Source organism: Gadus chalcogrammus, chromosome 20 (assembly GCF_026213295.1).
Source record: "Gadus chalcogrammus isolate NIFS_2021 chromosome 20, NIFS_Gcha_1.0, whole genome shotgun sequence".
NCBI lineage: Eukaryota > Metazoa > Chordata > Actinopteri > Gadiformes > Gadidae > Gadus > Gadus chalcogrammus.
In genome coordinates, this window is record NC_079431.1 from 8,827,091 (window position 1) to 8,899,179 (window position 72,089).

Below are 72,089 nucleotides of genomic sequence, written 5' to 3' on the forward strand. Positions count from 1 at the left end.
CGTTCCCGTAAAGTCGAGGGCCCGGCAATCGGTAGAGCATAGCGAGTACGCAAGTCTCTACGTAATCTGTTCGTGAATTGCGTTGACTCCACAGCGGGGCTGATCATCATCAAAGTTTATCTTTTTAAAAAGCACTTACCAGTTCTTCCTCTTTTTCCATGCCCGTTGGCATTTGTGGAACTGCCCGGTTGATCGAGACGCAGTCATTTAGGTCTGGAAGATCTTTGTTACGGTAGACTGGGAGAGGTTTGGCGGCGTCTAGCGCTCGCGCTCGGAACGATAATTTACTCATTGTTAGCGCCTAACGTAATCACAGAGCCACCGAAGGAAATGTGAATCCCGCCAGAATACGATAGAGATATCGGTATAAATCCAGGAGGGACACGGCTGTTTCCACAAAAGTAGAATTCATTGGTTTTCACTTGCTTGAAATGTCGCACGAAAAGCCATTTTTGGTCGAGATTAACCTGATATAATGGCTATTTTTGTCGTCTGGTCTACTCTCTGCGCCATGGAAAACATGGCGGACATGTCCACAGTAGCGGCGGAGCAATCCCGGCAGCCAGTGCGACACATCTGAAAAACATGGGCCGTGATGGTGCGTGCGCAACATGAGCGGCTCTCGCAATGTCGGCTCGCACGTCAGACCAAATTGTGCATATTAAATATCACAGAGATGTTTATTTATAGGCAGTGTTTCCCATTAATAGACTTAACCGCGGCCTACAATGATTTCAGAATACGATCTCACAATATAAATAGCAAAAGTGTCTTGCTATGATTATATTATTACAAAAGAGATGTCTCTGTTGGGAATCCAGCCCCTTAATATGCTTTCCAAATTAATATTCTTTAAATTGATGAATTGTTTTCTGCTGAGGTAATACTTGAAAAACATGAGCAGTTTCAGTTTGCATGAGGCAGCATGTGTTAACTCTAAGGGGGTAGCAGGATACCCAACTACAGGCTTCGTTATTTTACTGTGCTGTTATTCCATCCGATTTCGGGATTTAATAAGGAGATTACAATTACTCAATCATTATTTTTGTGATTTACTTATGACAAAAGATTCAGTTGATACAACCATTTAATATAAAGTAAAGACAATATTTTCTTTCTTCATAAAAACTTTGGAATAAATGTAACTGGAAGATTTATGTAACAAAATATAGGTTTAATAGACATTTCCTGTTGCAGTCGAACATTATTTAAAATTGTATAAGATGGTGAAATGCCATAGGATTTGATTAAGAACATTTCATAAATGGGTAGAACATTATGGGCATTTACAAATAACATTACATTACATTATATACAATTTACATTTTAAATATAGAGCACCATCTTCGACATGGGGTAGATTTCCTTTCCTTTCCTTAATTAGTATAACATTCATTTCAAAATAAGACAAAACTAAAATTGTAATATGCATACAATCACTTAGAATATTTACAGTAAAACTCATTAAATCAGTGAGATCATTTACATGCACTTCAATTATCGTATCGTCATATTCAAGTATTTCAATATATTCATGATCTTCAAGTATTACCTTTTTTTCCATTAGGATACATTGGCTATAAGCCAGGTTAATTAGATATCTAGAATTATCTTCATGTGGTTGGTTACAAGATGAGGATTTTCTTACGTGATATTAAAATGCTTCTCTGTCATGACCATCCAGCTCTGATATATGCAAGTGTGTGTGGGGGGGGGGAATTGAAATACATAATTAAGGGTATGGTATAATTATATGATTACAGCTTTCTGAATACTGTAAATATTACAATAAAAGGACATCCTGAAATTAGTTTAATAAAGAATCACAAGAACAGTATATGATTTGAGATCGCACAGCAATAATAGTGTTAGGGCCAAGTCCCAGGCTGTATGGCTGATAAAAGAAAATCTAATTTACAGGGATTTGATATGTAACCACTCTTTATAGATAATACAGCTTTGGAAATCAGTGTTTCCCAAATATATTGATAAACACCAGAAGGAACCTCTGCATAGGGTTTAGAAAATCGACAAACATTTTATGCAAGAGGACATATGAACATATGCAGAAAGTTGTTATGCTAGTGGATGGGATATTGGCAAAAACTGAATTTGGAGACCGAAAACAAACCCTTAGTAATATTATGAGGCATGGTCTTTGACAAAAAATGCATCGTATGATTCATATGACACCTATTAAAGTTAGTACAATGCTACAAGGTGCAGACAATCATGTACCAGCTGTTAGAAAATGGTTCACGCTTCACAATTCTACTTTGGTTTTGTCTTTACTTTTTATAGTTTAGTAGAACGCATACACATTAATATAGTTTATGAATAAGGAATTAAAGCAGCACACGAGGAACATGGATAATGGGAAGTTTATGAAAAGTTAATAATAACTTTGCAGTGGAGAAATTGGGACACCATTCAGTGTTTGAAATTGCGTGATAGCCTGTTCAAAAATAATCTGTGAAGCAATATAATAGTCTGTTTTTGAGGACATTCAGGTTAATTGAGAAACAGTCCAACTGGTTGGTTTAGATTTTAGGCAGAATGTAAATACTGAAGGAATAGCACGGTTGACTAAATCTGTGCTTTAACAAAGGTGATCTAATGTTGCTTTTAACACATTTACTCAATCAAATTTCACTAGATTGATGTGATGGAGGAAACCTTGAGAACTTTAGATTTATCTTAGTCAACTAAAGGATAGTTTGAACCGCTTTAGGAACACATTTTAATGCAAGCTATAGGGATGTGGCAATTTAGTAAACAAAGCAACACATGTTTTTTGAATATCATTTAATATTTCAAAGCTTTAGAGGCATGTTATTCTTGCTATATAACATGTATTGATCTGGCATTTGTGTGTACAATGACAAAGTAATGGAAACCAAATCTTACCTACAGCCCCTCTAACCATTTGATATGAATACCATCTTCATGATCTAAGAAACTAGGTATTCAGTAGTTCAAATTTGACGATTCTCACAAGAACAACCAAGTTCACACAATTATGTTGTTTTGTCCCCCGGATAGTGCCAAATATGTAAACTTCCACAAACTGTCGTGGCTTCACAGAAGTCAGACATTTTTCTCATATTAAATACAAAATACAATTGGGGAGCTTTCCATCCATTTGAAGAGAATCAAAAATAAATAAATAAATAAAATCCCTCGATAGGTTCCTGTCATCTAAAGATCTTCCTCTTTTTGGCTTTGGGGGCTTTCCGTACACCATCTAGGCCTACCTGTGGAGTCAGTTTAAAAAACACAGTTAAACATAAGGTTTGAAATCCATTTGAAATGCTTAACCCCCGCATTGGCTCTGCAGCCGTTATTCACACAATACATTGGTCATAGTGTGAGTAATGGTGGCAAGCGCATTAGCATTCTTCCTTAAAGCCCATGGGACACCACTAGCTCCAATCTATAGAGAGCTATAGGACTCCCTACAACAACATATGGTAACCAGAGTCATCATGCAAGCAACCCATTTTAACAAATCCAAATAAGACTAGACTCACATTAGCTGTAAATTTGTGCCACTGGCCCATTGCATTGTGCAAAGCATCCTCCATGTGGTCGTCTACTGCCCCAGCACTTCGAAAAACAAACACATACACAACATTAAACATATTATTTCATTGCTTATGGTTGTCCTTTTAACTGTGAGACAGCAAATGGATTAATACAATTCATGGAGTTTCAACTTACCTCAGGTGAATACCATTAGCTTTGTGCAATGTGTTCAGGTCATCCTTCAAGGTCTGGTGAAATCTCACAGGCTCCATCTGAAAGGTTTCCAGAAAATATAAAAACTCGAATATCAAATATTTGATAGTCAAATATGTCTATCCTCATACACAATTTCCATCACTTAAACAGCAAGCCAAGCGTCTAATGAAGCAATTTTTTTAAATAAAATAACAATCACGTATTGTTAACGCCTTACCTTGCTTTGCATCATTTCACCAACACTGCAGAGATAAGACGGCCCCTCCATTTTCATCTTGCCGGGCCAGGGATGAAAGCTCGGGGCCCCGGCCCACAGCAGATCTCCTCCGGGTTGTGCCGGTTGTCTGTGGGCCAACGGTCGCCCAGGGTGATGCAGGCTGACGGGTCCCATGAGCCGCTCTTCACTCATCTGGCCTTCTGCAATATTCAGCACAAAGGACCCGTTGAGGCTGCCTGCATCACGCGCGCCGCCGCCACCGTAGTTCCCGTTGAGCTGACCGTTTAAATATCCGTTGGACCGCTTGGGAAAATACGCTTGCCGGCCATCGGCAGCAGGGCCGTGCTCGGGGGACTGGATGACCCCGCCTGACGCGTGGGCTCCGCTCCTCGCTGGGCCGAGGTGGCCGTTCCTGGGGTGGTTACCGTTCAGCTGAGCGGGGCTCTGCTCCTGCGGCGTGGGGAAGGCGTGTCTGGCCATAAACTCCGTGTAGAAGCCGCTCCCGTCCTGCGCCCGAGCCTGCGACAGACTCCTCTCGGCCTGGCTGAGCCCGTACGGCGGACCGCCGTTGGCACCGGAGCTCCATTGCGGGCCGCGGCCGAACTGAAGCAGCGCCTCCGGGGCGGAGGGCAGGCCGTTAGAGTGCTTGAGTTTCGCGGGGGTCCGTCGCGGCCCGGCCGGTTGTTGAGAGGCCTCGTCGGGATAGGCGCGGGGCGACCCGTGAATGACTGACTGGGAGAGGTCCAGCTGCGGGGCCGCTTGGGGTGCCGAAAACGCGCAATTGCGGACGATGACACTCGACACGGCCTCCCCGCGCGACCCGGCTCGCACCCGTTGGCTGGTGGGGTTCGCGTCTGTGCTCGGAGGCCCGCCCTGGGCTATGGAGAGGCCCTGCTGGCTGGCCTGGAAGCACATGGCATCCGGGAGACCCACGCCCTGCTGATCCGATACCATGCCGGCAGGGTGTGGTATCCTCTCAGCGAGACTCACCTACCACAAGAAAACCCAAGAGATTAGATTGAAACTATTCTATTGAGAAGGTGGATTTCAATACTTTGGCAGGTTTTAACCAACCTAAGTCATGACAACAACACATTCATCTGACCTTGAAGGTTCTGAGGAGGCCATTCATGGAGCTGGGGGAGCGTGGGTGACGATTGGAGTCACAACAAGAAAGGCTGTCTGGGCACTGGAGGAAGTCCACGGCCTGGGCAGGAAGTTGTCCCGAGGCGTCCTTTGGCTGTTGCTTCTGTGGCCGGCGCCGCAGGCTACCGTTCTGGAGTTTTCTTGAAGCCGAGTCCAGGAAATGAGCCTTACCTGTGGAAGTGGCGAAAGATACGACCCAGAAGGGGGGGCAGGGAGAAAGGGAAGGGTCAAATGAGAGGTAAAGATAAACAGAAACCATGTTCATAAGGGTAAGGAAGACCCATCACGATAGAGTCCTGTATTGGAAGGATCCAGAGAGGCATATTGGACCATCCAAGCATCTAATGTTGTAGGATTTAAATGCAAGCACAAAAATGTATCAAGGCTAGCGTAACACTAGTAAAGAGGTTGTGTTACATTTATAATCTAGGGATGATGTGTGCAGATGATGTGAAAAAAACGAGGGTTAAGAAATGAATTAGTGACACGGAAATCATATATTAGACAATGTAATAATGACAGGAAAAGAAAATCATATTTTTGGAGCATTTAGATAAACTCAACAGCTCAGGAGTTGAATAATTATCTATCAGAAAGACCTTCACCAGGACAAATTACATAAAATTCAGGGGCAAGGCAAACACGGAGTGGTTTGCCAAAAGAAACCCTCTCACACTCTCCGCCAGTGAATGCAAACCTTACCTTTTCCAGACAGTCCCTAGGCTACCATAGACAGAAATAGTGTGCGGCAGTGTTCACAGAGCAGTGACAGAAGGAATGGTGAGCTTTGCTGCCAAATCAAAAAGGTTTCAAAAACGGGATGACAAACCTCAAACAAAGGGGCCACCATGATCCGCTAACTCGTGGTTTTGCGAAGGACATGTGCTGAATCCACAGAGCTTGGACGCGAAGTGAGTGTGATCATTTGTGTGGAGCTCCTGTATTGAGAGAGAAATGCATCCTACGTTGAGGGGTGCGTGTATGAATTTGGCTGATCGGTGCTGAAAAGAGATCTGCTTTTCCCAGGCAAACTAGGCTATGAAAACCGGGTTAGGGACATTACAAAGTTACTACAGTCAGATTTAAATTCCAGAGACATCTTTACCAATTATAAACCGATATTAAAAAAATGTAAACAAATTCATCCTTGAGGAAAGAGAAAAAATACTAAAAACTACAACTTAACCAAACAAATCCACCTTCTTCAATTAGGTACCTATAAACCTTCACTGTATATCACCGTCTTGTGTGTTTGTGATCATATATTCTGAGGCTGGCATTTCCCCTATGAAAAAAAGGATAACCGAGCCACTAAGACCACTTCCCAGGGTATTCCGGCCACGCGATTCGCAGTGGTGATGAATGTTTTCTCTCAAGTTAGCCATCACCTTTAATGAAACATGTGTTGACCAGGAAGTGATGCAAGAATAATAAACTAGTCTGTCATGTTAATGTTACTAAAGGAACTTTTTAGTGGTAGGAAAACTGCCATTGCCTTCACAAAACCCTATATGATCCATAAAAAATGATGGGAAATTCAAATTGTGCCCTAGAGTAGGGTATTGTTGCAATGTTTAAAATAAGCAAGAAAAAATGTAAATGATGGAATTGAGATGAAAACAGCTAGTACACAAGGACAAAAGGGGTTTATTCCTAGACTAAAATGGGAGGGATTTGTTGATTGCTCAATAGAGGGTAAAAATTAAGTATCCCATAGAAAAATATACATATATTCCGTATTTAATTCCTTCATGGAGGAACATCTAGAATGTTTTGGCCAATACTTTGGATAAATGGGTTACCTGATTCGGGGTACATTTCGAAACCACCATTGGACATCACCGGGGGAAATCCTGTTCCATCTTTAAAACCGAGGCCGCCCTGGGACTGTTTTACATGATGACCCATTTGTGGTGGCTGAGAGTTTTGGTTACATATGGACCCTTCCACTTCATGTCCGCCGTAACTCAGGGTCCTTATATTCCCAACAAAAGGCAGATTGTGCGTTTGATTCACTTGACGTGCAAACTGTTCCATGTTCCGGGGCTCCCCTGGATCATCACGACAGTCTTTACTGAAGTTCCGATAGCCTGCGATGTCTCTAATTTGGAGATGAAGGGGTCCATGCACGTTCTGCATGTTTGACAATGAAGGCACACTATCCTCAAAAAACAGCGGTTTGCCAGGCAAGGGCAGTGGTTGACACGCATGGCTCAGTCCATTCTGGGCTTCCAGCTGATTGCTAATAGGTTGGACAAGTGGTGCCATTGACACATCGTTGTTTGCCACTTGCTGCAAGAGCCTTTTAGTGGGCTCTGGATAGCCATGCGAACTGGGGCCGTGCTGCATGTTCATATGGAAGGACATGTTCCCGTCGGGCTCGGCGGGGGGTTTCCGCTTGCGCTGCGCCCCTCGCTGCTGGGACATGAGTTTGTCTCGGAGCGCCGCTCTTCCGCTCTGTCCCTCTCCCAAAGGAACTCCGGCACCGCGTAGATACTGGGGCTCCAGACTGCCACATCCTTCGCTGTACGGCTGCCTGCCGCCCCCGACCAACCCAGGGTGACCCGAGCTGCCACCCAGGTTGTTTTGATGGACTAGCTGTGCTTTGGCCGCCGCGGACAGTAGACTACTGGCTGGGAAGGTGGGAGGATTCTGTCGGTCGAGTTGGCGCGGGCCCGTCTTCAGAGGGAGTCTCGCTTGATTGAGGCTGTCGGCTCTGGGGGGAGGAAGGCGTATGGACTCAGAATGCACACCGCCACCACCAGTGTTTATTGCTACTAGTGGCTGGATCACAGACTCGGCCATGTGATGGAGCGGCACGGAGGTCTTTGGGGATGAAACGGGCCCCTGCAAAGACCGGGAAGGCTGCTGCTGCTGCGATGGCACCTGTGAAGCCAGGGCGACACTACCGTAATGCGAGGAGGCAACGGACGCGTGTTGGTGCAAAGAGAGCTCCTTTAACCTAACGGGTGCAGGTGGGGCTGCCATGTGTACTGGAGATCTAACGGGTGAAGATGAAATGGACGACAGCGCGGGGTGTTGCTGGCCTCTCGGGCCAGGCCCAGCCACTCCAGACTTCACCGCCGGCATGGGGAGATTACTAGGCAAGGGGACGATGGCAGGAGGGGCGTGCACAGACGCCCCTTGAGGATGGTTATTGACCTGGAGTCTGGAGGGTGTGGGGACGGCTTGGTCATGAAAGTCTAAGAGGCTCGGTATCGGGTCGAGTATGCCGAGGGGGTCCTTTTCAGAGGAGCTCATGCATCTCTTCTGCACAACGTAGGGGGCGTGCTGTAGGACCTGGGGGTGGTGCTGCTGCTGCTGCTGCTGCTGCTGCTGCTGGGCGTTTGACGACAAGGGGGATTTATGGGTGTAGTCTGTGTTCTGGGGGAAGCTGCAGGGCGATCGCTGCCTGTTTGGGCTTTTGGTGTGCATCGAAGGCGACGAGGAGACGCTGGTTCTTCCGGCGAGGGCACAGGCCAGCTGGCTGGAGGAGGGCGGGCCGTGCACCATGACACTGGGCGGGGAGAGGGGGCCGAAGCGCTCACCGTTTACGTGGCCGGAGCCGGGGCTGGGGGCGCCGTGAAAACTGAGCGCAGCAGACTCGGGGCTCCTGAGAAAGGGGGTCCGGTCCGCGTAATGCTGGGCGCTACATGTGGTGCTTGCTGGGGGGCTGAGTAAGCCGCTGTGATGGTTGTTGCGATACGGCGACCTTTGGGCGTTGAGGTCACCGACGCCGGGTCTCAACCTGGACTGGTGTGCGTACGCGTCCCTTTGGGGTGGGGAGCCCAGTTGGTGTTTGTGTACGTAGTGCGGGGGACCAGACATCGGCAGTTTGTAGGAATTGTTGCCGTCGGGGGGGATCGTGTTGGAGGGACCGTTGCGCAGATCCTTCCTTATTGCTTGAGGATTCAAAGAACCAATGTGACAACCACCTGCAAGGTGAAAAATAAATAAGCTTATCCAAAGCCAGTAAAGAAAAAGGGAAAGATCGGCGAAGCTGTGTTACAGCCTGACTGATCTTAAGCGTGAGGCTCTGTATGCAGGGTGTGCCTAGTTGACCTATTTCTATGGCTGTCTTTGGACAGGTGTGCGTGTTTTCTATAAATGTGATCAAATTGATAGACAATATGACATGCAGTTATACAATATCCAACACACAATTGTAAGTGAATTACGTACACACACACACACACACACGCGCAAAGAATCCAAACATACCAGCGTTTCTACTGGAAATCTGGGACTCCATGCTCCTGTGCAGGGTTGCCACGGCGATGATCTTCCTCTTGTGTATGCAGAGCTTGGTGACGGCAGAGTCTGCTTTAACATCCTCGGCAGTCCTCTGCGTGACGGCAGCCCCCGGGTCAAAGTTGAACACCTGGGAGGAGGCGGGAGAGAACGCTGACGACAAGGCAACACTTGGAATGCAGCAAATGTACGAGAAAAAGGGCCAGCGCTATGTTGTTGAGAGGTTTACACAACGCACACGTGCCAAGACACTGACCTTATGAAGGATGAGGGGACACTCCAGGCCACACTTGCAGGTTCCATCTGTCTGGAGGTAGCTCTTGGCTTGTTCCAGACAGGCTAGCACCGAGCCACTGGGGCTGTGGAGAGGATGGGGAAGTGGTGAGTGATCAGCCAATCACAATGCTTATATGCACACAAACACACACAACCACAGCACGGCCGAGATTGACAAGAATTTGTTTTTAGCATTGGGGAAAATGGATCCAAAACTAAACAAAAAAATATTAGGAGGATATTAGATAGATATTAGGAGGAAGTCACGCAAAACTACCTTCAGTTCTATTAACTTTGCCCGACAAAAGAAAAACAAATATTTTTCATGCGTCACGAAAATGTAATAAGCTGAAAGTATACAACTGTATGTATATATAGCCCCAAGATAAAGGGATTATGACTTCTCAATATTAGTGGATGCATGTCCATTTATATCAGTGGATATGGCATAGAGGAGAATCCTCCGCAAGGCTGTGTGGGTCTGTTTGATTGCTCATGCAGAGGGACTAGCACTTGACAGGCTCAGCAGCCTGAGACAATACCACACCCCAGAGCACGCTTCCCCACAGCCACTGGCCCAGAGCCGCAACACTGGCTGTATTATTTTAGGACATTCAAAAAGAAAAGGTCAAAATAGTTCTTCTTACATGTCAACCCCGCCAAACCGAGCTACATGTAAAAGGCGGATTAAAGGGCAAAGAGAGAGCGAGCGAGAGTTTGAGAACATCCGAACTAGGGAGCTGTGGCAGACGAGACAAAAGCCATTTCAGCCGCCTTTACAAAATGTTGGCTTCAGAGTTAAATTAAAAACCCACACAAGAACGGTTGAAATTGAGGGGGTGGGTAATATATGGGAATATACCATTTGGCAGCATCGTAGCTCATGACAGAGATGGCAATTTTCTAAAACCTCATTCATCCATCCAAGTTTATTTTATGGTGCTTACAAAATGACCCCACTGGATGTTCCGGCCCTGGAAGATGATGGCACGCAGAACAATTTGAGAAGCAGTTTGCATAACAAAGGTCACAGAAATCAAGGTTTGCAGGCTTTCTTTAAAAAAAAAAAAGACATTATTTTAAATCGAGATTTACTAAAAATGACTGAATGATGAGAAAGCTAAAGGAAGACCGAGCGGGAGATCAGTCATAATGTCCCAGCTCTTGCTTCCCTCACTGCCAACTGAATGCCATGCTTGCCATGCCTGGGTTAGTTACTTACGACCTGTCCTCGGTATGGCCATGTGTACATGAGCTCTGGATGACTACTAGTGTTCAGATCAACCTCCCTGTTGGATCCATTTCGAAATGTCACACTATCTTCAGCACTCGTCTTTAGGTTGAACTCTGCCAGGGTTTTCTAGATTTGCCCTACTTGCGTGCAACTCTGACCGTGGAAGACTATAATTCAACCAACTAAGATGATTAGCCAGTAAAGGCAACATATTGACTTCCTGGGGTTACATTTGGGTCTTCACTGGGTGCATCATCACATCATCAGGTTCCAAATTACTAGGCTAAGCTAGGGGTGCTTTTTGAGGAGGCTTACTCTACATTTGACATAAAGAGAGACACAAAGCCAAGTCGATGATGGAAGATGGATCCATGCAGTTCTGTGCCTCAAGAAGAATACTGCACAGAAATATACGTTCAGTGTTCAGGATCATACAGTGTTATTCACCGATAATTACATATCTTAATGTCTAGCAGATCCATTCCCCAATTTCGAAAAGCCATTTCGCAAGTGTGGGTTTTGGTTCATCCCCGAAACATATATCATAGGACCAGATCAAACCAGTAGGTTCCTGATCAAATTGTTCGAACACAAATGCCTGAGAAGACACACTGACACTCATCAATCAACAGTGAACAGGCATTGTGTTCCGTAGAGAATGGCCGAGTCCTACCTGATGTAGACAACACCTCCATGGTGGATCTTTCTTTGCCAACCAATGGGGACCTGGGCTGGCGGCTTTCCCACTGGGCAGTGGCCACCGCCACCATATGTGACTGTCCTGTCCATTGTCATGAAGGTCCACCACGAGCTCGAACCGCACCAAAGCAAATATCACAACCTCGTGGGACTAGAAGCAGACCGCCCGAGCCTCATCCTGGAGCATGTCGGCGAACCCATCCAGAGTAGACATGGTTGGGACAGGCATATTCATGGACACCCCAATGTTGTAATTTGATATTAGATTGATATTATTGACGACAGAAGAACCATAAATAGCCCGAGCAATGTTCTTGTCCATTTTGTAGTCGTCCGTTCCTCTGACTTTCACAGAGGGAGCCGGTGACTGGCGATTGACTGCGTTGCCCTGGTCATGTTGAAAGAGTTGCAAGGATTAGATGAGATCTCTCTCTCTCTCTCTCTCTCTCTCTCTCTCTCTCTCTCTCTCTCTCCTCTCTCTCCTCCTCTCTCCTCTCTCTCCTCCTCTCTGCTCTCTCTCTCTCTCTCCTCTCTCTCTCCTCTCTCTCTCTCTCTCTCTCCTCTCTCTCTCTCCTCTCCTCTCTCTCCTCTCTCTCTCTCTCCCTCTCTCTCCTCTCTCTCTCTCTCTCTCGCTCCTCTCTCTCTCTCTCCTCTCTCTCTCTCTCTCCTCTCCTCTCTCTCTCTCTCTCCTCCTCCTCTCTCTTTCTCTCTCTCTTTCCTCTCCCTCTCCTCTCTCTCTCTCCTCTCTCTTCAATCCCCCTCCCCTCTCTCATCTCTCTCTCTCTCCTCTCTCATCTCGTCTCTCCTCTCCTCCTCCTCTCTCGTCCTCTCCTCTCCTCTCTCTCTCCTCCATACTCCAACATCCTCTCTCTCCCTCTCTGTCGGAGCACCAACAGTAGGCCTGCTGTCTGGGCTAACCACGGCAGTCACTTGGTTAGGAATGACATCAGCTTCAATTTGATGTCCCTTTAAATTTCTGTATTAAGGCGAAGAACTGAGGAAGGCCCCATGCTTCACAGCGTTATGATGGAGATCGTCAAAAGTCCACTCCACTGTTAGATGGCTCAAAGAGAAGCTTTGAGATGGACTCAAAACGTCCGCCTCTGGATGGCAAGCAACACATCTGTGGAGAAAACAGAAACATCTTAATTTACCAAGATAATTATAAATCTTTCAATATTATATGCTAGTAAGGATCACTTGAGATAAATATATGAAAACCAACAATCTGCAACCCCACACCAGCATGAACAACAAGAAGTCATGAGGGCTCCTCAGATCTTCCAAGGCTGAAGGGGCAGTGGCTGACAGAAAGCCAATAAAGAATGCACTGGAGGAATATTACCATCTTGTTGCCACTGGTGATCTCATCATAAGGCTACAGCCAAGCCAGGGGCTAGATTAAAACGGGGGGGATGGGGGAAGATCGACGGGTATTTTCTTTTTACAGTGGTGGTGACAAAGGTATGACTAAGTCCCCTGGCAGTTTCCTTTTTCAGTCACAGCAAGCAGCGGCTGCTTCCTTGGGCAGATGGACCTACAGGGATCTAGCACAATCGCGTAATCAAATCCACCCCTTTTTACGGAATTCATCATCAGATTGTTAATTAAGTGCTAAAAAACAGTTATATATATTTATGATACATATCAGCATACATGACAAAATGGAAAATAAATGTACATTTTCCTAGTTAACGCCATCCACTGTGTGTAGATCAGATTAAGGCACATATCTCCTATTCTGACATATACAACCTCCCTCCCCCCCCCACCATCAATCCTGCAGCGTACAAAGCACAAGCATTCTCGTTTGAATACTGATCCCCAGATGTAACGCCGTTCTGGTCAAATGGTTGTTACGTCTGCCGATGCTCAGACTGGGTGTTTTTGAGAATACACCAGCTTCCACAGGTGAGATGGTCTGTTATTTAAAGAGCTGTACTTCCATTCATCTCATGCATACGTTTGTGTAACAACCCAAATGTATATACATCTATATTTTATACAAATATATATTTGAAGGAATAGTAGTAAATCATATGCAACTTGCTTTTCCATGTCATTCATGGTGCGCATTTAAAACCATTAAGAACCTAACACTACCATTTGATTCTTGAATGGTGTAAATAGTCCTGGTCCCAGGTAACAGCGGGATAAGTGATCAAGTTAATTTGACATTAAAGCGTGACCCAGAAAAACAAGGTTGGGAGGGGAATTGTAAATGGATGAAAAACCCTAGATATGCAATATCATTGCAAAAAATATATTTAAATATTTCCATAATCAAATAAAAAGATTGACAGTACCTTGGAAGTGTGCTACTTTGTTTTGCTCATCCCATTTAATTAAACATATTGTTACTTTACTGAAGCATTACATATACACAGACAATTATGGTCCTCCATAATACCTTTTTCAAACCCCACATAATATCTAGCCTCCTACCATAATTGTATGCTACTATAATGCAATTTTTCAGTTTTCATCACTACAACATACACCTGCTTAATGCTGCAGGCTCACTGCTGTGCAAGCGACTGATAGGCCAACTGCTAGGACGCCTAGTCGCCTACCTGTGACTAACACTGATTGCACAGCAGCAAGACAAGGCAACAGATCATAGTGTGTCTCGCCATACTATTTTTGGCAAGACCCAGTAGCCACACATGAGCAGAGCAAGCACCCTGGTGTCCTACCAGTGCTCAATGCCTGGAGAGAAAGAGAGAGTTGAAAAATAGGACAGGTTGCTGCCTTGGTTGCAAGGTAGGCAGGCAGTCCCAAGGGGATGAAGGAGGTGGGGGTGGGGGGGTCAGTCAGAGATCCAACAGACAGTAACTATTTTGGCGATGGATCTGGTTGCAGAGAAACGCTAGTCTCTGCATGTCACATAGAACAAACAAGGGATACCGTACGATGCGGAAAGAGAAATACTAATAATACAGGAATTGCCATTAAGTGCAACACAGACGAATTAATGGGAAGAAAACATTTGTAATAATTGAACTCTAGTTAAATAGTTCAGACTTTGCAACCCCTTTTTTTTTGTTGCAAAAATGGAATGCAGGCAAAGGAATATTTTATCCAGATTAGAAAACCTACTGTCTAGCATGAGTGACTGCATCCAGCATAGCAACAACACGAAGCCACCACCTCTTTGCCTTGCAAGAGAACAGATAGTGCAGCAAGCCTTGTTCTCTCCAAATCATAAATCTCAAAATTCCATTTGCTGCCAGAAGTTATGGATGCTGGCTGTGGGCTGTGCAGCCAAACTAGTGGCCGTGGCAATCCGAAGAGCAGTCGTTGCTGCCAATAATATACGACATGGCATTTTACAATTCAGGGATAAAAACATAGTTTTCTCTTAACGAGGGAATTCTGTCTTTATTTTTGTATTGGGTTTGAATAATTTAAAGCAGAGACGCGTTTGGTCCCCAATAAAAGCCCCCCTATGTAGAAGCCTGAAACGACAGTAAGAGTGGCAAATGCATGTCGTTATACGATGTGGAATCCGCAGCTCTTTTTTCCCCCCACAAATCTGAATTTGAGGCACAGTCCAGGAAAAAGACCGACCTTTTCTGGCAGATCAAGAAGGATCACGCAGCAACCATTATACCAACATATAGCCTGGTGCTGAAACACTCGCGTTCAATGCATTAACGCATGCAGTAGTGCAATATATCCGGACACATTTACATACATATGCATGCATGCATGCATGCATATGGTAAACAAACATATTTCACACAGAAGCGTATTGTAAAGCCGGGCTAATTTGCGGCAAATGTTAGCAGGCTTAGCTAGGAGAAAAACATCTGCAATACCGCCGAGCTAATCAGTTAAACTTCGTGGGATGCTGGTTAGGAAAAATAACCAGGAATACTATGGTGGCGTTTGTAAGACAGACATCCATCTTCGTATTTCTGAGCGTTGAACACTTGATGAAACTAATCATGGATCACGTAATCCAACGACAATGTTCATGAAACATTAGTCTTGATAACCTCAAATGAGGACTAGCTAGCTGGACGGCTACAGGAACAACAACCAGAGAGCACTCTGCCTATATCGGGTCAAGTCCTTCGCGTACAAATCAGGCACAATAGTTGAGCCATGGGGAATTAAGACAAAACTAGGAAAAATGTAACAATCAGTCAGGCACGTTATTACAAGCCACAAAGTCAGGATCCCCCATATCTCATGAGCTTGGTACAAAGACAATGACCTCTGTAAAATCTATTTGAGTGCATTTTGAAAAGAGTTTAGTTGAAAACACAAGTATAACATAAGATATTTGAGAGATTTTCACTCACCAGTCCAATATGCACACTGTATTGAAGTAGAACACCTCTTTCTTCCCATCTAATCTTCGTTTACGCGTAACGCTCTTTGTCAAGCTATAAAGAATGGTCACGACGTCCGGGATTTTCAAAATAAGGGCGTGTTGGTAATAAACTCAGGTTCACAATATTGTCCATGTCATTGTTATTGCCCCGATGTTTTATTCTTGCCGATTTCATGGAAGTGTGTGTGTGAATCCGTTGTGTCTTGCTGACGAACACAAAACAAAACTGTACACACTATAATGGTTGGACATAGTTAAATAAAAATAAAATATCTGAGGGGCCCCAATCCCCTTGATGTCTTATAGGAATAATTTTATCAAGAAACTTACCCTTGACTTTCATGCATGTTGCAGTGCTCAGATTCAGGTTTATCCAAATCGAAATGCATTAACCTCTATTCAACTAATTCAAAGTTCAGCAGCCCAGGGAAACAGCTACGCTTAATGCAAATTAATGAACTGTTGTGAGAGCTGATGCTGCCCAACCGGAGTTTTCCTGTACGCGACTGTAGTGTCTGCAGCAGTGACTGGGGTTTCTGATGTCATGAAATGGTTTTAGTAGCACGTATGCAGCCTCATATTACTTGTTAAGAGAGAAGTCTCGGAAGTTCCCTATCATTGGAAACACGCCTCCTGGTCTCCTCCTCTATGAAGTTGTCAGATGTTTCTAAATTGCAATACTTAATTAGCCTAGCGATGCAAGTAATATAGGAATTTGAAATATTCAAGAAAAAAAAAATTATTAAAAAGAAACGCAAAGTTTTAATCTTCTGTAGGACAGCAGGACTGATGCTGGTGAGAAGGTGATGGATAATTGGAAATCCGATTAACCACATAATATTTATGAGCTAAATAATGACCAACCAGACCCTGCTTGCCATTGAAACTAGTCCTGCTTCTTTTGAGCCTACTATCAAGCTCTACAAAAATGTGGATCTTATGTATAGCCTACTATGACTTACAGTAGTAGGCCTCCTGAGGTGGTCAAATGACGATATTATTTTATTTTCAGATTATAGTAATGGCAAGAGAGACAAGGATAAGGACGGGGGAAACGTAAATCGACAGAGAAGCCTTTTAAATCATTTTTTAATCCTACTTTTAATGTGAAATTCAAGAACCAATAACCGGAAATTGATTTGCTAATAACTGCTTTTAAGGCCCAGGGAGATGGGGATTTCTCAGGCTGATGGTATAGAAAAATAGAATAAACCGCCTCAATGAAATTAAATTCAGATAGTTTAATGCAGCAAGATGCAACCCTACATCGATGCTAGTGCTGGAGTTACGGCAAATCAAATTGGAGTCTCAAAAAACGGACATTTTATAGAATTCAATCTTGATCTGTTGAATTTCCCATTCCATCAATGGTCATATTGGTATAAAGACTTGTTAATGTGGCAAGTTATGACGGCACTTGCCATGTCCAAATATTTTAAACAGTCACTTATTCCCAGTAGGTTAACAGTAGGTTCGTGGTTTCATAGTTAAGTTAATAATTATAAAAAGCGAACTAATATGAATCAAGGTCGAGATTGCGCAAATGCTGCCACCTAGTGAGGAAAAAGAAACATCCATGACAAGATACCTTTTCTCTTGGATATCTTGTTTATAATATTGGATTTGTTTAAAATGAGAATTTAGTCAAAAACGGGTAAAAACAATTATAAAAAGATTGAATAGATTATCATTGGAAGCCAGGGAACTTCTGAACGAACTAAACTGGTTTATAGGTCTGTTTGAATTCCATAATTATGTTCACAAGTTTCACAACTGTTGTGAACATAATTATATTCTTAACTAAGAATATGTTTAAAACTCCTGCCAAATAATATATTGAATACTTGGCAAATTATATACACCAGAATTTAATTTGTGCCACACAATTTAACTATTTTGTTTGTAATGTATAACATTTAGCACCAAAGGAAACTAGTGAGTGAATAGTGTTGGGACAGCAGGGGAGTCACTGAAAAACAAATCTCAAAAGGCAGTGTATAGAGCAGTCACTATACTTTATTTTGGGAGAAAGGGAGTTGGGGGGGTAGCATACATTTTCTTCTGTACAATATTCAACAATCACTTCCAACCAAGCCCTGAAACAAGTTTGTTTAATACTTGCAACAAAATGAAGAAAAATAAGATACAAGATGGCATGTTTCCTAACAATGGGCATGGCCATGTATAGACGATTGAATAAACTCCCTGTGTTTAGGGAAGTCCTAATTAGTGTCTCAAAAAAAGTGTTGTGTGAGAGAGGGGGGGGGGGGGGGGGTGTGGAGGGTGGTGTCAGGAAAACGATGAAATAAGAACGGGTGGTCAGATGTCGCAAGTTGTTTTCTGATGTGGCACCGTCATCTGCTTATGATGCCACGGGCATGGTGAGCACCAGTAGGGATAGATGAGGTAAGTAATGAGTCCACCTTGGAGAGCAACAAAACATCACCGCCAACAATATGGAAACCCCTTTTCCACACGGCTCCCCCTAGAGGAAGATTAGTGTTTTGAGTCTTGGACATAAATTAATAAAAAACATTTGTATATATTTTTTTTTCCTTTTTCTAAAATACCATAGACTTATAAAATAAACAACATAATTCTTTAATATTAACATTATAAAGATTTTTTTGCCTTGAGACCATAAAAAAAAGAACCTCATGCTAAATTCACAATCTAACACAACATTCATATGTACATACTGTGCATTGTCCATCGAGTCATTTACTAATATTGTCAGGAGAGAGAAAGAGGGAGCGGGGTTTGGCTTTTTGTTGAACTGTTGTACTGTGAAGGCCGTGACACAAAAAGCATGTCACACTCCCAGGTCACATGAAAAACCGTGTGGGATTTTGCGTCTACACAGAACTGATTGAGCGGAAAAGGGGGGTGAGGAAGGTTTGGGGAGTGGCAGCAGTTTGTGTGAGTCGTGAGGTGAAACACGGAACACTTTTCCTTTTCTTCAGACTGTCAACCTTTTGCATCCGTGCTAGGAATAATACAATATTATCATGAGTTATATGACAATGGCAGCAGTTGCAAAAAAAATGAAAAAATCAGAATACAACTCTTTCCTGGATCTTACAAACTTGTTGGCTTTTCACCCACAATTTCACTCAGCAGTTCTGGTCACAGGGAGTTCAGAAATGCTAAGCTAGCTCCCTGTGAGATTCAGCAAATCTTGTGTCGTGGGGTGCCACTTGTAGTGAATCTCTTGAATGTGCAAAAGAAACCAAAGAAACATACGTACACACATTAAGCAATGAGGATTTCTCTGTGCTGCGGTGGCCATAACTGAACCCGGCACGATTGCTGATTCATGTCCAGGTATCCATGAAGCTGATGCTCTGTACAACCAGAGGATGTCTACACGTCAACGAGTTCGCAGAAAACCCAAAGAAAAAATACAAATGAGAGAAAGAAGACAAAAAAACGATAGTGTCGTGAAAGTTGGTAGGATTTAGTTTGCTCCAACCTTTGATTGCATACAATGGAGGAAACTTGAGCGTCAGATCCCTGAATATCTCCAAGGTTTTCAACGTCAGAGGGGGGGGGGGGGGGGGAGGTGAGGGGAGCGCAGCGATGAGCCGCTCACGTGTTCCGGCTAACATGCCTAGCAGCCAGCAACATCCAGCCATAAAGTAGTGCGTCTCGGTGTTTTCCTTTCCAGGCCATCCCGGTTCTGCCTTCTTGCGATGGGGGGTGGATGTGAGGTGTGGATGTGATGGTCGTCGACACAGGGGCCGACAGGGCGTTCTTCATCCTGACCATAGCATTAATCAGCACAGATCTAAAGACGCATTGGCCTTGGGTCACAAGGACCAAGCGGCCAACGTTGGCGAAGGGTAGAAACGAAGGAACGAACCAAAAAAAGTAAAAAAAAGTATCTGGTACCTGACTCCAGCAGCAAATCATATCCTGAGCCATAAGCACCGAGGCTCGACCACCTGCCCTACCGGAAGAGGGGGAAGAGGTGGGATGGATTGAGAATCCCCATTCTTCTCTTTTTCTTTTAATACATATTTGCACAACTGCTGCTCTTCAGAGACCGCGGTGGGAGCCAGATGCGGCACAAGAATGAGCGGGGGAACCTCAGAAGAGTCGGGTGGTGGTGGGGACGACGATGGGATGTTTCCTGAGACATCTTGAAAGACGACCGGGGGAGCGCTCGCAGCCGAGCAGCGACGGCACCGTTACCGGGGTGTTGGGGTGAAGAAAGCTCAGTTTATAAAAATGTGGGAACAATTAACTAAGGGCATGGGCTGGAGTTCCTTTACAACAGACATCATAGTCACACCTTTTTTTATATATATATATATATATATATATATATATAGCATCAACATTGAGAGAAGAATAGGAGAGAACAAAACAAGATAAACAATACCTCAAAAAGGCATTGGTTACATGGTGAAATGGAACCACAACCCTACAATTATTATTCCTTTTCTCTAAGATATTTCATATTTGCAGGGATTTTTTTTTCTCTCGTCTCCATGGAGTTAAAAAGAGGCTTCCAATTTTGGTACAGCCACAACCGCCAGAGTCACATTTGAAACAGGTCGGCTGGCTGGGATGGTCAACAAGGAAATATACAAACTAGGAAAAAGGCAAAAAAAACTAAATTAAACAAAACAATAAAATAAACACTGGTCTGTGAATGGCTATTTCTGTGTTGTCGTTGGCATACTTTGAATACGTCTCCTCTCTCCCTTCATCCCTCACTCCCATCTGTCCATTTCTCCATTCCTCTCCTCATACATTTCCAAAATCTTGTTTTAGCAAACAGGTGTTTTCTGAATTTTCTTCGACGATAACAATCCCCAACCCCCCTGAGGAAAGGAGAGACCATTTCATTTCGTAGAATGTCAAACTGAGGTATACCTGGTTGAGGAGAGGTTTAAAATCATGAGTACTCCTGTTTTGAGGTGGTGGATGGCGGTGTTTCGCCGTCTCTTCGGCCCCTGCTCCCAGTCTGACGGTGAGGAAAGCCCCCCCTCCCCTGCCCCATGGTTCTTTGGTTGAACAGTAGTCCGGTGGTGCCACCTGGCTGACCTGAAGCCGCTGCTGCTGCTGCTGTTGTCGTTGTTGTTTACAGGAGCTACGGCGGAGGCAGTTGTCACGGTGACCGGCTCTCGGGCGTCCAAAAGAGCCACACACCTCTGCTCCCGGTGAAAAGGGAGATGGCTTTCTCAGCATCGTGCGAAACTGGATTTTAGGTTGAACCAAGGATGAGGGGAAAAGAACAGCCCAAAACAAACAAACAAACAAAAAGAGTGGCCAAGATCGCGTTGACAACGCCCTTTTTTGCAGAGGCCAGATTCCAGGGTCGTTTTTGAGGGGATCACCAGAGAAGACTACTGCCTGCCTTTGAATGAACCCACAGGTGTATCCCTGGGGAGATACGAGGGGAGAAGGGGGGATAACTACAAACTGAAGGTAGGTTCCCACGCGCAAGTCTGGATAAATACCCACGATTATTACACACTTTTTCATTGACACCTGTCTCACTGTTCGAGATAGATGTAGATATAGATATATCTATATAGATATAGATATACACCTATAGTGTCGTATGACATGTTTGTGTATGCATATATACTATATATATAATTATATATATACACAGCAGCGGTACACAGACATTCAGAAGCTGTTTTCTTATTGGCATTACATAGTCATTCATAGAAACACACAGACAAAAAAACAACCAGCAAATGTGTCATAAAACCCAAGTCGCCCTTTTTTGTCCCCCTGCTCGACCTGCGTCGTACCGACTTCAAATTAATCGTTTCCTTAATGCACTTCCCACCTTTTTCTTAGAAAAAGATTCAGTCCAATATCTGCCTGGGAGTTTGTACCTTTTCCTGCAGAAGCTTTCCTTCTTAAGGGTTGGGGGGGGGGGGGGGGGGGGGGGGGGTGGCAACTGATAAACAGCGTTGTCCATCGTAAGCAGGGGGTCGTGCCGGTCTGCGGGGACCTCAGTGGAAGGGGGAGTTCTGTGTTCATGTAGCCCCCCGCCATCTAGTCCGCAGGGCCGCGACAGCCTCACACGCAACAGGAAGCGCTTAGGAAGAGGACCTCCACTGCCTTCCCCCCGGCCAGGGGGCGGGAGGGCGAGACCCCTCCCCCGACGCCACTTGGTGCATCGTGACGACGACGACGACGACAACTCCGTGTACAATCGGTGACGCACGCGTCTCGAAAAATGAAGAATAAAAAGAAAAAACCCGAAAAAAGGAAATCCAAGAAACACCAGGTGCCACGGCTCATATTGGCTCATTGGCTCGTTGGGGGAAGAGGGGGGGGGGGGGGGAGGTCGCGCATGGGCCAGCCAGGGAGGGGAGGGGGGTCTGGTGGGGGGGTCCTGAATGATCGATCGTCAGTTTTTTCGATTTTGACTTTAAAATCGGTCCCGGGGTGGGTTCTCTCAGTCTAGTCATAGGCTAGACTCTTTGGGCGGGTAGTCCACGTTGGTCACCATGGTGACCACCGTGACGATCTCCTCGGGCGCCGTGACGCTGGCCTGCCGCTGCATCTGCACCACTCGCTCCTCCACGCAGCCGGCCGACAGCCGCGCCTCCCCCTCGTGGTCCCAGCACTCCTCGATGGTCTCGCACAGCATGGCCAGGCCCTGCAGGACGAGCAAAGGAGCAACAGTCAGCCGAGCGCCGAACCCACACCGCCCCCCCCACCCATACGGATCTGCGTCTGACCCAATCGCTGAGGAGGAAGGGATCGAACGCCGGGCCGAGAATATACCAAAGGAATATCAATGCTGCTTAGGTATCTTTTTATACCTAGGAGGATTATGGGATGCGGTCTCTTTTCTCATCGACACCGTGTAATGCGGCACTGACTATCGCCCTCGACGTCAGCGGAGTAGCTGAGCAGCGCGGCTGAATTTACGTTCAGCGTTCCCACAGTCTGAGGGGGGGGGGGATCATTAGCTTGTTATTCTTGCTTCATATGGATAAAAAGAGAAGCCCTCTGGGACCTCAGGGGAAAGACGAGCCGCAGCCGCAACTGTGGCCGGGGCACTCGGTGCAAACGCGCGCGAGGTCAGCAGAGGGACATTTGCGCAGCATAAAACCAAGGGATCCCCCAAGACCGCATCAGTGCATCAGTGGGCGCCAGATAGGGCAATGACTCTCTCGTACCGCAACACGAGGGGGTCTGAAGAGCACACCGAGTAAGCGTCTCCACCATGAGCTCTACAGGCCCATTACAGCGTGCAATCCACAGGCCTTAATCATCAGCTGACGAAATGCAACGGTGCCATTGCCATCCGTTTCTTTACCCAGAAGCCCAAGTAAAACTGATAACGATCGTGTAATGATTTATCGGTATTGTACATACTACTAGTTAGACCTAGTGTCCGCTCATTAGTAGGCACTAATGGTGCCACAAAGTTTGAGTTATCAGTTAAAGTGGGGGCTATATTTCGCTGCAGGAACCAACCCAGGTTCACCTACGGTTTACTGTAACAACATCAACACACGGCAGGTTCACCTACAGTTTACTGGTGCAACATCAACACGTTTTTTCCCAGTCCTTTTTTATTTCTACTTGTGCAGCAAATTGGTACTGAAAAAACAAAAGCTGAAAAGGATAAAATAACAGCCGGCAAGGGGATCGACTGAAGTGCTGGCTCAGTGGCCAACATGATTTATTCTGGGGTGAGGCGAGCTAGTTAGCGCTCAGCTCCATCCCAAGAATAATGATACCCTATAACCTGCTGGCGTGGATGGCAATGGAAGCACTAAAACGAATAAAACTAAATAAAAATACTACACCCAAAAAAAACTACTTTGTTGGCCCAGAAAATACGGCAGTGACCTGTTTTTCTAACAACCAACCACATAGCGCTGTGGTCCTCAACACACACACACAACACACACACCCTCGTCAAAGCCCCCCCCCCCACACACACACACACACACACACACGCAGTGTGTTTGTGGTTGTACTCACGCTGTGTTTCTGCCAGCACTCCCTGAGCGTGGGCCTCAGCTTCTTGTGGACCACCACGTCCTGCATGTCCTCCAGCGACGGGTGCTGGCCCACCTCCTCCTCAAAGGGCAGCATGTACTCGTCGACTGGGCCTGGCGGAGGAGAGACGGCTGGGTCACAACACTGCCAGAGCATTTGTGTGCGTGCCACGAAAACACAGGCTACATTTATCGGTGACACTCTAGGGGTGATGATGAAATTCAAAGAACAGCGGTGGTTTAACCTCTTCATCGCTGGGCCTATTTCTGAGTTGTTTTTCTGAAAATAACAAACCCAAGGTAAATAGAGCATTACCCCAAAACGGGCTATTATATGTAATCTTGGTACAGAAAGAAAGATGACACCAGCGAGATTGTTTTGCTAGGGCATTGATCTATGTAGATACTACTTGGTGGGAGTGATTAAAGCTAGAACACAGCAAAGGTGGAGGATTTCATTTCTGTGGTTTCCTACCACCTAGTGAATTAGCAGTTGGTAGCCGGCCATAGCACAACTTCTAATGAGTGCCCGGGTCAATATTTGATGCCAATAAAGTGAAGTAGAGCAAAGATAGAGGTTTTAGTTGAGGTAGGTTCAAGGGAAAACTCCAATTGACTTAATAAATCCAATCATAACCAATGCAAATTTGAAAATATAACCTTGATGAAACACAAACGGGTAAATATCTTGAAAACCCAATGTACAATTTTGAGACTCGATCCCTCTATTGAAAGGTCAGGGCGAATACAAAACAATCTATTACACCATACGTCCACCAGATGGCGAAGAAGAACGTGTGTTCTGATTGAAGACATTTGACCTAATTCCTCTGAAACACTACTGTACATTGATTGTAGGCAACAAAATTGCAAAATGGTGGCCAGACACTGGATTATCCATTTATGGTGGTTTTATGCGATCAAACACAACTTGGATGATTGAAACATAGTTTGTGAAGATCACATCACGTGAAAAATATCACTTTTGCTGTGCATGTGCAGTTATGAAATGCATAACTATTGTTATTATTGGTAACTATTATTATGTTTCTTATTTTTTTAGGGGTTGGAATTGTTTTTAGTTTTGCCAACAATGTTTTTCATTGACTAAAAGTTGAGACTCAGATCTTGCAGGGGTGTCTCGCATGCCTTAAAATGTCTTTACAATTGGGGGAGGGGCTTTCCCGGATAGAGCTCATATCAGGATGAAGTTAAGGAAAAATACAGTGATTGGACGTGTGTGTGTGTGTGTGTGAGAGAGTGTTTGTGTGTGTGAGAGTGTGTGTGTGTGTGTGTATGTGAGAGAGTGTGTTTGTATGTGTGTGTGTGTGTGTGTATGTGAGAGAGTGTGTTTGTGTGTGTGTGTATGTGAGAGAGTGTGTTTGTGTGTGTGTGTGTGTGTGTGTGTGTGTGTGTGTGTGTGTGTGTGTGTGTGTGTGTGTGTGTGTGTGTGTGTGTGTGTGTGTGTGTGTGTGTGTGTGTGTGTGTGTGTGTGAGAGTCTGAGTGAGTGTGTGTGTGTATATGTTTGTCTAGTACGATGTGCTTCAGGCACAAAATTCCCTGCTCAATACTATTCTATAGCGGGCAGACAGAGCAGGATCAATCGGGATGGCCTGGTGACCTGGCAACCCGGGCAGGACGAGGTCGTGACCCGGCTGGCCCAGGGTCACAGCAGCACCTGCTTGAGACGCGTTGAAGTCAACGTGTACCGTGCAGATGTTACATTGAAAACACATAAAACAATACACCGTTGTTGTAGATACTGCCATTTCTCCGTTTATTTAATTGGTCGTAACACCTCGGAAGTTCTCTCTTTGTGCAGAAGCCTCACTGTGACATTAGATAGGTACTTTCGTCATCCTCAAGGGGGGGGGGGAAGTAAAGCGCCCCAGCAACCCACAACAGTCGAATAATAATGATAAAGTAGTGGACGACAGAATGAAATGAACAGGACATGAAGGGAACCACTATTCCCTGAGCGTGCTCGGCGGCAGTGCTTACCGTCGGCGGCCTTGCAGCGCGCGGCCAGCTCCCAGAGGACCAGGCCCAGGGCGTACATGTCTATCCTGAGGAAGGCGTCGCGCTGGATGTTGATGGCCCCTTCCAGCACCTCGGGGGCCATATACCTCCTGGTGCCCACCTGCAATCAAACGCCAAGTGAAGTCGCCTGTTAACAGGCGGAAGCTTCTCAAGATGCAGAACCTTTTGGTCTTTTTTTTTATACGTGCCGTGTGTTTTGTTGACACCGATGCCCCCTAGCATTTTAGCCAGGTGTACATACTAATTGGCTCAATAACTTGACCAAAATAATAGTCCATTGGTACGGCACACAAGTAGTATTTTATAGACACACTAAAATACTAGCATAACTAGCAGCTTGCGTTTCCTCTAATATATTGACCAAAAGCCTACAGACCCACTTTTCCAGTGGGTCCTACACACTGTAAGAGGATGAGGTATAATGATTATACCACATCCATAAGTAATTTAACATCATAAATGCTAGTGGACACTGTAACGTCAATGCAGTTTGAGGCTAGGATACCGATGACGGCCAAAGTTAGTTTTTTGTCCCACTGACACAGTGTGCTGATAAGCATGATTGCATAATCAATCAGTGAGCTATAGAGATAAGAATTTTACAACCCCACACACACATCCACATTATCACCTAGTTAGCTTGTAAAACAAAGTTCACCTGCTATCATGAGCAAAACCCTGTGACGACAAACGACTTTTACCATGCTTCTAATTAACGACGTGATAAGAAGCGTCCAGATAACGTATGGAATTGTAGCTGTGACGTCACCACTGCATGACATCATGGAAAAAAACGATATTTGCTTTAAATTATATTTCCCCAAGTTTGAGATACCATTACAAAAGGCAGAATGTGAATACATTAGCTATGCTGACAAGGTCACTTTCCACCTCCCCTTATTCACATTGCAGCGCTTGTCCCTCAGAATGGGGGCGCAGACTGGGGGCCAGCCAGCTCACCTGTCCATGCGTGTCGCTGACAGACTTGCCCGACTCAAACCTCAGGGCCAGGCCAAAGTCAGCCACACAGGCGCTCAGGTTGGACTTCAACAGGATGTTCTTACTTTTGATGTCCCTGTAAAGAAACGCAAAAACGCAGGCACAGTCAAGAAAAACTAAAAACTATAAAGTATAGTTTAAGGTGTGGTGGGTTGAGTGATGTAGCCCTGTTTTGATATTAATATTAGCTACCTGTGGGCTATGGCGGGTTTGTGTCCGTCCTTTAGCCCGGGGATGTCCTCGTGAAGGTATGCCAGGCCGCGAGCCAGGGTCTGGGCTATGTGACACAGCTCGGTCCACGACACCACGTTGGCCTTCAGGTAGTCCGTCAGAGAGCCCTGCAGCCAAAGGGGACAATACGCATGCCCTAGGTTACTGAAGAGCAATATTGTGCAGAGCCAAGACGATGCGTGACCTTTCAGAAGGTCACGCACAAGGTTGGCCTTTATACTGCAGAAGCTAGCTTGCTGTGAAACTGCACTAGTGTGTCGCTTGGCACTGATGAAGATGTTCTTTTCCTGCACAAAATATAGCACTCCGTCTTGGGCATCTAGAAAGACACTTAAACAAGTCCATAATTGTGAGGTATGCTTACTAGCACTAAAGAAGCAGCAAATTAACGCTGCATTTCAAATCGCTGACACAATCTGGCATTCAAGGCCTGTGGAACTGATTGAGTATGGCCTTGGCTGAGCTCATCTAGTCTTTGAGTAACAATTCAAGGCGTGTGACATCCGTCCAGCTCTATCTTGGCATTAAGTTCACATAGCTACAGGCACATTAAATGATTATTCAAATGATGGTAGAAAGCCAACCTAAACACGGTTTGAACTTGCAAACGAAAAGCAGAATCCTCATCAAGTATGATCCCATGCACCAACGTTTCCAAAGGATGTACATCAAAATGAATATCTATCTATCTATCTATCTATCTATCTATCTATCTATCTATCTATCTATCTATCTATCTATCTATCTACGACTTGGGTGTTAGTCCCGTCGATCCTGCTTGCAATGTACAAATCAAAGAAGATTGGAGGATGATTAACTGCACAGCTAGGCAGTGCAGTTAATCTAAGTTTAATCTAAGTGATAGATTACACTTTAACAAACCATTCACGGAATGGGTGCAATGTAACCCAGACCATGGACGAACACTGTTCTTGTTTTGTTTGTTTGCTCTGTAGCGCTGCGGTGTGACCAGCAGAGGGAGCGCTACCTTCTCGTGGTAGGCGGTGATGAGCCACAGCTCGATGTCCATGTTGGTGCCTCTCTTCTCGGCGCCGAGGAAATGGAGGAGGTTCTCGTGTCTCATGCCGCTGAGTGTGTAGATCTCATACTCGTTCTGCCAGGACTGCTTGTCCTGGGGACCCAAAGAGAGAGAGAGAGAGCATGAATGATTTAAAACAGTAAAATACATTCATATTTTATGGGACCGCTATGAGTATTATTATACCGGTCATTTTAGGTCCCTGCATATCTCAAGCAAAGGTTGGGCCATCATTCAGTATATATTATACCCAAGAATGTATTTCATATTTCTCCTGTTTATTTGCAATCCAAACAGTAGTTTTCAGTTTAGATTGTCATAACAACAGCAACAACCACACTGGCTGTTTTTCAATATCATACCATTCATACGCAAGTCCATAGTATAATGCAGTCAGCATGAGCGAATTATTCTTGAAATAGACTAGATTATCAAAAAAATTAAAAACAATACATATAATAGCTTTATTTATTTTTTATGTGGCTTTGTGCTTTCATTCCCGTTTTGCATTCTTTGCTTTCTTTTAAGTTCTGTTTGCTAAATAAACCCACTGAGAGCATCAGCAAAATAACTGACTTTTCTTTCCACTGTATTTTCACCGGCCATGACCCGTAATAACTGTGTATAAAGGGGTCACTGGCACTCTTGGACAATTTAGTGGTCAACCTAAAGTCAAAGATTGGGAGCCAAAGGAATACTGCTTCTGTTATTTTCTCGTTACGGGCCAACATGAGACATCTTAGTACCAATCGACTGAATGGTTGACTCCAGTGCGGCGGCACAGATAACAGTGTCCCATTCGAATATAGCTTTGGGGATGAAGATACCATCATTTGCGTGACTCGACTCGTCAAAGCCTTACAGTGACGTTGACAAAAACAAAAACACCACCCTGGTGAGGAGGGGAAAGACTGGCCCACAATTCCTCCGCTGGGTTGACACAGCACAGCCACATTGGGCCATGTCAGCGCGTGCTCTCGCATGGTGGTCAATCCAGGCCACCAGCGGCTTAGTGGGTGGTGATCGGCCTGAGCTAAGGGGCCCAGGTCAACCTGGGAAGGGATTAAGGCTTGGAGCTTTAAGGCTGATGCCCTCTGCGTTTTCCATCTACCCCCGCCGCACGCACGCACGCACACGCACACACACACATACACACACACACACACACCTGAATGGGGAATATTTTGACGGCCACGTGCTCGTTCAGCAGCTGGGCCTTCCACACACAGCCGAAGCGCCCCCTGGCTTTGATCTCCAGCAGCTGCAGCGGCTTCTGCCCCAGGATGGGAGAGGGGGGCATGGGGCCCGGGTCCTGGGGAAAGAGGCAAACACACATCATGGAACACCGTCACCAAAACCGGATAGGTTAGATTAGGTTATAAGTAGCCAATGGCATTCTAGCTAGCAAAGCTAACTGGAGGTGTGAGGTGTCAAAATGGCTGCCGAGGCGGCTTTGCGTGAAGCCCGGAGGCTGCAAGGCCTAAAGTCAGAGAGAGAAACTGAGTGTTTGTGGGGGAGAGTCTGCAGCTGCTAGCAGCCGCTATGTGGTTTCGACATGAAGAGGCTTAGGGAAGCCGACTAAGAACTGAGCTGGTTAAACTCAATCACCGACCTCAGTCTCTGGACAACTGAGTGGATGGAGGAAGGATAGTGGGATCGAGCAGTGGATCGAGAGATGAATGGATGGAGGGAGTGACCTAGTTTTCCACCAGCGAGGGGGTTGAGGCGGGAGAGAGTGTGTGTGATTGTGAGCGGGAGAAGGGGGGGGGGGGGAGGGAGATGTTGGAGGGGACTGCAGTGACACAGCTGCTGTACTCCCTCCCGTCTTTGTTGAACTATTCGGTAGATGCTTTGTAGGGGGGGGGGGGGGCTCTGTTGGAATAAGGACGATCTGATCCTGTTCATAGATCAAGAGTGGGCGCCTGCCCCACTAGTCCAAAGTCCCCCTAAACTTTCCATGGGCTCCGCATGTACAGCGAGACTCGTCTAGCAAGGCACCCAATAGCCCTGGCGTAATAAAACGGAGACCTTTGACTCGTTTAAAAATGAAGGAAGAGGACCTCAAAGGCAGGATGACAGAGCTGCCGAAAGCAAGCTGATAAGGCCCTGGCCTTTCAGGGTTTATGGAGAGGGTAATTGAGAGACAGAGTCTGAGAGAAATCGAGAGGGGGGGGGGGGGCTCCATTGTTGTGGTGCACCAGCTTCCTGTCCGAACGCTGAGCCAGGCCCTTCGGCGGTCGCGTGCATCCCCCCCCACCCCCCCTTTTTTTTATGTGACCGCTGGGCACCTACCATGACCTTCCACAATCACACAGGCCTTGGTCAGCACAGAGCCTCCTCTCCAGAGTCTCTGTGCTGTGTGGGTGTGTGTGTGTGTGTGTGTGTGTTTGTGTGAGAGTGTGTGTGTGTGTGTGGGGGGTATCAAATACACACACACGCACACACAATCTGCTGAAGGCAGGTTTGTTTGTCGCCCTAGCTGGAGTGTAGGCGTGCCCCATCGCTAGGGGCCCCCACTGTGAGGGAGCCGACGTTAAGCCTTTTTTTCGGGGAGCCCACCGAGCAACACCGCGTCCACGGCAACAATAAATCGGCCTTGAAGGACCACAAGGACACTTCAGCGTTTTTTGTTTTCCACTTTTTTACATTGGGTCTACATTTTCTAGGTCAGAGGCGGCTTGTTATTGAACCGTCAGCGGCTGTGATTAAGTAGGACACCAGCCTCTGCGTGTAACATATATGCTGTTTGTTCTGCCCCTCCCTCGCCCTCTCTCCCCCCCCCTCATGCATACATAGCTCGTAGGCGACATCAACTCTGTGTAGCACCGCTGCTGCTGTTATTGTTGGGGGAGTGAGTCATAGAATAACAAGCGTGACGCGGTCGATGAAAGCAGGTAGGCGCATGTATGTATGCATGTATATATATATATATACATATCGATATATAAATAAGAGAGACAGAGAGCCCCTTTTTTACAGTCCTTTTTTCACCTTGGATGAAAGTAAAAGGAATTCAAATGTATTACCTTTTCTGCCTTCATAAGGTGAAGTAATGGGAAAAAAAACGAATCAATACTCTTTGTTTACAGGCATTTGAGAGCAGTTGACCATCCCCAATGGCTGTTGAACCAAATGGATCACCACTTGACCTTAGGCTCTCAGATAGGAGTGAGAGCACTATCAGGCCTAACGGAGTGAGATAAACATAGTAGTGGTCAGAGAGAGAGAGAGAGGACAGGGCCCAATGTGTATAAAGCACTCCCTGCAATTAGCATTTTTGAGGCTGCATTTGCATTCAATGAAAATAAATGCAACAGAATACATTTCAATCATTCACTGCATGCGCTTCCTGGCCTTACTGGTTTGTGAGTCATTCATTGGTTGAACGACAATCGCACCCTCCCTCCCTCCCTCCCAGGACACAAAGCGGCCACCCGTACACGACAATCAACAACCATACCAGGTCTGGGTGCATAGCAAAATAATAAGTGCAGTGCACAAAATACATCTAAACAGGAACATTGTGACTTTATCAAACAAACAGGACTAAAAGCTTGCAGGCTCGGGGATATTACTGACCAAAAAAGGAAGATGCAAAACGATAAATCAAGTGGCGGTGAGGGGGGTAAATATTAACTGAACAAAGAAATCCAAGGGTGAAGTTACTATTTAGTCATCCATTATCACTTATCCAAAATTAAATATCTCTTGTGGATTTCATGAAGCAACAGCTTGAATCAGACTTGATGTCTTACCTCGATCATAATATGAAAGGCGTGCTGGTCGAGGAAAAAGAGGGCATAGGAAACAACACAGTTGTCTGCATGAGAGTCTTGAAAAGAAGGCAGAAAAATGAATGGCAACCAAATGACCCACACACGAGCACGTACGCACTTAGACCTGCTAGGCTTAGGCTGGTGAATCTATTGATGGCTCTGCCTGCGTGGAGACCACATTGTGGGCGATGTGCAACGTGGGATTCCACACACACACACACACACACACACACACACACACACACACACACACACACACACACACACACACACACACACACACACACACACACACACACACACACACACACACACACACACACACACACACACACAGGCTCCGTCGAAGCTGCTTGGCTGACATAAGGGAGGGAAAGTAATGGGAAGTGTTACATGAGTAACAATTCTCCTAAGGGTCAATCACACATCACAATCAAGATCGTCCACCCCATGCACTCATCGTTTCTCTCACTCAAACACACACACATCACACAATCCAGCAAGGAAACCACACCCCTCTCCCGCTCGTGCGTTCCAGTGCGTTGTGGCTTGGGCCGTCAAGAAATGTCGGGCTGAGTGACGGTAAGCATTTCAGCAGCTGCCAGTGGCCTCCCCCAGAAGAGTGTGATTAGGCCTCACTCCGCACCTTCCTCCCCTCCCTGTCTGACCCCCCGGCGGCGCGTTACCGAGCAGCGTACATGATTTCTGTACCGCATGTGTGTCTAATCGGGAGGGGATTCAGCACTATGGTGGCGTGGAGTCCAGGCACAGAGGCTCTGTGCGGGGGGGGGGGGGGGGGGGGGGGGACTGGTGCATTTGATTTGACTCTTTATGGGCCTTTACGGCCCTGCTTACTCAGAAGGAGCCTGTAGGAGGCTGATGAATAATGAAGAAGCTCTTCCCTCCATCTCGGATCACATTGCACTCTGGGAATGGAGTTCTGAGGCTGGGTGAGGCCCCGGCCTCACGGCGGTCTGGCTCCACGTTGACCGGAGAGCGGAGGTCTGTCGTCAATCACACCCCACCCCATCGCCAGCCCACAAGCGAAAGCCATGTCCAATGTGGCCATGCCGATGTTAATCCCAGTAGCATGAGTGTGTTGTCAATGAGGGTCGCATTGGGTTGTTTTTCTGCTCAAACACATGTCGAGACGGTCCAGCAGGCAAAAGTGGCAGGGCTCCAATAAGCGTCTGAATCATTCTGCTTGCAAAGTCAGCAAGCGGGGCGAAGGCCGCTGTGTCGCAAAAAGGGGGACTGTTCGTTTGGAAATGCATGATTTGCTATTGATATAAGGCCTGAGAACACAAGCCGCCCTGCAAACGATGTGCTTTTTTTCCAATACTGTCAATGTGGGGGACGGGTGCAAACCAGAGACCGGAGAGAGAGAGAGCGAGGAAGAGCGCAAGCAGGGAGGGAACATGCATTATTTAGCTGCCCCTACCCCACTTTTCAACGTTTTGCCTGCACTCAGTGTTATGTGCTGTGGCGTGGCTGATGAGTGGGCGGGAACCACACACACACACACACACACACACACACACACACACACACACACACACACACACACACACACACACACACACACACACCACACACACACACACACACACACACACACACACACACACACACACACACACCAAGTCACTCTCGTCAGGCCACGCATCAAGGACTCCTGATTACCAGGAAACTGATGTATGGAGAAAGGCTTTGTAAATGACCACCTCCCGCAATTATAATGACAAGCAGTGCTTGCACCCCCCCCCCCACCCCCCCCCCCCCCCCCCCCATGCAGTAGCGGCGTAAATGCACCACGCATCCATTAATGGCCGAGCTGTGAAATCGTTCATGTTCCACTTAGACATAGGGTTGATTAGCTCTAAATGTCTGGTTTGGGAGCAGGTAGAGGAGGTGGATCATAGGGACTCATGAGCGGCTAAGGACTGAGAGACTATGGTTGCGTTTGGACAAGAGGCAGCAGATTAAACCCCTTAGTTGCGGCAGCATGGGTCCGCCTGGGGAGCCCCATCGATCCTCCTGCTTTAGGCTGCAGACTAGAGGTGTGGAACTTCTGGGCCAATGATAATGAATAATAACAGTTTTATTCTTTTCAATACCAACAATGTTGCCTTCTTCGATTGATCCCCTTTTCTTCCATAAGCGGGTCTAACAAATGCTGCATGATGTTGTTAAGAATGATCAATTATGCATTACGTTTTTATCGTTTATTTTATTGTTGGGGAACAACTTTTCAATTATTGTTATATTGATCATTTACCAAATGCAGCATAGCCAGGAAGTCATGGGGTTCTGTTTCCTTTTGAATGCTCACATTTTCCTGATGGGTGCTAATCATGAAGAAACATGGTACTGCTGCAAATACTGAAGGTTACACACTCTCAGGCAACACATTCATAGAAGATGATTCTGCGCAAATGACAAGCATTGTTTATGTAACGGTGATGGGAAACAGACACAGTACAAGGTTGCTATTTGTCAAGTTAAGTTTCACAACTTTTTCATCTGAAGCAGCTGGTTGAAATCCACAATGACTATTCTAGCCATCTGGTATTCTTCATATTCCAGAAGTGGACCACGAAATGCTTCATTGTGATGCACAATGCAATGCACAAATTGCTCCTCCCGTCCCCCCTCCACAAATAGACCTTACATTCTTCCACAGTGCAGCCTTCTGTAGCGCTTTAGTGCAAGCATTTATCAAGAACACGTTTGTTTTAGGGAAAAGAGAGTTGTGCTGCTAGAGAAAACTACATTATTATAGGATGTAATTATCGGTTATAATGGCAGAACTTTGATCTAGAACCCAACAAAACAACATAACCTATTGTTAGTCTAACAGACATACATTTTTTAAAAGGTAACCATTATACTATCTGACTCAAAGTAAATTGACTTGAGCACCAACCCCCCTTGCATAAATTACGGATCATATCACATCGCAAGGGATGGTGTTTAAAGTCCTCGTCGACTGGACCTTCACCTATGTGTGGGCTGTCATTCACCTGTCCAACCCGACAGAGGACTTGAGCCCTGGTAGCCCAGGCTGTCATGGAGATATGGTGCAGAGTTTAAAAGCAAGTCTCGTCTGTCAAGGGTCTGACCGTCCGTTGGGCAGAAGTTCTACACAGAACATCCAACATGTGTGCTCTGCTCTGTGACAGCCTCAGACAGTAGCTCTTTCTCATAGGTCTGTCAAACATTTCTTAAAAATACAAAGAGGGGATGTCAAAAACAAGGGGCGCAGCCTATATTAAAAGTACACAATCTAAGAATAAAAAGGCTTAATACCTGTTCATATCAACACATGCAATAGGTGGCAATATACAAGGCAGGAACAACAACCACAACCACAGCAGCCACCCCCACAACCCCAACATGTACACTGGTCAGATCTCGCCGGATGTTTTCATACCTGGGTGGGCACCAGGACAGGTGGGTAGGCCAGCTTGTGGTGGCGGTACATCCAGAAGGAGAAGAGAACGATGGCCGTGATGCCCATGATGGGCACCAGCGAGTACATGAGCGTGGTCAACACCGGGGGCTTCTGGGTCACTGGGTTGGAAGTAGCTGGTGGCGAGATGAAGAGACATAGAGATGGAGAGAGAGAGAGAGAGAGAGGAGAACAAAGGTCAATGAAAGCAACAACATTGACCTGGGATAGCACTGGGAAAGAAATCACAAGGCGTTGGAAAATGAGGGGGGATTTCTGATCTGATATAATCGGCGATACCCCTGCCAGGAATGTAAGCCTTCCATCTTTACTGTCATCATCAGAAGTTGAGTGAATTAAAGTTGCGGATATTGGCCAACAAACAATATATATAATACATCATCTACTTAATTCCAAACCCTGTCATAAAATCGTGGCTAAACCCATCACATACAAAAACTATGTAAACAAATTCCTCATGGATATACTTTGCAGAAACTAGCGCATTTAAGGTCACCAGCGTTTTGCTGATAAGAGGCTAAGCATACGCTGTCCCCGGACCCTCCCTTTCCCCATCACCACCAATCCCATCGGACAACAGCGGGATCCGGAACTTGTGTACGGATACATACGAGAGTGAGCAAGCAGAGAGAGGGAGGGAGGGATGGAGAGAGAGAGTGAGAGTGAGAGTGAGAGTGAGAGTGAGAGTGAGAGTGAGAGTGAGAGAGAGAGAGAGAGAGAGAGAGAAATGACCTCAACTGCACTAGCTTTGCTGTATTGCCTCTGCATGCGTGCAGCCCTCGGGGCGCCGTTACATGGCGCTGCAGCTCAACCCACCCCCATACCCCCCTCCCTTCCATCTCCCTCACGCATGCCTAAACGCCGCTCTTCCACCCTCCCCCCCCCCCCCCCAACAAACCTAAATCTATTAACCCTCCCTCCCTCCCTCCCTGCCTGCAGCTCCGAGCAGCCAGTGCTCAGTTTGAGCGGTGAGCGGGATAAGAGACGCTGAGCTCTTGGAACGCAGCAGCGGCGGCGGCAGCAGCAGAAACAGCGTTAGCCTGGCCCCCTGCGTGCGTGATGCGTTCTGGCAAACGCCACCCTGTCCTCCCCTTGACCGATGGGCATTAAGGCTCACCACCGCACGGCACACGACCGCCCCACCGCTGTGACATCCCTGGTCAGCAGGTCATGCTCTCTCGCTCTAAACCTCCCCTCCGTCTTCGACGCTCCAACTCTCATCGGTAACACTTGTACTGTGGGCCACAGATAGGACACTGTTGCTAGGTTAAAAAAAGCAGTGGCCATGCGTGCGTGCGTGCGTGCGTGTGTGTGTGTCCCATGCGGCCTGAGCTTACATGTTCGCTGTACACGTACATGCTGGGTCTGTGCTCATGAGGGCATTGAGGTTCAGAAGGGTTGTTTTTTTAATTTGTACCCACCCTACGCCCATATTATCTCCGTTCCAAATATCCGGGACATTCCACATCTAGTTAGTGGCTTCCTAAAATACACGAATGGTTGCATAACTGGGCGGACGACACCAACGGAGTAGGGAGATAGGGAGCTGGCTGAACAAACTGCCTGTCCAACCGACACAGCTTTTCTTTCCTATTTAAAACAACCTAGTGTCAGCGCTTTCCCCTATTATGGGAGCACGCACAAACACACACACACACACACGGTTGGTGAGACCAACAGGTTCGTTCGCAATTTTTCTTTCAACCAGTCTGTCATCTTTGAGATTTGTGTCACTGGGGGTTTGTCTAAAAATAAATGAACTAACAATACAGGTCAAGGTGAGTGACATACAAGCCATGGATCTGGGAATGAGGCTTGTTCAGCAGGGAAGGGGTTGAAGAAATCAGAATCGAACACCTGACATTCAACGTCAGTCCTTATAACAAGCCACATAAAGGAGACGTATAAGATGCGGTCATTCGTCAAGATACCAAGATACCAGGCATAGGTAGCCCCAAAGAAAGTTCAGCTGGTTGTTCTGTGAGCCCGTAGGGTAATTATATAGTGGTTCTAAAATCATCACCTGGGCTGCAAACAACGAGACGGTTTTGTATATGCTCCTCCGGTTGGATGCTACAGATATTTTTGAAATCACACGATCACAGCCTTCAGATAGTTAGTGTTATATTTAACAATGAGTGGGGGACAGCAGCTGCTGTGGCTTAGCAAGAATCTAAAGAAGCAGAGGTGTTTCGTGTAATGTTGTTTGCCAGTCATCCTGCTGAAAAGCAAGATGACAACTAAGAGTCCATTCTTTGACATTTATTCTATAGCACAGGTTGTGACACACGCGCTCACACTCACAAAAACAAACACAAACTTACTTTGTATTTGGGGGTGCGTGTCTGGGTTGTAGGAGAACTTTTTGTTGCACATACTGCCTTCACAGCAGCAGAAAAACACCTCTGGATCGTCTTTCTTCTCCACACACTCGTTCCTGTAAAAGGGGAGGGTGGGGGAGAGATATAGGGTGTGTCACAGGATGTTCACAGGACTCTGGCTTCATGATCCACAATGAGCCATCTGGCCTTTTTTAGATGCACTGCAAAATTTTTTAAAGTATAACCAAAGGGCATACCGTATATTTAACAAATGCACACATGAAGCAGGATTTATTTGAGCTATTGAAATCCGTTTTATACGAGTTAGGGAAAAAACCAACAAACATTGAGCACGTTAGGGTCACTACTGTGCCTTTACGCATATTCACCAGTCATCGTAAGGAAGTATAGCTAGCTTTCACTGCAGTTTCCTTGACTGGAAAGTAATGGTTTAACACCTGGTTTTAAACAAGAACGCAGAGTTTCTACCCGCATTACTGGGGAAGCATAAACTTACTTTGACCTACCATTAGAAATGTGGCCTATTGATTCACAGCTTGCAACAGAAATGCATGCTCTTTGTCTCACATGCCACTGCACAACGCTTTGACCCCAGTGAAGTCACAACTCGCCAGAATGTGGGTTATTAGGCTTTGAATTGGCATGACAGACATTTTCCTCAGGTTAACACCATCCTTTATTTACACAATAGTTGTGTTTGGTCATTTTGTGTATTCCTTTGTTGCACCAGGTAGGCCATCTTGGTCAGTTACCCCCCCCCCCCCACACATCCCATGGAGTTATGCAGGGTAAAAAATAACCTGTCAACATGCCACACACACGCGATGGAATAAAAGAAAAGGAAAACAAATCGATCCAGTTACTGCAGGTGGGAGGTAAACGGGTTCAGTGGCATGCTATGACAAGAGCCTCCAGGTAACCAGAGCTCAGCCAGGGCCTCCCCACCTCCCTCTCGCTCTGTCACGCCAAGCGAGAAATGTTTGCTGGCAGCCCCGTTGGACGTTAAGCCACGGCGAGATAACATCAGGTTTGGGAAAGGGTGTTGGTGGGGCGAGAAGGGGAGGAAGGGGAGGGCGGTGCACTCCAAGGCAAAACATGTTTACACAACATGGAGAGGGCCTCAAGTGCGGCAACAATCGGGCGGGGTGACGTATCGTTGAGCCGTAAAACCGGGTGTCAATGGCAAAGTTGTCCTTTTCTCCGTTTAAGTGTGGGTGTTTTTTTGTTTCGTTTTTTCTAAAGAGAAAACCTCACTGGAGAGTGTGAATGTCAGCCTTTTTATTAAAAAGTTCAGAGTGTTTGGAACAAGTCAAGGCGGTGTCCGGATGACGTCTGCCGTTGGCAGCGGCTCACAGCACCCCGTGCACTCAACACCTTCAGCACAACTCCTGAAAAGCCTACGTCAATCAACCCAAAAAATAATAATCGGTCCAACACGCAAGTAAAAAAAAAGAAAGGACCTATGAAATGAAAACCTTTGATCAAGTATCAAACTTCCGTCATGTCACTCTCCCGCCCTCCTTCTTAATATCAGACGTGGGTTGAGAACGCTGAAATTCAAATAGTTTCAAACCATTTTCTTTCCCATACGCGTCATCTTTTCTTTCCCTTACGCAACAGTCTGAGTTGTTGTGACTAAAAGTGCCTTTCCATGCTCGGCAGCTGTTGGTTGGTGAGTGGAAACACACCAGTGTTGAGAGGGAGGGATTTTCATAAGCTCTCTGTGAAACTGCCCCAACAATGGACTAGGTCATGTTAACTGGCTTGCAGGTCATTCGGCCCACAAAGGGACAACCATCAAAAAAGTGTTGAAGGAACGTTTTCAGTGTTTATCTGCCGTTGGTCGATATTTGAACAAGAAGCTGTGACCCTATATGCTGATATGATAACTAGAGGTTAGGATGTTTTTAATTCTCCAAAGTGGCCAAAATTGGGATCTGGACACAACATTTAAAAACCGAATAAATAGCTATTTAACTATTTTATGATATAAACGAGTATCTATTAAGCTGCAGTTAAAAGCAATGTGAAACAATGTTCCTCATCCACCAAACTGTGTGACTCAGACAATGATATGGAAGACTTTCAAGAAATCGAAACATAAAATTTGACCATATCTGATACCATAGAATGTCAGACAGACAAAACACAGTAGGGACGATGCACATTTGATTTCAAAACCTTTTCCCAAAACATATCTTTGAACTCCCTTGTTTCAAACCCATTTGCTTACATTTTCTGTCCATTCACATTGATATAATTCAGGCTTCAGTCTGCCAGACAGCTTGGAACATCTGCTGGTTTCTATCCACAGCGCTTCTGAGAATTTTAATAGTCCTAAACATCAGTCAAAATGCTCATGGCTCTGGGCGAGAGACAGGAAGACGGTAACAGTTGGGCGATTTATTATATGGAAACTTTTCTCCAGGGAAAGTATGCTGTGAAACACGGAATCACATTTAGCCCCAACTTGACTTGGTTGGAGAGCTAACCAGGTTAAGTCGACTGTGTGACTTTTACCGAAATTCTATCTTTGTTGATGAATGGTGGCAATTCAAAATTATACCTTACCAGTTATTCTTTTTACACAGTACTTTGTACAATCTAACTACATCAATGACTGGCAAAGGGACCAAATGCAAAAAAAGATGAATGCTCAGTCGTGCTTTAACTTGCGTTGTGTACAAGGCGTTGAGAAACTCCTGACAAAGTAATATGTCATCAGGTTGTTGTGAGCAAACCTGTTTAGCTATTCTCTGACACCTCCTCTGTTATAATGTTCCCTGGTTGTTATGCAGTGCCTGGGGCTAGTTGCTTTTAGTGCGTTTCTCAGAAATTAACAAGTGCAAAAATGTATGTAATTTTCCACTGACGCCAGGCTGCAGCATATCTGTAGTACAAACTAGGGCGGCGCGATATGAGGAAATCATGTTTTATGCAATAGCGTTGAATGTTGCAAAGTCGTTATGATTTACGATAAATCAACAGATATTGAAAGCGGCACAGTTCTAATCTATTTATTACGTGATCATATCAACAATGTTAATAAGGTCAACTTTATTTTTAAAAGAACACTGGACTTTATAAAAACATTGAAAAAAGTGTTTAATATAAGATTTAAATCCATCAATACAAAAACAAACATTTGCTGTTAGCCTCGGCAAGTATGCCTGCTGACTGATTAAAATGGCAACCAAACAAACATTATTAGTGGGCAAATATTAAATCAGACGCCTCATTCTTCTTAAATGGTAACACGTATAGCCACCTACCCACACTGGATCAAGGACGTATTACATTTTATCAAGCCAGAGAAGATTAGATTCTCCCTGAAAGGTTCACTGAGAACATTTGAAAAAACATGGACACCTTTCCTGGAATTTCTAGACCTTGACAGTTGTTCCAGGGAATGGGGTTATCTAAAACCCCATAATGATAGCTGAAATGTTCCGCATTCATACACTGGTCTGTTCTGTGTTCTTATTTTTGCTTGGGGGTGTGAGAGAAGGAGGGTGGGGACCCCCACGTATGATTGATTGTGTATTGTGAGAGAAATTGCATAACCTAAAAAAATGGTTAGTTATATATAAATAAATATAAAAAAATACATTAACATTGTTATTCAAATTATAGATATTAACTATTTATGTGTGCATATTTAAAATATTTACTGTGCAACACCCCAACTTAAATGGTACATTTTAAACAAATATAGTATTCATCCCAGTTCAGGCAGTCTTTTCAGCTGCGATAAATGAGTATATTCATTTAGCGATGACGTGAATACAATTAATCGGTAAGCACTAGTAAAAACAACTATTGAGCCTATCCACGCTGGAAAACAACTCATTCACGAAAACAGTGGGCCACTGAACACATGGTCTTTGAATCCCGCACATGATCAACACAAGACCATCAAACAGGCGCCACGAGCATCACAGCGCATAACAGCTACTTGAATAAACAGCGCACGGGACAGTACTGCACAAGCCTGCTCCGAACACAACATTTCTCCACAAACTCCTGACATACAGGATATGTTATGCGACGAGAAGGAAAGGGAGGGTGGTGGTGGTTGAGGGTTACCTGTCGTAGCAGTTGACGTCATCCAGCCAGCAGCCCTGACGGAACACCTCCACCGTGCCCGTCACATTCTTCCAGGTGGCGAAGCAGTGTAGCCTCTTGTCCTTCTCGCCAGCGCATGGTTCGACCCCGCTGCGGTTGACCCGGCTTTCGGCCGCCGACGGTTTGTAGTCGTAGTGGACGCACTCCTGGGTCTCGGAGCGTCCCAGGATGGCGCCTGAGCAGGTGGGGTTGGAGACATTTTGAAATGAAAATGACAGTTGCCTGCAGAATATTGGAGCCTCATTATAAGCAGATCGGCATATCAGATGATGCAAGCGCAGGTTAACTTCGGTAGGCCAATGAAAATTAGGCCAAAAGTCTTGAATTGTACTTCTGTGGTTTGTAATGGAAGATTAGAACAGCCATAAGCAACGATGCCTGGGTTCAATTAAAGACTGGATCGCAGTAGAATTTGTAACTGATCAATTTAGCTGGCACTACCATTAATGTTGCAATTCTTTGTTATAAGCTTACAAATGGTTGAAATACACATTAGTTATTTTGGACGTTTAAGGGATAAAATACAACCTGTGTACTTATCTTTTAATGAAAATAACCCTTGAAAGACATGTGGAAGCTGTTAATTGCCTTGATTCAATTCGATACCATTACATTTATTTAGCAGATGCTATTAAATGTAAAAAAAAAAAAAAAGAAAGAGTAAGCAAAGCAACTCTTTAAGTGCTACAATATACACTTTATTTTACAAATAGCCTATATATGAAAAACGACATGATTTTGCTAGGCCTCGTTAAACTAATGTTTCTAATCCGTCGTTGTGCTTTTATAAAAAGCTTTACCCAAAGCCAAAGTCCAAAGTAATTTACAATGGCCTCTATTTTCTTGGAACGATAGAGCAATAGCCATAAAAACGTAATTTAACACTCAGTTTTAATCACAAAGTTTTAATTGCAGCACTTAGGGAGTTCGTTTGCAAATTTGCACACACATAACTTACTTAGATGTGTTAATATCGGTTGTCATAAAATTACCATCTTTACTGATGCACGCCAGTAAACTTATTTGTTTGAATACATGAAGCATGCTGTATTTTGGCCGATAACTCAAAAAAATGATGGGTTCCGATGAAATCGTTCTCGTCCTTGCAGCCAAACACTTATTCCTACCTCGGGGACCCTGATAAATAAAATAAGATCATCATCCGTCCTCGGTTAACTGTGAAAATACAATAAGGCTAGGCCTATACAATTGAGAACGGTTGTTGGCGACTTAAACGCAGCATTTGAAAAAAAAAAGCGGACGATTACCGCAGCCTAACCCGAAGCACGCCGCGTGTTGGACACATTTGCCCGTAGCGCGCCAGCGATCATCGTGGCGTGCCGGGCGTGCTGCAGCCGCCGCAGGGTGCCCCCAGACTGATCATCTACTCAGACAGCTGTCCTCCTCAGACTCCAGCGAAGGGGCCTGACTGGGGCCCTGTAATTAACCATGGCTGATGAGAGCCTCTAGAGGGAAAGTCACTTCATGGCGGGGGGGTCTCCATCAGGGTACGCCAGCTTTGACACATTTACATCTTACATGCGCCACTCTATAGGAAGTAGGTTTCCATACAGGATGCAGCAGTGTCCCCCAGTAAGGACTTGTTTAATATAAACCAAACTCAAGATACCCAACATTTTTTTATTTTTAATTAGTGGTACTTTTTATTTGACCTTTAAGCATCCCATTGCTTTCGTGGGCATTTCAATGCTCCTTTGGGCTGCGCAACAAAGGAAAATAATCCCTCTGACTACTTGTGCTATGATTTACTGGCTCTTGGATGTGATGGACCCAGATAGGAGGGTAATGGGATAGCACACTGGGAATGCAGAATCTCTTGTTCAGCATAACCCAGGCTGCTTGGGAGAGGGGATTGAGCGTCTTTCACCGTGTGCTGCTGTGCTGTACTGCAGTGCAACCCATTTCCCTGCCTGTTCCATTAACAATTCAGATGGCAGTAAAAAACAGAATACACTGCTGTTATTACTGCTGTAAAAAAAAGAAAATATCAGGTAGTGATGTTTTAGGATTTGAACAAAGCCAAAAAGTGTTTACAACAACAGGAATTGGCTACGGGGAGCCAAAAAAAAAAAAAAACATTGACTTCTGTTGGCGTAGGTTAAAACCCAACTTCCTCAGTGAGCTGCGTCCATGGGATCCACATCACAATGCCTCGCTCACCTACACTGCAGCTACAGAGCCAATAGAGAGCCGCGGCTCATACCCTAAGGAGAACAAAAATAAACACAAAGCTAAATTCTTTAGAACAGGCTGATCCTCGGATTTTAAGATAATCCAAATGCCAGAAGAGGAACTTTGAATACAAATTTTGTGAAACCTTGCCTGCGGGCAAACGTAGGGTTTTGAAACAACAACAATGGAATCTGGGTGTTTTGTGGTTAACCCCAGTGAAAACCTCAAGTGGTTCTCCGAAACCGAAAAAACTGCTCACTCAAGGCCTAAGGATGTGGAGCGGAGGGTGGGGTTTCGATAGAGGCAGTCACACTTCTGCCTGCGTGAAAGAAAAAGCATGGAACGTGCCAAAGTAAAGAAGGTACGTAGAAACACAATACCTGCACACGTGCGTGTTTGAATTACTTTGTTGCCTCAACCAAAAAAGGCCCTTTTGCTTCACAGCCTTGAGCTGGTGTTCAAAAAATAATTGAAATCAAATTAATTGCCACACCACAGAGTGGTGTGGCATAAAGTAACCTGGCCATGGTTAGTAACAAAAGGTGCCAGTTGGATTATGATTAGAAGAAGAAAAAGAAAAAAAAGGTTACTACTGACTACATACCTGCCTCCTCCAACTCTCTAGACAGTGAAGGAGGTATGCACGGTGACATTTATGCAAGCAATCAATAATGGATGACTGGATGTGTCAGCTAAACTTGGAACACCGAGAGCCTCGGGCCTGCAACAGGGTAACTCGCCACGCAGGTCGAGTGAGAGGCGGTTGGTTGAGCGGTTTGCATCTCCGTTAACGACCAAGACTTCCCGTGAGAAGAAACATTTCCTCGCAATTTGAATCCCAGATCCGGATTATGCCATTTACTGCCGGTTGTTAAAGCTAAAGCCAAAATACTAGGTAACTACATGAGTCTCTCCACTTGAGATTTACGAGGTGGCATAGATTACAACCGGGCATTGCTTTGCTTCTACTGGTTTTAGTTTGATCATACAGTAAATTCATATGCAAGGGTTAGCTAGAGAAGTCGGTCCTAATGAGGGGGGGGGGGGGGGGATAAACACATCCTCGTGGACGAAAGGAAGTGAAGTCTAATGGAAGCTTCATTGTAATAGCACTCGAGTGTCATGCGGCGTGGACTGGAACGAGGATACATCAGCAGTCACTCATGGAGCCCGGCCAATACAAACCTCTTCATTCATTTTAAGCGCTGCGTGAACACGAACGGCCAACAATGAAGACATAACAGTATCTCAATGAAAGAGAAGAAAAAGAAGAGATAAAAAACACTGTGCTGTTGCACAGAATAACAAAAAGAAAAATAATATATTAATTTTTGGGAGGAATTAATTTACTAATTGGCCCTTGGTGGGGGATTAATGCGGGTGGATTAGTTCCAGAAGACAACAAGTCACCATTATTAGGATTACACGGAATCTGCTGGAATTACTGTCACATCCAGGCCTGGGAGATGGGAGTGGGAAGAGGGCAGGAGAAGATGCACATCGGACGCTTGAGGTCTCTGCGCCGTGATTACAGATCTAGGCCAGCAAATTGAATCGGACAAATTGACCCAGACGCTTAACAAAATCCCAGAAAGCGGGGAGCCCCCACCCCGGCCTCCTCATTCAGAAGTCATTGCTGATTATTGACTGCTGGGGTGAGTGGGATTGTCCAGGGCCTAAATGAAAACACTGAGGGAGTGCACTCGCTGGGATCTATTCAGCAGTAGCAGGCAGTCACCAACAAAAAAACTAAACAGTCAAAGACAAAATGCTGCCAAGAGGAGAAAAATCGGTGTGCATAAAAAACAAAAACCTTAATTGTTTCAATTCTATTGCAGCCGTTGACTCCAAACACAAGGAATGATAATGAATTGGCATATGCAGGAAAATGCATCATTCTTCAGAAGATAATCAATGTTGCTAATTATTATTACTCATTTCATGAGCTAAAAAAACAGACTGACATCCATCACATTCAGAACATATCTAGTCTCCTCTATTCAGTCGAACATCTCTGACCCATTAGGATATTAAGAGAAAGAATTATTCCATGTCTTGACTTTTCCTTGTGGCACAGTTTAGGAAAAGCTTACGTCCAACTCCCTCACCCCATCACAACCAGCTCAGCAGGCATCTTGAAGAGTCCTCCTCATTATCTGGCCCGGCGTCAGTGAGCGATGGAGAGATTAGGCGAGAGAGGGAGGAGCTTTGAAGAGAGGGAGTGGGAGCTGACACTTTCCCCCAAATGCAATGCAAACTCCATAGGATGAAACAGGCACTGACCGCGAAGGACGCGGGGACAGAGGGCTTAAATATATCCAGCATTTGTTTACAGAGCGCCCAGCATATAGCCGCAAAAAACCCTGTATCAAATTCTTGCTCGTCAGGTATTAAATGTCCCTGGGCCATCATCAAGTGATCTGTCAAAAACCCTGGCGGTGGCGTTTTTGAAACAGTGAGAAGTGTGCACAGGACCTCGGGGCAGGGGTACAGGGTAAGAGTTGTGGGTTGAACGCTATGCAGAAGAAAGAGTTTGAGAGATTTCTGCGGATTACAAGCCAAGCCTCTCAAGTTAAATAAGAACACATTTATTTGCTAATACATGCTCTTTCCAGATGGATGAATGCCTATTCTAGCCCCCTGCATTGTAAACATGGGTCAGACGGCTAAGCCTGAAACCAGGGGTTAAGTATCGTCAATGTTTATTTTAACCCCGTTGAACAAACACATGGGATCAAACTCAAAGTCTATAGGTTGTTGGTAAACCGATTGCAACACAACGTGTCCATTAATTTAGTCAAGTACAAACAAACCAGTCAAAGGAAATACAATCTATTCATTCATTCATAGATGACCCAATAGGTAGACAATCATGTGCAATGTTTACCTATTGGTATTCACCTTATTAACTTATTTGCTGGATGTAAAGTATTTCCTCTGAGCAAATTACTACATATGCAAATGAGAGCCCTGATGTGCATCCAGGGTAGATGTCGGACGATCTGGGCTAGTTTTGGTTATACAATATTTGCATGTGGTGCCTGGCCATGTATTCTGAAATAAACCAAGGGAAAAACAAACGTATCTTGTATCCTGCATTCTGACTTGACCCAGTAAACACAAGTATCAAAACAAAAGTATCATATTCTAGTTTACATGAAATTCCATTAAAAACTCTTTTTTTTTTCTAGGGGGGGGGGGGGGGGGTGAAAGGCAGGTATAGTGCTAAAGACCAGTGCCAAGGGAGTAAGACCAGAGTGGAGCAGCAGGAGTTGAAGCAGAGAGCCAAGGGCTGCTGGACATTCCAGCCAGGATTAGGAGCTCTGACTTCATCGCTGCATTAGGCTGTTTAACAGAATGAATAGACTTGCAGTCCTTGAGTCCAACAAGTGACATTAGCACACAAGGTTGAGAATGGGCCTCTTGTTGCCCTAATGATGTTGTGTCATTGTATAATTTTTTTTGTAATGCTACATTGTGGATTTTTTCTGATAATCAACAGGAATGGAGAAGTAAATGTATTCACAAAATGTATGTGTCAGACAGAACATGACTCAGTATCCCCATGAAAACGCCTTATTTAAATTATTGAAGCCTAACACGACATGTATAGGGTTTCTGATGCGGATTGAGTGTGAGTGCATCATTTAAATCAATTGTGATCCTCATCCCCACCAATAATCCCCCCCAGCCCACGTCTTGAAAAAAGCTGGGTGCACATTATGATGCTTAGTTAAATGCTCCCCGTCCCCTCCATTAAAAAGCTGCACTTAAGACCAAATGACACACGATCAAAGAGCCACTTTCGAATTTAACTTCGAAACCCAATTCACCATTTTCATCCTTGTAATAATGAAGATAGATAAAGAGATGAGGTGGGGGGTTGCTTAAAACTTAATTACATTGGGTCTCGCTCTGCCCAAAACTTGCCCAAAAAAGATTCTCAGGCACAAGGGAGAACAACAGCAGCATGGTGTAAACCAAATGGAAACAAACAAGGCATACATGCGTTTTCCAAATATGCTGCCTATAACAATGAGCAATGTTAACTCCAACTGCTTGGCATAAATAATGCATGCAATCATGATGCTATTGCCTGCCACAGTATCTTGGTGCTTGAAATCCACGGCCTCTGCACAGCAGAACTCAAGGAAGAAAAATCCAAAACAAAAACATAACAAGCAGATTCTCTAATTGAAAGATCAACAAATGCCATGGGAAAATAACTTTCAGACAACTATTGGAAATTAAAAAACTTGCTCCTTTGCATATTGTCACTGATCATCAAGTTGGGCTATTTGTTTTGGCAAGTCTGTAGTGTGCCATGGCTGCGGTGATTAGGGCTGCAGACAGGAAGGCACGCTTTACGGCGGGCAAGCATCACTTTTGAAAATCACAAAAACGGACTACATGTTGGGATAGGAGCAGTAGAGTGCGGTGCGTGAAGAGTGCGAGAGACATGGAGCAAAACAACACAGGGAACTCTGACCACAGGATGACGACCATGCTCTGGCCTGCTGGTATGCGATACTGAGAGGCCGTCAAACGTCCATCACAGTTCCATTAATGAATCATGTCAAGGCAGGTAGGATTATGTGCTAGAATAGAGTGGGTGAAAGGCCTTGGGCAGGCTGATCGCACTCATCTTATACCCTAACTGAAGAGCAATTATTTTGAGGATATCGTTTCACTTGGTGATCTACCACTCGATTCTTTTTCTCCTGAGTTATTCTGAGCCCTGGATCCTAATAGGCCGGGAGCAACAATAAGGGACCAATGATCACCTAATTTGAGCGGAACAATACTCAAGTAATGAGCAATGCACATACTAATTGTGCTGCTAAGAGGGAAACCTCTCACACGAGGGGTAATCGTAGCAGTGGGACTTTTCTTTTTTTCTCAATTCAGAGAGTAGGCAAAGGCAGTATTTCCTTTTTCATTGTAGAATTTGGGAGGGAAAGCAACACAGGGAAAGCAGCATGGTGCTACCAAGCATACAGATTAAAAGGAGTTAAAAGATAGGAAAATGGTTCATGGTCAACGACTCATTTTGAATATGGTAACTTTGCTATAGGTACGTTTACGTTGTGAGTGGTGTTGCTGACGTTCTGGTAAACAACTCTTGGATCACAGCATTTGGATCATTTCAATAAGTAAGGAGAGCAATAAGCAAGGTTGAAATCATGAAACAGCAGTAATAAACATTACTATATAGGATTTTTGGACTTAATGTAAATTATTAAATTTAAGTCCGGCCTCGGAAAGAAAGCGTATACTTAGTTGATTATGTGTACCCTTACCTTACACAACTTTTGCGATCCACTATTCTAAAGGTGGCCAAACATGCTTAGAGCATGGGGACCACTGTCACTAACTGCAGACAATGCACATATTAAGTTACTAAAAATCGCCACTCTAATCATTGTGCTGACATCCAACTGGTGATAGATTGTCATCAGACGTCATTCCTTTAATCTTAAAAAAAAGGGAACAATTCAGGGGTGAACAAACCAGCTTTGCATCACTTTGACCAGAGTCCATAAATGGAGGATTTCAAGCCTTAAGTGTGACATTATCCCCGACTGGCTGCCATACCAAAAAGGGAAGAGATAATTCTTTGTTTTAGGAGGATTTGTGAGAAAAGTGTTGTCATTCTCTAATGGTCCACTGTTGGGCCGTCGGGTTAAGTACAGATGGGAATGATAGGCAGCCTGCTGGTCTAGTTGCACGGATCGGGACAAGCTGGCAAAGCCTGGGCTAAAAGGGCAAATGTGATGCAAAAGTAGAAGGAGATAGAATTGGTTGTTGTTTGGATTATAATTTAGTTATCCTGCCCTGAACTCCGAGGAATTTATTATAACAATTGAGTGCCAGTGAGAAAATTGTGTCCACGTCGTACTTCTTGTTTAATTTACACAGCAGTAGGCCTGGCCTGATTGGATGTCTTCATCTAACTGATGGACACAAGCTTAGTACAAAAGACAATTACAAAAGTAATTGGGAGGACAAGAAGTCATGGAAACCTCTCAACTTCACTCACATAAAACAATGGCTAGGTGACATTTAATATTGTATAAGGCAACTGTATATTATAGATATAAAAATCCCTTATCAACTGTGAAACGGACAGGAGCCCACCTGCCCAGGGGAAATCTATAACATTTGAATAAAGCCCCATGATATAAGGAAGGGCTGTATGCAATTAACTACCCTAAGTGTTAAGCATAAAAGCATAATTGTGTCACAAGTGGTCACTGAAGAGAAATGTTTAGGGCCAGGTGTGACTACAATTAGTCACATACAATTAGTCTTATCCCCGGACGCAAGATATCAGCTCTAAACAAACCTTGTGAGAGAGAGAGAGAGCGAGAGCGACAGTTCATGCACAATCTCTCCATAAGGTAAACCATGCCAAAGAACCTTTCAACTTTGGTGCAAAAATCAGATAATTCCAAATTATGATTTGAAAGCTAGATAATAACATACCTTTGGTATTCGTTGTATACCGACACCCTGTATTATACAACAACCAGGGAAGGCCAGGTATGGTACAGTGAATTTCAGCATAAAAATTAACTTTCTTGAGACTGGGTTTGTTGTAACAAGACACATAAATAAAAAGTGTCATTCCGTCGCATCACAAAAGTTAAGAGTTAAGCGTACACTGAATTCAAGAACCTCCATATCTTTCTAATCAGGTCAAAGTCCATGGCAGTTATGAGTGGAGCAGATACCCGCTATAATCTAGACGTGACTGAAGCAGCAACTTTGATTTTTTATTTAATTGGATTAAGAACATGACATGTTGGATCTCAAATGACAAGGCTTTCCATCTCATTTCCCTTTTGACTTTCAACTTCTCCAATCTCTATTTATATCGTTATCTTACGAATGTTATCAGAAACGATGTAGGTTACTCTTCTCATCGTTTGCGCTTTGACCCGCTAACTTCGAGAAGGCTCCTTGTTTCAGGTATGATGTTTTATCATACATCTGCATACAATCTATAATATTTTAATGTGGAAGCGGGGTTGTTCAAATATGCAGGCGTTTTCACATCGCACGCAAAGAACACAATGCATTAATCATTACATGATATGCATTATACAACTGCCCGCTCTCAATCACGCACACGTTGGCCATTTTCCGCATTGAGGCCCAGCATTCACGCCACTTATCCAACTGGATGAATAGGTCCATGGACATACGTGTCCCCGCACACACACACACACACCTGTCCCATTATCGTCCCATTATCGTCAAATACAAACGTTTCATTTGTACAATTGTAAACTTGTCATGACGAATTCCCTAGTTGAAGGGGGGGAAAGCAGCATTGTAGAACAATACATTCGCTCGCTCCTAAGCGTCTACGGTGTCAGTCACAAGTACACGATCACATATAAGTACATTGTTTTCATACATCAATGCCCACAATTCATTCTCTAAAGATGTTTTCTATAACAGTACATGAACGATAAGCCATAACATAAATGTCAGTCTGTAAGCTGCGTGGTGTGTACAGAATACAGGTTATGATTTGAACCCACCTGAGGAACAGGAGATGAGAAAAACGCTGAATGCCAATTTGGTCGCTGATCCCATTTTCGATCAAATCACAAATCCTTTATTTCGATTAAATCCCGAAGCAGTGACTCCAGAGGATTAGAGTCCCAAACCAATCACGGCTCCTTTGTATAGCAGTGTATCTCAGATGAGCGGTTGGCAGAACCGCAACATGGAGCCGAAGGGACGTCGGTGTTAGTTGACCATCCACTTCAGATTCATTGCCATGTCCAGCTTGCGCAAGAAGAAAAAAAAAACTATCGATCAGATGTTATAAATACAGGAGACTTAAAGGTTTGGACTCTCCGTCGAACGCAAATCCCTTGAGGTTGTTTGGAAATAAATAGATAGCTTATTAGACAGGTCGACTGGCAAGCTACGTAAATAAGTAGGAGGTCGCACCGATGCACAACAACTCAACATAATGTACATTTAGCATTGTCTCAGGTTGCCCCAGATCAAAGGCAGAAAATACCGACAATCAATAAAGTAGGCACCGTGTCCTTGCCCGCTATGCAATTTGTTTCATATGACAATCGAGGTCAGCAACGAACGGAGGGGACAGCCCTTTTCCGAATAGCCTTTAAAGGCACAGATATAATCCACATTGTATATGGAATTGCATAGATGTACTATTATTTAAAAATACTATTAACATGGCAGGAACTGAGATAAACGCACGCATTTTCTAGTTTAAAGTCAACTTCGGCCGAGGCTGCGATGTTTTTCCCATTTCAAAAACATCGGTCTTCTTCCAAATCACGCACGAGCAATCCACGGGAAAGTTGACAGCAGGCCAATGCCACTGAAGAACAGTCTGTTATTAAAACATTGTGTCTGTCGGGGGTCTCTAAACGACCCAAACGGCGACCAAGGCTGCTGTGTGCCGCTCCAGTAATAACTCACACAGTCCCCACTTCATGTCATGTTGAAAAACGCTCCGTGAGATTGGTCTCGAGCGGCACCGCTGTGGCGGGTGATGACAACCACCGCGAAGACCCGACCTTAGCTAGTTTTGCTAGCGCCAACGTTAGCGTCCAGCCTGCCTCCTCACTGTTTTACACCTAATATATATCCGCAACAAAAATGCATCAAGTTGTTTTGCAAGTAACGAATTTAGTGTTGGTTGTAGAATCGCGTATCCTTGTAAAGCTCTGAGGTTTACTTCTGCGGTTCCGATCGGTAATCACATTCCCTCTCTTCTTGAACAAGAGTACGCAAGATGGCTGCTAGCACAGTGAGATTGTTTTTGTTTTTTTCACACTCATCTGTCACTATGTTGCCAAAGACTGAGTGACACACAAAGTGACCAACCAGAATCCTTGAAGCAGGTCCGCCTGCAAGCCTCAACCAATTGCGTTTGATCCTGCTTTTCGACAAAAGGACGCCTACCGTCAAAGAATGTTGAATATGGTCGTAACCATCGGGCCAGAATTCATATACTGTAGCTTATCGTCTTTGCAATTCATGAAATGGGTTATTCTTAGTTGTTATGATCATATATTGACAGCTAAAAGCAGATATTTTTATCTGCTTTTAGCTGGTAAAATGAAAAAATACGAATAACATTGGCTTTATATATTAAAATAAATAAATTGTATTTTTTGTGTGAAACTCTAAATGTTAATTATTAACAGAAGCTATATTATCAGGATCATAGTGAAACAGTGATAGTTGGGGGGGAAAAAACTCTATATTCTCCTTTATTTATTACAATTCCTTATTTGCCACTTTTGGGCACACGTTACATTATAAAGGGCCACCTAGCATTATCTGTGGGCAAAACTAGACTTTGAGATAACAGTCTGTACCGACATTCCCAGTAAAGACACACGCTTATTCGTATTCCAGCTTGCTACACATATTTCCAAACTTTTTGTCATACTTAGTAGGCCATATGCTATTTGATACATAGGACTAGTAAGAGGAAGCATTATCTATCAATTGAATCCTGAACCCTTAATCATAAAGATTGACCTGAATGCAGTCACCAGTGCTGACCATTATATGCAGATCAATTATTATCCATATAATCCATGTTTCAATAATCCTCAGCACTAGTCCTTATCTACCGTCATTTTCCCGATAAGCCACTGTTTCAGATGTTTCCTACAAAAAATGGTGCATTACTGTAATACCAAATGAACATGCATCGTGGACTTATCTTTGATACATTTTGATTGAAGATTAATTGTCTATCTGTCCTTCAGGTGGTTTGGAAATCCCCTGGATCGAAAGTGTCTATACTCCAAATACATTGGCTTGGATGTAAGCATAGCATGATAGAGCTTGCTACGATCAGATGATGATATTAATAAGAAGCAATTATTGGATTATTTTTTCCATGTGTTGCTTAACTGTTTATAAAGACTTTAGAAAGTGTACTCGTACCTTGGTTCTTTTTATTACTTTATTTGGATTAACGATATATTAAGGCATGTTACAGCAACCGAGAAACGTCAAGCCAAGACAGAACCTAAAATCCAAAGTTAAAACGTGTTCACCAGGAGCAAACAGTGGTTACATGTCTGCCATTTTGTTTTGTAGGGTCCGGGAGATGGAAATAGGCAGCACGGCATTCGCTTCCCGGTGAGCTCATTAACTTTCAATCAAAGTTCTAAAAGTGAGAGAGATTAACCCGATGGATTTCAAAGAGTTCAAGCCAGATGTCGGGTAGATGTCAGAGGCATGGCAGTGCATCTGTCAGTGTATGTCATCCCTGTCAGGCCTGCGTCCTTGGACGAACATACATGTACCTTGTCCCTGGGAAGGATTGACATTTCCCAGCCCACCCAATCACACACACACACACACGCACACAAGCCTGCACAAAGACGCACACGCTAACCCCCCCCCCCACACACACAAACACACACACACACACACACACACACACACACACACACACACACACACACACACACACACACACACACACACACACACACACACACACACACAGACACACACGCACACACACACACACACACTCACACACCCACTCAGAGCACAAAATCCCTAGTGTGTGATAATGCATCGTAACGGATTCCAGACCTTGCCTAATGTAAAACAATCTACTTTTGCCATTCAAAATTAAAATAATAGCAAGGAAGCCTTTGCCAATGTTGGCTACATATGGTTATGACACAAACTTGGGCCAAGTGATTCTCCTTCATGTGCACACTGCACAGATAGCTAATTACTTGGCCTAAGCAGTAGTAAATCACATTATCTCCTGTCCCCTTAAATCAATTTTAAGCCTTGGCACACGCCAAACCTATCCCTCTCATTCACAGTAAGACAAACTGGCCATGGCACTATAATTCCTTATCCAATTAAAAAATATATAGTTAAATGGTTTATTAAAGCAAACACCGTGCTTTTTCTTCGTGACTATGAGAAGGAAGAAATGACTTACAAACTTACAAGGACTGCACATCCCATTCTGGAATAGACACATTATTTTTCGTTCTCACAATCATTTTTCTATTTTAGCTGTAGCCGACAGAATGTATGGCATAATACTGTAAATCAGACCCTTCCATAATTTATAGCGCTATGCATCATCCACGAGTGACTACTATTGGAAGGGAACAAGAAGTATGTGGGCAGTCTTCATGTTTGTTTTGTTCACCGATTTTCTTTCTTTCTTCTGCAACAAATTCGTCGATATGAGCATTGCATATGTCAAGATAAAAAATGTGTGCCTCACTGCACATTATGCAAGTTAATTGTCCAAGCAAAGGTGACTATTAATAGACATAGAGGGGAAAAAATACATTCCATTGATCGTAAAATATTTGTTTATACAAATCATAAAGCACATAAATAGCTGATTGCATTTCCCTTAGTCACGGCACGCAAATCTTTAGAGCCAAAGGTTAAGTTAAATAAAGGCTTCCTGACACAGAGGCACCACAGTAATTAGTGCTCAGAGAAAAGGCGGAGCATGTGTGAGGACAAGGAAGAAGAGCTGTGTGTAGTAGAGGTGACAGAAGCTTATTGATGTGACCTGGGCAGCCATGACACCATTCCGCCTCTCTTATCTTGATCGACAGAACAGTGCTTCCTCCCTGAGCTAACTAATGTTCACTGTGCACATGTGGCTTTCCGGGAGCAACCAAGGTGTGTGTGCATATGCCAAAGTGTTTGTGTTTTTTGTATGTTTGTGCATGTCAGCACCTCGTGTCAGTTGACACTCTCTGGACCAATATTACTATTGCTTACACCAGTGCATTAATGTGCTAATTAGAATAGTTTCATGTCTTCAGGTCTTACCTCCCCATGAGCAACAACTTCCGTTATCACAGTAGAGTAGACCTGAGGTGAAACGTAAAGAATGTTACAAGAAAGTAGTGTTACATTTTTACAATACTCCTTCATTATTGTGAGGGTTTATATGTATGGGGGGGGGGGGAGAGGATATGACAACTTGTCCATTGCAAGTGTGTATAGCACCCACCTTGGTGATACACAAATGCAGTGATAGAACGATAGATACATAGATACATAGACAGATAGCTGGTGAGATAAATAGATTTCGGCTGCAGTACTGAACAAAGGTAAACATTCACATTTCAGGAGAACATCCTCAAACTATGAATAAAATCTCAGGGATATTATTTGATTTGTTATGCAATACTCAGTTAGCAAAGGGCTTCAACAACAGAGATACGTAGCTGACAAAGAAAGATGTGCAGCCAGTAGTGAGTGATTTCCTGTGGGATTTCATCTTGAGGGCAACGCCGCTGGAGGGGTTATTACAGGAATAGCATTTAAAATGAAGGCTACAGAGTACACAATGTACCGCGGCTTTTACATAACCGCTCGGAACACTGCTGTACGCTGAACGCCTTTGCCTTCTTATGTTTTGTATTTGCATAAGATAGAGCGAGAGAGGGATGAAGAGAGAACAAGAGGGGATAGAGGGTTGGGAGGGGGGAGGGCAACATAAAAAGACATATGGTGTATCTGGGAGGACCGCAATATTGATGGAATATGGCCAACGACAATTCAACGCAGCACTTTTTTATTTCATCGTTATTATGATTAAAAACTTGATGTGTACTACCTTGTAGCTCAACTTAGCAGCCACCAATACTTTAAAGTTCCTCGTGCACTGTACCAGATCACATCAACGTTTCCATTGACAATAAATGGCTAACATGCAGGTACACAAACACTTTCTCTATGGAGGGTCTGAGGATAGTACAACAGGAGCCCTTCCATCTAAAGTGTGTGTAATGCATCTTATGATAACACAAGGCCTGTCACACGTGATACCAACACAGCTCCTACTCATTTGATGTGGAATCTGCTTTGCGATGAAGTAGCTTCCGAAAGAAAAAAATTTAAAAACGCCACGCTCGCTCCACCACTTGTCCGTGCACGGAGCAAATAAATGAAAAACCAAAGGTGTTGTTTGCCAAGTGGGGCAGCGGCCAAGGAGCGGCAGCTTGGCAGACAGCACACCAGGCAGCCGCTTAGCGCCGCAGAGATGAACTGTTCACACCAGGCATTCGACTACCCTTGGACATATTTATCTTTCTGGCATCCTTCGTCTAGTTTCTCCTTATCGGATGGATCTCTGCATCTACATAGGCTTCATGAAACAATTGTTCAATCGAGGGATGCCTGCAAATCGCAATTGATGTTGCATTTGAGAAGAAAGTTAGCGAAACGTTTATATCTGCTGCAGTTGTTTCATGTCGGAGGTGTTACTGCTTCTCGATGAAGCGTGTGGACTTTGGAGATTGAGTTTAAGAGAGGTTGCCCGAAAGAATGAAGAACTCTGGCCCTCCTTCTTCCTTCACTCCTCAAGATCCATAACAGGCAACAATAATGTGCCATCGCACATTTCCACTACACTTCACTGTATTGTTTGCTTATATTTGTACCTGTTTTACTTGTTGTTTAAAAGTTTTTTGTTGATACCTCACTGAGACCCCCTCTTCCACCCAATCACTGTTCCAGGAACTCGAAGACACAGAGCAGTACAGGATCAGACAAGAGTGATCATGAGCAACAGGCGTCGAGTAAAAGTGTTTGCTCTATCTTATGTCCTTGAAAGGTCATTCAACCCCCCCCCGTCCCCCCCTATCCCCCTTGCATCACAACAACATTGCGCCGAAGACTAGGGCTGCACCGCAAGGCCGTCGTTGCCTCCAAACCATTTGTATTTTCAACCTAGTTTGTCGTTGCTCCTGGTCGTCAACACGGCTTGAGCACCACCACTAATCTCTCAACCCAACACCACTGCAGCGGTGGGATGTAGCCTGAGCCTTCTGCATACCAACGCCCCACTGGACACATCCATCACCAACCCCTTGTCCATTTCAGCAGAGTTGACCCTGCTGTCCCGTTTGGGGCCTTTCATGAGGACGTCTTGTTTGCCTTTTAACAGACGCTCTACTCTTTAGGGTTCTTTTTTGCAAGTCTACAAAGAGCGGTTTCATATCAGCGGCTCAAGTCGAGACCTGTGTTGCTGGCTGTGTCTGAGATTCTCCATCTGGATAAAATGCAAGGACAGGACAAAACCTAAGGCACGAGAGACACCTTACCTTATCCTGATGGAGTACTTGAAAGAAATGTCCGCTAATTAAAGATTTTTTTATGTCAAGTAACGTTTTTTCATCTGATATTTCAGTTGTGTGTGTTTTTTATATACTTTGGCATCGCAAAGGCCCATTGGACCAGGGCTATTAAACCCATATTTGGTCCAGCATCTTTTATTTGTCCGGTATATTTCTTTTGCAATCCAATTAAATCCAACAAACAGCCTCTACCCAAGTATAACCAATCCGGAAAATGAATTGTAGGCAAAAAAGCAATATCTGCCCCACGCCACCCAAAAGGGAAAAATACGTCAAATTGAAAACATCGTTCTGCAAAAGCACCTACAATTCAAATGTCACCAGTCTATCCTTCTCTCTCTCCGTTGCTCCATCTTTCCATTTTGTAAATTGAATTTCCTGCTTTACTGACTGCTTGAAGGGCTCCACCACCCGCTGTTGTTCCTTTCCGCTGAGGTGCTGAGACTGTGCCAAGCAGAGCCTGGCGTGAGTGGGTGTGCTGCTAATGGCCTCTCTCCAGTAATTAAAAAGCCACTTCATTTTACTGAACACTTCATTGTAACTCTCAACTTGATAACATGGTATGGTTCAATGTGTACGGTTACATATAGGGCCACCAATCCACACCGGAGGGGAGGCCTAGCTTTTGATTTGAGCAGATGGTGACTTGGGGTTTGGAAGTAGGTTGTAGCAGCTTTGCGTTTGTTGAGCCAGGTCCTATTCAATAGGCTGTTGTTATTTGGCTGTTTTGGGATGATGTTAACAATTCTTAATGACCCCATTCAGGATCTATACAATCTATTAAGGTATTATTAATTTATTAACAGGTAGAACATACAATTATACTGTATAAACAGTTATACAGCAGTAATCTTTATTTTCAAGATTCATATGTTCATTTAATTTATAATAATAATATTTGATCCTAGTTAAAAAGTTAAAAAGGTAAACAACACGCCCGATATTAAGAAGGCTGTGCTTGATTTGACTTGGTGGAGTCGCGATATATAACAGAAAGAGTTTGTCAGACCAATTATATTAGAGTTTCGCCCTCTCTGTAATCCTATTAGCCACTTAAGTAGTTGGAGAAACGCCCAGTGAATGCTTAGGTTATCTATAGGCTAAAAGTATTTTGGCCAAAGGGTCACTGCCAGGGACTCGTCAGTGGCACCCACTTGTTTGGCACGGGTGCCACTGCTTGAATGAGTTGCATTTAAAGTAAAGTTTTCTCTACTTTTGATCATGTTTAAAATGCACCTTTTCATCATGTTACTTTCAAAATGTTCTTCACCGCCCCCTCAACTCCTTTCCTTCTTTCAATCCTTCCGTCGGGGAATGATTTCATGAGGCCTTTTTAATGGTGTAGACACATCGTGTCATTTGCAGAAGCTGATGCTGCTATTTGGCCCAGGCAGAACCACCGACCAGGGAAAAACTTCCCATCTCTGGTAAGTACTGGTCATGGGTTGGGCGATGAGATGAGCTCCATTTAGTTGCTGAGTCTATTATTAGTGGAGAGCTTTTGAACGACTTGTCTAGAAGCGTATGCTCACACACTGCAGGTTAGCTTCTCCTTTGCTAGCTGCCGTTTTGAGAGCAAAACTGGGTACAGCAACTTTATTAAGAATACGCTAAACTTTGGCAGTGGGAAATGTCTCTCAATAAGAAAGGAACAAACATAAAACTGTGTGTTTTTCTCATTTTAAACTGATTTGGCACACAGCCAGAACCTTGCATGCCAAGACGTACTCATCGATAGCGCTGGATACACATATCCACCCACACATACACAAACACATACACGCACACACACACACACACACACCGACACACACACACCGACACACACACACACACACCTATATGCGCACACAAACACACACACATGCGCACACACACACAAGCGCACACGCACACATGCGCGTTTACACACACACACACACATGCGCACACACAAAATGCTCTCACACACACACACAAACACACACACGTGTTCACACTGATGCACAAACACACACACACGCACACACACATTCACATACACACATGCACGCATACACATGCAGAGACACACACACACACACAACATTACATTACAGGAAGAAGGCAGACTTGTCTTGTTAAAAATAGAAATGGTAAGGAGTGTTTTCCCCATATCCCCTGTCCTGATGTGAACCCAGATACCACATCTGCCATTTGGGAGCAGTTTACACGCTGGAAAGCAACTCTGGCAATCCCCTGAATGCCTCTTTCAAGCTTAGCCAGCTTTTTTTATTTCAACCCATCGATCATTAGGATACCTTATCACTGAAAAGTCATTTATTAGACTATATGTAAGCTAACGCCAAGCAAGCATTTTTCTTTATGGTAAAGAGAATCTGTCTAGAATGTTATGATTCATATCCAGTTGATGTCCGTCTTACAGAGTAATGCCGTGAGCGCTAATGGTATTCTGACACAGTAGCATAGCACTAGTGGCCACAGTTTACTCAACGTAGCAGTTTAAGTAATTCATGGAGGATTATTATTAGCAAAGTACTGAAGTGGGTTATGGTATTTGCCTTTGTTGTTGTGATTTTCTTATCAGACCATTTGCTGTGAGCTATGTGCATGGAAAAGGATCGCCTGGACCATTTGCAAAGTCTGTGAACACTCGTTGTTTGACCTAACAGTAAAGGGCTGTTCCAAGCTAGAAATACAACATATGGCAAACCATTGCCAGCTGAAATCACGCAGTCTGAACACAGAAAACCAAACAAAATACCAGGCCTATCGGACAGCCAGTCACCCTATTAAGGGCACATTGAGGCGGAGCACTTAGGTAGAAGAACCACCTCTCCCATCATGAAGCTCTCTTAGCATATCCCTGGTGGCTGCTTCTCTCATTGGCTTCACAAAAACTACACGTGTCAGCATGTAATAAAGTTCTCAAGCACGTATAAGCTAATCACACCAGGACAAACACGCCCACCAACACCCACATTTGCACACACAATAACGCCCACACATACACACACACGCACGCATGCACGCACACACACACACACACACACACACACACACACACACACCAGACACACCAGACACACACACACACACACACACACACACACACACACACACACACACACACACACACACACACACACACACACACACACACACACACACACACACACCCACACACACACACGCACACACACACGCAAGCACACACACAGACAATAACGCCCACACACACACACACACACACACACACACACACACACACACACACACACACACACACACACACACACACACACACACACACACACACACACACACACACACACACACACACACACACACACACACACACACACACACACAAATGCCCTCACATTTTTTCATTACAGCTGACTGTCCTCATTCACGTTGTGATATGGGGGAGATATGATGTTGAACAGACCTGTTTTGAGGCTGACGCAGTCTGCAAATAGCTGTGCGGTTAGATCAAGATCTGAAATGCAAATGAAATATGACGCCCAGGGCTGTGGAGCTTAAACACTGCAGGGGGTCGTGCGATTTGAGTAGCTCGCCCCCGCCTCCCCCCAATCTCTGAAGAATCTCAAGAGAAATATTTTGCAGTAGAAACACAAACAGCAAACTCACAATTAAACCTCAAGCTCAGATCGCCTGCCGATGATGAAAAGAAATCAGTGTTGACTATTTCTGCGAATAAAACAACAATAACAACTGTCTTTACCCACTCATTGCAGACATATTTGTGCCTTTATTGAAAAGATGTAGAATGTATAATAGTTAGTCTTGATTCAAAACTGCCAAGTTCGCCAAACCAATAATATGTGCATGATTGCTCTTCAGCCCACCCTCCAATTGAAGACACTTATCCCCGCCACAACCCCGCTAATCTAAGGCTGAAAAGACCTCTTAATGTATTTGAATATCCTCCTATTCACATTTTCAAAATTATTCAGATGAGCTCAAAGTTCAGTATCTCTTGTGATGTTTTCAAACGGAGCACCATGACAACAGCTACCATGGCGCTTTGAGACGGTGGCGGACAGACTCATCTGATGGACGGGTTGCTTTGTGCCTCATCCCTGGGAACCCTTTTCATCATCCAGGAGCAAAAGGCCCCACGGACGAACAAAGCTATGGCACCCAGCGCTGCCTTGAATAATCTCAATGGGTGCCGGGAACAAAAAAGGCCCGCGCAAGCAACCGCAGTGTGCATTACTGTGTTTTCAACCTTGTTGAGGGGGGACTCTCATGCCTCTCTTTTGTCCTCTAAGAGCGCTGCACGCTGGAATAGAGTAAACAGCGGCGGCTATCCCGTCCACTAATGGCCTTCCACTCCCCTACTATGGCCTTCTGGGAAGAGAAAAGAGGGTGAAATCAGGCTTTCGTTATAGCTAGCGCAGTCCCTCAGCGGTCCTAATCCAAACCGTCGGCATGGGCTAATCAATCCATCGACTTGTGTGCTCCTGTCATGCCTCCGTCATCTCGGACACTGAATGTATATACACACCATTGAAGTTTTCTGGCCTTTTATTTTTTGTTTTATTTGGCAGTAGGCTATCCTATGTCTCCCGTTTGCTTTATTGGGTTTTGAGTTTCAAAAAGGCCCCTACATTGTAGACAACTATGAAATCCATCGTAAAATGTAAAACCATTTTCAGTTTGGGGAGAAGCAGGGGTGTCTAATTTTGCCTGTTTGACTCAAACACACACACACAGACACAGACACAACCATACACATACACACACCCACAAAAACACGCCCACTCACCTACACCCACACAACCACACAAGCACACCTACACAAACACATACCCACACACACATAACCACCACCACCAACCCCATTGTAACTTAATTCTAGGGCAGATGTTTGTCTTTACCCATGTTGGACTGTTTTAGGTGTAAACAACCAGCTCACATTTTTACAACATAGCTTAAATCCATTCAGGAACACAGGCCCCCCTGCAAACGTGGCCCCAAATCTATCCTTTGATTCATCAATATTAAAATACCTTTTAGAAAACATTACAACATTTTCTTTTCGCCCATTTCTTCCCTATTTCTTCTTTTAATTTCACCAGAGGCAGGAGTCTTTGGAAGCGGAAAAGGCAGTTGGGCGGTAGGATGTGACTAATTCCCTGACTTGGGCGAACAAAAAAAGCGCTTGCTGACTAGCCATTAATGCGGAGGTGCAGGCAGTGATGGATCTCTTGAGGCACACAGGTTAACGAGGTTCCCTATTGAGCGGCACGTCTCCTGCTACTCAAGGCCCTGAAAGATGTGGCCAGCGATAGTCTTCTCCGGCCACCCGCAGTGCGCTGACCGTTTTTTTCGTTGCGTTTTCTTTCCCAGTGCTAACGGCCAATGTCGAATGCCTTCGGACTGTGACTAATAAAACGATTCCAAGATGTGACTGTTTCTTCACTCAGCATCTTTCTTTCAACAAAATCAAATGTGAGGTGCAACAATGAGAAATATTACATTTTTTATGTGTTGCCTGTGTGTTATGTAAACATAAGGAAGAAGAGACACATGCTCTGAAAGTATGCAGCGAAGGACCTATTTTCAGAATTATGTGTAAGACGTAAGCTAATACTCAGGTTTACCATAATTCGAGCCCATTGATTATGTTTCCAGTTTAAATGTAATCCGATGTGCATTTTACAGTAAATGAAATGGCTATAATAGAATAATGCTGACCAACAGTGGACGGGAGATTGTCAGACAGCGATGAGTGAAACATTTATTAATATCGCTCCTTATTCCACTGGATGTGGACAGGCAGACAGACATATTGCAGGGGGAAATACCATTGATGATCTAATAAAACTATACCATTATAAAGCTCAGTATACATATTTTTAGCTATTTGAGAGCCTTACTGTAATAAATAGTTTGTTGCCTTTTTGAATTTCACAAATATAGACTGACAAAGGCCAACCATAATAATTTCAACAGTCTTAATAAATATGAAATGCTGTATTAATTATCATCTGTTTGAGAAAGCAAATAGCAGTGTCATTTTAGAAATTGGCCCCTTCATGCTTTATTGGCAACCTCTTATCTGTTGGGCTTCTGGCGACTCATGTAATTACATTTCCAGCCGCTGTGGAACCATTTGTTGCCGATGAGCTGGGATGCTCTCTTGGCACATGGACATTGTTATGGGTATTATGATTAAAACACTTTTTTATACAGCAATCACTTTAATTTGATGGCCTGATCAATAAGAAACGTACACATTTTAGCGTTTGGATCATTTTGTTGCTATGGTTTCTGTACATCTTGTCCTTGATACATAAGTAGGCAAAAATTCTAATGATGTCAATATGGAAATGAAATGGCCTCTAAAACAAAGAAGTGCATATGGCAGTTTACGAGATGTCATATTTTTTTGAGGGGCTTAAAGACCAGAGGAACTTCCATGATTGACTCTACTTGACACAATCAGATTCATTGTCTGTGCACAAAGTATGATGAATTATTAAACATGTTATCTATATCTATGCCCCCTATTGGGCTTAACCATCGCAACATCACATTACAATTAGTTTCATTATTTGGTTAGTTATGATGATAGTGGTAATGTTTTTTGGTTATTGTTAGTAATATTTGTAGTAATATTTCATGGAATTATTTCTCATTATGGGCTGACATTGTTGTGTTTGCATTTCTCATGAGACCTGGCAAAACCAAGTCTTCATTAGCCTAGGTGACAGTACATTATCACAAGTCCCTTGAGGCCCCTCAATATGGAGTATCCAACAGAAAATCCCATGATGCATTCTGATGTAGGCTACAAGCCCTACCCCAGCGTTACAGATGCCTCCCCTCCCTGGTGATCTTAGCATGGAGTGACCTCATTGCATACTGAAAGAAGGAGCTGAACACACACTTCCTCCTGTCCCAGCTTCAGCTACACACCAAGCTTGCAAATTACAATACTGGCCTAGTCCAGTCAGAGAGAAGCTGTGTTGAGCTCAGTTTGAGTAGTCTTTCATCATGCTAGTATGTTTATTTTTAATCTCCACTTTGAATGTATGAATAAATAAAATAATGTTCCTTCGTGCTTTGATGTATGCATGGTTTTCACAGACCTTTCACAATGAATGGAATTGATGAAAGGTTTTGATTTTTGAACAACCAAGTTGTGTCGGCATCTCTGGAGGCAAGGACCATTAAATTCAGGTCTCAATTGGCTTCTCTCTCGCAAGCACACGCACACACACACACACACGCACGCACGCACGCACGCACGCACGCACGCACGCACGCACGCACGCACGCACGCACGCACGCACGCACGCACGCACGCACGCACGCACGCACACACACACACACACACACACACACACACACACACACACACACACACACACACACACACACACACACACACAATCTGATATCTTCTATGAGATATTCTTTTGCTCCGATTTCAACAGAAAAGATTTCAAATCCCACAAAGTTGTATTTACTTGGTTACGTAAACATCTTTTTAGTTGCTTCTCTTGCGCCTTCCATGCTGTTCTCTTCAGTCTCTTGTTTGTCCTTCTGTTCCAGTGTTTTCTAGAATGTTACAAGGAAGACTTGTGTAATGGAGCTTTGGTAATAAATCTTTTTTATTTGTTCATTTTTGGATTTGTGGCCCAAGATGTCTCATGTTACTCATGTTACAAGTGTTACATGCGTCACACATAAGGCGCCTGGTATAACTGGTAGCCTGGTCCTCATGCATAGATAATAGGCGCAGCTTCTATAAATAGACACACTGACTGCACACTTAAGGCAAGAGGAAGGAATCCAAAATAGAGCGATTGCTGGTGTGTGGAGGGAGGAATCCAAGGCCTCAAGAAAAAGAGGAAGAACGCCTGTGAATCAAACAGAATCTGTGTATTCAGGTTGCCAAAAATAATGACACTAAACTAAATCAAATTTTGTGCGGCTGAATGCACCACAATGATCAATGGCATCATTAAGTTAAGCGGTGATGGTAGCCAGCGGTCCAGCCTCTCTCTCTCTCTCTCTCTCTCTCTCTCTCTCTCTCTCTCTCTCGCTCTCTCCTTCTCTCTCTCCTTCTCTCTCTCCTTCTCTCTCTCTCTCTCTCTCTCTCTCTCTCTCTCTCTCTCTCTCTCTCTCTCTCTCTCTCTCTCCCTCTCTCTCTCTCTCTCTCTCTCTCTCTCTCTCTCTCTCTCTCTCTCTCTCTCTCTCCATATGTGAGGTGCTGAGTGTTTGGCAGCATACAGTAAAGATGATACTGGAATCTGGCCCGGCATACACAGAAGCCGCCTAGGTAGACGTGGGCGTCAAGGCCGGATTCCGCTGGCATCGGTGGCATTTCCACAAAAGCAACACCAGTGTGGGAGGTGGAGAAGAATTATTAGCGAATGGCCACAGGATACGCACACATAGCAGTCAGCAAGAGTGCCAGGAGTGGAGCTGAAGTGGTAGAATTCACAGCGCTGTGTTTCGATGAGTCTGTATAGCGTTTGCACAGACATGCGCGCACAAAGACACACATGCACATACGCACACACACTCACACATGCACCCACACAAACACACATATGCAGAAGCATACATATGCGCACACACACACACACACACACACACACACACACACACACACACACACACACACACACACACACACACACACACACACACACACACACACACACACACACACACACACACACACACACACACAGACACACACACACACGCACACACACACACACACACAAAGAAAGACACATGCACCACTCATGCAAACACATGCACACACACACACACACACACACACACACACACACACACACACACACACACACACACACACACACACACACACACACACACACACACACACACACATACACGTTTACCCTACCCACAGGGGACTATCGGTTTCCATCGACCAAGTGTGGACCTCTATTTCTGGTCATTTATAAAATACAAAAACATAATACAGCGTTTAGTTTTAAGTTATTTTGTCATAATATAACTTCAAATGTGATTTCTTTTAAAGAAGTTGCCAAGAGGGGACTTGAATACTTAAGCGATATTTACATATCAAAGAGGGGACTCCATTCACTGCAGGGAGCTGTCTGTGCCTATTGTTTCACTCAATGAGTGTTTGCCAACTGCAACTGTTGCTTCTGTCAATGTGTTTACATGGGAAAATATAAAAGATGGTCCCCACTTGGATTGTACAACATGACAGAAGTCCCCTGTTAAATGGTATGGGGCGACCCTCACACTCCTGCATGGATCTATTCATGAAGTGTGGAAAAGAACAAATGTAATTGTGAGAAGGTGAAATCCTCCCCCTTCTCACTGTCTCCCATTAGAGAAATTATTATTATTATTATTATTATTATTATTATTATTATTATTATTATTATTATTATCATTATTATTATTATTATTATTATTATTATTATATTGTGTGTGTATATATTATATTGGGCTGGTGTAAGACTGGTCTTCCGTCCCGGTAGGGGGCAGTATGCTAAGGGAGCTTAGGATCAGAGTATCAGGGAATAGCCCAGGGGGGTGTTGATAGAAACAGCTGTTTTGTAAATATCTTTAGGTTGTGCACAGGGTGTGGGTATATATGTATTTGGTGATTGTTTATTTAGTTTCATGTTTATTTAGTATTCACACAATGTACTTTATGTTCAGTTATGTTGGATTGGTAGCTTTAGGTAAATAATGTTCCCCCAACTAATGGTCTGGCCCATACGGCCGTGATTGGTCCAATTGCCATTTCCCTATTTAAGGGCTTTCTCATTTGATGTTTGGGGCTGAAGGTGGTGCTGGCTCGACGTGAGGCCAGTACGAGAGACGTATGGTTAGGTTAGGTTAGGCTATGCTATGCTATGTTATGTTTTCTTTTCTCAGACCACCACAGTGAGTAAAAGTTATTTTCCTTTATTAAATGTTGATGTATTCTCAGACACAAGCCATCAGTATCCCTGCTCTTTGCACCTTGACATGCATGTCACCGCTGTTTGTTAACCTAGCTTTGCTGATTTGTATCTTGTGATGTGTGTGTGTTTTTCTTAACAGGTGTTAGATGACTGACAAGATCTATGGGGGGGCCCCCTTTGGGCCCCCCCATACTAACTTAGTCTTCAAAGGAATCTAGTGCCATGGGACTCCAGTGTCTTCAAAACATCCTCGGAATACATGTGTATGAATGGTCCAACGAAGGGTTGATCTGGAAGCCACCGCGGTCCACGCAGTAATCTGCTGCGTGGGCCGTAGTGGCTTCCAGAGCCATCTTTCGGTCTAGGTCAGGTACAGTAACGGTTGCCCTTCAATGTAGCAGGCTACGGGTTTCTAAAGAAGCCTGCTTTACGTAGCATTGGAGTACAAATATTGTGCAAAATGCTCATGTAATTGCACTAGCACTGGTAACCTGTAGATTAGCTTAGTTTAACGTCATTCGGAGCTGTCTGTCAAATGTGTGGCTTACTTTAAGTCCACAAGGCCCTCTGGTTAACCACGTTGGAACACCCCTGGACAAGGTGATTAGTCACTGGGTGTGTGCTAAAGTTTTGTTCCATTTTTCACTAGTTGGTTAAGGTTTGGTAGAATTGTTTGGATGCTAGCGACGTGATGGCGTATGTACAAGAGCCTACCGTGGCCAGGCCACAGTTGCGACGGCCACGGCCAGATGGCCTAGTGTGAGTGCAACCTTGATTGCCTTTGTATACTGTTTACCATTGGATGTTTATGCAATTTGGCTTAATTCATCCACTGTAAAGCTGCATTTGACTATTCCAGGGTCGTTTTGTACAGGCTTTCAATTGACCTTGTTGACTAGGTTGTGCGAAGTTTTTTTTTTTTTTTTACCCTTGCTTACAATCCAACGGTTGCGACCACTTATGCAACTGGGCTGTGAACCTTGCAATTCTAGTTGCATATTTGTACACGCAAGCTTGTCCATTTCTATCGCCATCACTAACACTAGCTTCAGCATTTCCTTGTAGGCCATTAGCTAACTTGTGTATTGGAGCGATGATTTGGGTATTTTAAGATGCTTGAAAACCTAAAATAAAGCAAAATGCGTGTCTGGTGTGCAAGAGCCAATTTGTTGGCTTGCAGTAGTCGAGGAGTTGCCGTAGGTCGTAAGCCATCTGGAGGTTGTGGCAATGGAGGCTTGTGGTAGATCTGCCATCCAAGAAAGGTTAATTCTTCTGAAGCATGATTAATAGTTTAGTAAATTGAATCTATTCATATAGAACTATAAAATCCAAGACTGCAGCCAGTAACTTGGATCGCAATATGTGGCAAGTATTGGTCTTCATTTGTAACAACAGAATAATTAACATGACTAACTGGGTTTCTTCCATTTTCTAACTAGGGGGACTTGACTGAGTCTACTGGATTAATCAGTGGCGGTACTTTGCCCAACAGATTTGATGGCATGACTACAGGGTGACAAAGACAATTATTCCCTGCCTATCAAAAGAGACTTCTAAAACATATCTGCTAGAACAGTTCCTATACTTTTTGTATAATTTGGTCATGCTGCAAATTTACTTTTTGTAGTTGCTCCATATTTAGTTCTTTGACAGCCTCGCCTGCTAGAAAAGTCCATTCAAATCGGCTAAATATTATGAACTAAATGAATAGCCATGAAATGTTGTCACTCATACTAATGGCAAATACCCCCTTTCAGTTGGTGGTTCAACACTGATGTCTCTCTAGGCTTGAGGGAGAGCTCACAAGTAAATTACACAAATGTCCTGGAGCAATTGGGAATACACTTTTATTTAGTCTACCTGACCAGGGACATCTTTGAACGATAGGTCACCTAACCCAAACTTTTCACTCTTAGGTTGTCCTTTTCTCTTGTTTTAACCCGAAAGGGCTGAAAATATCAACATTTCAGGTATTCTGTTTGGATAATGTGCAAAACTTGTGGCTTCACTATTAAAAAAAATTAACGAATGTATTTTTCTTAATGTGGTTAAACTATTTAAAGATTTGTATGCAAAATATTTCTGCTCAATTTGTGGTCAATGAAACTAAAATGTTTTAATTTGATAAAACACAACTATGGGTTAAAGGTATTTGCTTTGGGCATCTTTTGAAATTTTTAGAATCTAGCTCCATTGCCGTTAGAAATGGTGTCTCCCAGTACTGCAAAGTGCTTCCACAAGTTTAAAAAAGAATGGGCAGAAAAGGAACTGCCAACTAAATCTATTTAACATGGGTAGAAAGTTTCGATGGAAGCTCTTGGCTGCTGGTTCCCAACACAGCTCCACTGTTAGCCTGTGACCTTGCGTTTAACTTTTTTGAACTTTTGGTGACTTTCACAAAAGAGAAATGAACTGGTTAATACAATAAACAAGACATTTGAAACTTCAGCTACATTTTTATCCATTTGTACTGCCTTTGATTTCAACCCGTGACATGTTTGTCAGGTGATAACTATGTACCTGTGACCGCATATCATGGTACCATTTTGAACTGTTTGTGGATATTGCATTAAATCCATATGCTTGAAACTTTTCAATAATGCATATCAACGAAACAATGGAATGAAATAAATGGTTCAAGCAATTTGTGCTTGAACCATTGGCTGCTTTTACATTATTACTCATTTTGGGGGTTATTTCAGTCTCTCCAACATGCAGGTCATGCGAAGAATCATGTGAATGGGAATATTCTATAAATGTCTTGATATCATCTTTCGTCTCAACACTTCTGCTGCAGCCGCCTAAAGTCTCACTCCGAGAACCTTAAAATATGAATCAATCCATTAGAAGTATGAAAATATCTTCCCGGTCGTGCAATAGGGCAAACAAGGTGTCCTTTGACATCTGTTTCGAGACGATTGCAACAGTGCCACACATGATCATATTTGAATATGTTTCAGGGTAGTAATTAGCTGTCGATTTTGGAGGCCTTTATCAATAATGACCAGCTATAGATTTGCTTCCCGATTGGAGATTTCTGACAAATTACATGTTATTTAGCATCTACACGTTAAGCTGAGTCCAATGAGATCAAGCTCGCCCTCTTGCTACACCGAGATCATGTCCTAGACCATAGGTGTACCATGTAAAATACATGTTACAATTTGCTAGAGTGTCATGCTTGGTGTCTTTGGACTCAGCTCAACTAGTACATGTTGAGCTGGGGATCGAACAATTTCAAAGGTCTAGACCCTTATATTGTATTTTAATTGTATTTGTTTATCATTTTTATTGATACAAATGAATAGATAGGTTTTTTGTTAGAGAATTCTATTCCTAAAAACACACTAACAATTCAAGTTTGACAAATTATTATTACATTAGTTGAGATTGCTATCTTTCCCTTACAGTATATATAGTTATTACCTCTTTTCATAAAAGAAGGAGTGTGAATGTCGCTCCATGCTATCTAAGAAGGGACTTGTGTCATTTTGTACTAGCCAACAGTGTCATCCAAATTAAATGTATTATTATTATTATTATTAGTGGACCCCTGTCACTACATACAAAAAAAGTGTGGAACTTTTAAAGCTCAGCCTTTTTTGTGTGCATGTTTCAAGAGACTTTACTAAGTAGTCTGTTTAACAGCCCTCTACACTCTGACAGACGTGTGAACGACTGCAGGTAATAGAGGAGTGTTTGAAGCGACGTGTGTGGATTGGTCGTCAAGCTCTGGCCAGCAGAGGCGCTATAGAGTATGGACTAAACACTCACACACTTTCAGGTCCCCTCTTGGCAAAAGTTGTGAAAATGCGTCAAAATATTTTAGGCATGTTTTTAGGTTGATTTAAGGCATGACCAAAAGGGGACCTGAAAA

The 72,089-nt window shown here is 44.2% G+C and overlaps 3 protein-coding genes and 1 long non-coding RNA gene across 8 annotated transcripts in view; 1 reads left to right on the top strand and 3 right to left on the bottom strand.

The window, feature by feature from the left end:
* epc2 (enhancer of polycomb homolog 2 (Drosophila)) overlaps window positions 1–572 on the bottom strand; it is a 9,355-nt gene extending 8,783 nt beyond the window's left edge. For both annotated transcript variants that reach the window (XR_008893492.1, XM_056579584.1), the window contains exon 1: window positions 140–572. Coding sequence is in view for 1 of the 2 variants with exons in the window: in XM_056579584.1 (XP_056435559.1) it covers window positions 140–292 (153 nt within the window). In the remaining variant the exon portion in view is untranslated. The remainder of the gene's footprint in view (window positions 1–139) is intronic.
* Window positions 573–716: 144 nt separating this feature from the next.
* LOC130373225 (methyl-CpG-binding domain protein 5-like) lies at window positions 717–12,022 on the bottom strand. Of its 4 annotated transcripts, none has more exons than XM_056579583.1 (6): window positions 5,934–6,856; window positions 5,064–5,275; window positions 3,959–4,948; window positions 3,721–3,797; window positions 3,531–3,606; window positions 717–3,254 (listed from the first exon to the last, which is right to left on the bottom strand). In XM_056579583.1, exons 2-6 carry the CDS (start codon window positions 5,088–5,090, stop codon window positions 3,195–3,197), a joined length of 1,230 nt encoding a protein of 409 aa, XP_056435558.1. In that variant the 5' UTR covers window positions 5,091–5,275; window positions 5,934–6,856; the 3' UTR covers window positions 717–3,194. The 4 variants fall into 4 exon arrangements, with proteins under 4 accessions (XP_056435558.1, XP_056435557.1, XP_056435555.1 ...); XM_056579582.1 differs by lacking the exons at window positions 717–3,254; window positions 3,531–3,606; window positions 3,721–3,797; window positions 3,959–4,948 and adding exons at window positions 6,907–9,039; window positions 9,326–9,485; window positions 9,612–9,714; window positions 11,539–12,022 and having other exon boundaries at window positions 5,114–5,275; window positions 5,934–6,042; XM_056579580.1 differs by lacking the exons at window positions 717–3,254; window positions 3,531–3,606; window positions 3,721–3,797; window positions 3,959–4,948 and adding exons at window positions 9,326–9,485; window positions 9,612–9,714; window positions 11,539–12,022 and having other exon boundaries at window positions 5,114–5,275; window positions 5,934–9,039.
* A 10,198-nt stretch (window positions 12,023–22,220) lies between these two features.
* Window positions 22,221–52,934, bottom strand: acvr2aa (activin A receptor type 2Aa). The gene is made up of 11 exons (XM_056579434.1): window positions 51,663–52,934; window positions 41,881–42,094; window positions 37,777–37,889; window positions 35,414–35,568; window positions 29,373–29,516; window positions 28,154–28,297; window positions 27,127–27,272; window positions 26,896–27,010; window positions 25,897–26,035; window positions 23,878–24,008; window positions 22,221–22,537 (listed from the first exon to the last, which is right to left on the bottom strand). The coding sequence occupies exons 1-11, from the start codon at window positions 51,715–51,717 to the stop codon at window positions 22,343–22,345; spliced, it is 1,551 nt and encodes a 516-aa protein (XP_056435409.1). The 5' UTR covers window positions 51,718–52,934; the 3' UTR covers window positions 22,221–22,342.
* A 14,804-nt stretch (window positions 52,935–67,738) lies between these two features.
* On the top strand, window positions 67,739–70,667 carry LOC130373913 (uncharacterized). The gene is made up of 2 exons (XR_008893559.1): window positions 67,739–68,192; window positions 68,352–70,667. It is a non-coding gene; the product is annotated as an uncharacterized LOC130373913 (long non-coding RNA).
* The last annotated feature ends 1,422 nt before the right edge of the window (window positions 70,668–72,089 follow it).

What these genes read in the sequence shown, in the direction of transcription:
- LOC130373225 (XM_056579580.1), bottom strand. Translation starts at nt 11,660, where the DNA reads ATGACAATGGACAGGACAGTCACATATGGTGGCGGTGGCCACTGCCCA. An exon ending in GGAGGTGTTGTCTACATCAG is followed by an intron (nt 9,715 to 11,538) that starts GTAGGACTCGGC and finishes TCCTCTCCACAG; the next exon opens with CCCCAGTGGCTCGGTGCTAG. An exon ending in GATTTCCAGTAGAAACGCTG is followed by an intron (nt 9,040 to 9,325) that starts GTATGTTTGGAT and finishes TTCACCTTGCAG; the next exon opens with GTGGTTGTCACATTGGTTCT.
- acvr2aa (XM_056579434.1), bottom strand. Translation starts at nt 51,717, where the DNA reads ATGGGATCAGCGACCAAATTGGCATTCAGCGTTTTTCTCATCTCCTGT. An exon ending in TCAAAATATTCCCCATTCAG is followed by an intron (nt 28,298 to 29,372) that starts GTGTGTGTGTGT and finishes TTGGGTCCCCAG; the next exon opens with GACAAGCAGTCCTGGCAGAA. An exon ending in AGTGCTGGCAGAAACACAGC is followed by an intron (nt 22,538 to 23,877) that starts GTGAGTACAACC and finishes CTCGTCCTGCAG; the next exon opens with GGCCTGGCCATGCTGTGCGA.